General features: G+C 41.0%; 1 protein-coding gene across 1 annotated transcript; it reads right to left on the bottom strand.

Annotated features, from left to right (window-relative positions):
• Positions 1–16,249: 16,249 nt before the first annotated feature.
• Positions 16,250–59,180, bottom strand: NKTR (natural killer cell triggering receptor; the record flags this gene model as incomplete). Its single annotated transcript, XM_081996626.1, has 16 exons — positions 58,991–59,180; positions 50,757–50,831; positions 43,443–43,550; positions 42,399–42,443; positions 40,547–40,634; positions 31,445–31,474; positions 30,484–30,629; positions 28,455–28,671; positions 27,690–27,845; positions 26,405–26,492; positions 23,329–23,474; positions 19,393–22,332; positions 19,062–19,157; positions 18,667–18,726; positions 17,977–18,075; positions 16,250–16,328 (listed from the first exon to the last, which is right to left on the bottom strand). Exons 1-16 carry the CDS (start codon positions 59,046–59,048, stop codon positions 16,250–16,252), a joined length of 4,431 nt encoding a protein of 1,476 aa, XP_081852752.1. The 5' UTR covers positions 59,049–59,180.
• Positions 59,181–66,083: the final 6,903 nt, after the last annotated feature.

Genomic DNA, 66,083 nt, shown 5'->3' with positions numbered 1-66,083 from the left:
TAAACGCGACGGCGTGTGCCAAGTTCATCCATCCACTGCTGCAAATCACAGCCTGGGCTGACCCGGCATCTCGCTGCCCGCCCCACCACCTCCCAAAGCTGCAAAATACACCTTATCCCAAGTCAGGCGGTATTCCCCTTTTGAGGGATCACAACTCCACCGGGAATAGCTTTTTCTCTTTGGTTGGCGGAGGCAGGGAGGGGAATCCACATTGAAGGTAAGACCCTGACCCATCAGAAAGTCCAGGGCAGCTCCTGAATTTCTATTTTCTGTATTTTTCGTGCACCTAGCAATTTGCCTACCCACAGGTATCTGCTGGATCCAGCAGCAGCAGCCAGATTTTAATTCTTGGAGGAGCTCGTATTGGATTCCAGGTCCCGTTTTCTAACAATTTGGTAATAATCATGTTTAATTTTATACGTGGTAATGCCAGTATTAGGAAGTTTACTTACAACCCTTGAATTATAGCACAGTGACGAGAAGATCCAAGTACTAAAGAAAAATTGTTTGGAGGAGGAAGGTAAAGACCCCCCCGCCACGCACTTCCAGATTCCCTGCAAATTATTTAGCTTATTTTACCCCTAGAAAAGAAATCGTAGGATCGTAGATTTATGTGGAAGGGATCTCCAGAGCTCACATGGTTCAACCTCTTGCTCAAAGCAGGAGGTTTCTCATCTTTTTGTTTCCTTGCTGCTCTCTCAGCGCTCAGTCCAAGGATGTGGACCACAGAGGAGCCTTAAGCCACTTCTTTAACAGCCCAAACATCTGCCCCACTGCTGAACATCAAAAAGTACTTATTGGGTACCAAAACCCAGAGTGAGGTGAGGCTGTGATGTGTCTCTTCACGCTGCTTGGCTCGACACGGCGTTAGCGTCTTTGCATCCCTTGCGCCGTGTCCATGTTGATAGACGTTGACTCATTAGCAGTGGGACTCGTTAGAATTGGTGCTGCAAAAACACAGCAGCACCAACTGCGGTGTGCCTCGGGGTATTTTTTTCCAGCTGGGTCACCTAAATGTGTTCTAAGGAGGATAGCGTGGTTGTGGTGGGTTGACCCTGGCTGGATGCCGGGTGCCCCCCAAAGCCGCTCTGTCCCTCCCCTCCTCAGCCGGGCAGGGGAGGGAAAATACAACGAAAGGCTGGTGGGTCGAGACGAGGGCAGGGAGAGATCAGTCACCGGCTGCCGTCACGGGCAACACTGACGCGTCTTGGGGAAATCAGCCTAAATTATTGCCACCCAAAATCAGAGCAGGATAATGAGAAATAAAACCAAAGCTTAAACCCCTTCCCCCCACCCCTCCCTTCTGCCCACGCTCAGCTTCACCCCCGATTTCTCTCCCTCCTCCCCCCGAGCGGCGCAGGGGGACGGGGAATGGGGGTTGTGGTCAGTTCATCACACCTGGTCTCTGCCGCTCCTTGTTGCTCGGGGGGAGGCTCCTCACCCTCTGCCCTGCTCCAGCCTGGGGGCCCTCCCACGGGAGACTGTCCTCCATGGACTTCTCCATCATGAGTCCTTCCCATGGGCTGCAGTTCTTCACAAGCTGCTCCAGCCTGGGTCCCCCATGGGTGCCGTCCTTCAGGAACAGGCTGCTCCAGCCTGGGCCCCCCCACGGGTGCCGTCCTTCAGGAACAGGCTGCTCCAGCCCGGGTCCCCCCACGGGTGCCGTCCTTCAGGAACAGGCTGCTCCAGCCTGGCCCCCGCGGGGTCCCAGGTCCTGCCAGCAAACCTGCTCCAGCCGGGGCTCCTCTCTCTCCCCACGGGGCCACAGGCCCTGCCAGGAGCCGGCCCCAGCGCGGGCTGCCCACGGGGTCACGGCCTCCTTCGGGCATCCCCCTGCCCCGGCGTGGGGCCCTCCCCGGCGCGGGTGCAGATCTGCTCCCCCGTGGAGCTCCATGGCCGCCGGGGCACAGCCGGCCTCCCCGGGGGCTTCCCCGGGGGCTGCTGGGGACCCTCTGCTCCGGCGCCTGGAGCCCTCCTGCCCCTCCTGCTCTGGGCCGGGGGCTGCGGGGCTGTGTCACACCTTCTCACTTCTCCCTCCGGGTGCAAATGCTGTGCACCGTTTGTTTTCCCCTCCTTCACTCCATCCCCCTGAGGCGCTGCCACCATCGCCGATGGGCTCGGCCTTGGCCAGCGGCGGGTCCGTCTCGGAGCCGCTGACACTGGCGCTGTCGGACATGGGGGAAGCTTCTGGCAGCTGCTCACAGAAGCCGCCCCTGCAGCCCCCCGGTGCCAAACCCTTGCCGGGCAAACCCAGTACGGTGGATCAGTTGACATTGCCCTGCTTTTTGAGTGCATCCTTCTTGTCCCTCGGATGAGTTACAGCAGAGGAACAGAGCATTGGCAGGTCTTCATTTTGGGGGAAAAGGGCTCATTTCGAGTGTTTCTTAACCGCAGGTTTTAAGATCGAGGCCTCTGCACTGGATGCATCGGGCATGCCAAGCCAAGCAACCCAAGCCAAGTTGTCCTCGCCGCCGTTGCATTGGAGAAACAATCTCTGTTAACAACTTGACTTGGCAGTTTCAACATTTTAGGGAAAGAAATATTTTTATTCTCCCACCAGGCCTTTCTCCAGACATTATTGGCTACTGCTTTGCTACATGAACAATTTAACTCCTGTTATGTTCAGGGTACTGGGCAAAAGTAAACTCAGTAAAATGTAACCTTTTTCATGAAAAACCATGTGGATCCTATGTTCTAGGTGGGAAAACAACAGGATTTTATAAGTTATTCTTTATTAAGAGCTTTTGAGAAGACCATTAAAGAAACTAAGTTGCCACTGGAGGAAAGTTTCTTTTCTTGCTTGAAAGGTAGTTAGAAGACAAGAAGCAAAAGGCAAGGCTTTGATGGTCACTTTTTAGGACGGAAAAGAGTCCATGGCATCGTCCACCAGAGATCAAGCCCGGGGTTTTTCAACATCCTCATCAGCAATCTGGAGGAGTAAGAGCAGACCCACATCTCCACGTTTGCAGGTGAGCTCTTCCAAGGTTATCTAGTGCCACACCAATGGCAAGCAACTCCAGAAGGCTCTCAAAAAAGAAAAAGCAGAGAAGAAAGGTTCAAATAAGCTTTGCTGTAGGCATACATAAAGTCTGGAGGAAAAAGGTCCAAATTATGCTTGTGTGATACTGAGGTTGGAACCAGCAGCTAGAGCCAAGGTCTTGGATTGCCACCAGCAGCTCTCTGAAATCACTGGCTCAACGTGCGGCTAGGGTCTGTTCAAGGTGGCAGCCAAAAAAAGCCAAGAAATTGTTATTTCTCTGCCTTCCCTGAGCACGTCCAACACTCAGGGCATCCCTTTGCTGCTGCAGAAAACGCTGATGCATCCGCATTTCGACTACGGTTTGTAGTCCTGATCTCCAAGATGAGCACGATGGTGTTGGAGAAGCAGAAAGAACAACTAAAATGACTGCTGGGATGGGGTAGCTGCTTTACAAGGTGAGATGACAAGCTCAGGACCCTTCAACCTGGAGAAAGGAAGGCTGTTGGGAGCTTACAAGTAAGGTGCAGCAAATCCAAACCATTACTCAAAAGCAGTAGATCAGTTTAAAACACAGAATAAAGTCCTCCTTCGGTCAGCAGGTTGCCACAAGAGCCAAATACATTAATAGAGTCAAAGAAGGGTTGAAGAAAGTCATGGGCAATAGGTCTGCCAACAGATACTAGAGCAAATGGGCAGGCTGGTACCCACCAACACCCATGATGGGATGATTGCTGATGCTGGGAGAGCACAGGGGAAGGAAATTAAGATATTCTGCCTTGCATGTTCTCCTGAAATAGTACCTCCTGTCGCTGCTGGAAAAGACTATTAGGCTAGATAAACTTTCAGGAAAATGGGGCAGTTTACTGGACAAGATTCTCCCAAATCCAGCGAGATCTGCTTAGATTACTACTTACCACCTCTAGAATTCATCAAGAACAAGCAGTAAGCTTCAGTCCTTATCCAATCCATAGCTAAAATGTACATTAAGTGGTTCCTGCATTGCATTGTGCAAACTTAAAGACCAAAATTTGCGCGACAGATCAGAAATGTTTCGGTGTCACCTACAAGTCACGTTCACAGTGTAGCGATGGGTTTGCTTGTTGACGAGCCAGGTGTGAAAGCTGCATGGGTCTTCCCAGCACGGGGCTTGCAGTTCAAAGGCATCTTTATACATCAAAGGAAAATGCAGTAAGAAACAGCATTTCATTAGTCAGGAAGTTAAAAATTGATATCTTGATTAAAATAATTATCAAGAATTACAGGAAATACCTGGAGATGTATTTATATTCAAGACAGTCTCCGGGGAATAGGAGAAATTTGCCCCAAATAGGAGTTTCTGTTCAAGAGTGGGATGCAGCACGTCAAAATGAACTCCCACCTCTCAGACCCACCACGTTGGTCCTGCCTGATGGCTTCAGTCCTCATTTCCGAAACCTCAGTGGGAAACGGGGGAGTCAAGACCAAATAGGTGCTACATACTGTTTCTTCTACATCAGTCTCCAAGTACAGTCTAACTTTTACCTATTTTCTTATAACAAACCTGATTCTTACTTTTTTCCTTAGATAATCTTGGGTCAGTTGTAATTTTTAAGACTGGTACTTGGTGGAGTTGCAAAGCAGATACGTATGAACTGCACTAATTTCAAAGCACCTTCACTTGCCTCTGGCTTTTAGGTACCTGGAATGCACAGCAACCCTTCGATACAGGTCCATCACACAACACATCGTGATATGTGATGGTTATCGTGATAACCCATCACGAGACAGGTAGGAATTGGTAAGACAAGAAACCATCTTATTCAGTAAATACTCATATACAGAAAAAATAGTGGGTTTTCTCCTCTGCCTAAGCCACGGAAAACAATCCCCCAAACAAAAAAATTTCCAGGGTGGAGATCGCGTAGAAATAACCTCATTTATATTAGTGCTAAAGAAAAATATGAAATGCTAATGTCTGTGCTGGTATCCTCGGTTCAAGGAGGATGCAGAAAGATATTCAGCAGAGAATGTCAGAGGAGTGAAGTGGAGGCCTGGAAAAGATGTCTTAGAGTGAAAAGCTCAGCGAGCGTGCACCGTCACTCAGCTTGTCAAAGAGAACGTTACGGGGGGATTAGAAATACGGTCTCCGAGGACGACTACGGAAAACGAGCAACGGGCACCTTCAGCCAAGATTCTGTAAGACCCAACATCCCGAAGCTCAAGTCAGACAAGCTGAAGCTCGAATTAAATTAAGACACCAGCCTCTGCTCACATCCCCGCGTCCCCAGCATGGCTGCGCTGGCGTGGCTGGAAGAGGAAAGATGGCAAGGACAGATGACACGAAGCTGCAGGAAAGCAGTGCTAGAGGAGGGAACATTGCTTGGAGAAGTTATTTATGATCCGCCGGGAAACTGAAGAGATACACAGCCTGGGAGTCCCTGGGGATCTGTCCCAGGCCTGGTACTGCTCAAAATATTTTTTTAATAATTACTTGCATGAATAGAAAACTTGCTTCTTACAGCTGCAAATGATACCAAGCCGGGAGGGACTTCAAGTACTTTGGAGGATGGGCTGAAACTTCAAAACAATCTTGACACATTAGAGAAATAGCCTGGGAAAAACAAAATAGGCTGCAATTTAGTAGAAACAAAGGGAAAACTTGCTGCTTGTGTAAGAATCGTTGAGCTGCAGAGCACAGCACGGGCGGGGAGCGGGTGAGCCGGGATGCGGCAGCGCAAACCGCGGGCGGGGACGTGCAAGGTTGCCTGCGGGACACGTGGAGCGACGCCTTAGATCCACGGGGCAGCGTGAAGCCTCGGCTGGGGCATGTCCGCTCGGGTGTGGTGATTTGGGGAAGGTTATGGACCGGTGGCAGAGTCCAGGAGATGGTCAGACCTAAGAAGTTACCAAAAAAAAAAAAAAAAAGAAAAAAAAGAAAAAAAACCCAACCAAAACCAAAACCCCACAAAACCACCCCAAAGAAACCTAAAGAACTTGGAGCTATTTAGTCCAGAGTAGACTGGATTTGGGCAAGAGCTAGGAAAACCCTTTTATGAATATTTAAGGTGGACTTTTTCCTTCCACATAAATGCTGAAGTGGAAGGAAAAAGGTCATTCTCCTCCTCTTTAGCTGCGGGAAGTAGCGACGGGCTTAAGTGGCAGCAAAGGAGCCTTAGTTTAGCCATCAGAAACGCGCTGGGTTTGCCTGGCAAGGGTTTGGCACCGGGGGGCTGCAGGGGCGGCTTCTGTGAGCAGCTGCCAGAAGCTTCCCCCATGTCCGACAGCGCCAGTGCCAGCGGCTCCGAGACGGACCCGCCGCTGGCCAAGGCCGAGCCCATCGGCGACGGTGGCAGCGCCTCAGGGGAATGGAGTGAAGGGGGGGGAAAAAAACCCAAAACCAGCAATTGTAGCTGGAAAGAGGAGTGAGAAAGTGTGAGAGGAGCAGCCCTGCAGCCCCCGGCCCAGAGCAGGAGGGGCAGGAGGGCTCCAGGCGCCGGAGCAGAGGGTCCCCGGCAGCCCCCGGGGAAGCCCCCGGGGAGGCCGGCTGTGCCCCTGCGGCCATGGAGCTCCACGGGGGAGCAGATCTGCACCCGCACCCGGGGAGGGCCCCACGCCGGGGCAGGGGGATGCCCGAAGGAGGCCGTGACCCCGTGGGCAGCCCGCGCTGGGGCCGGCTCCTGGCAGGGCCTGTGGCCCCGTGGGGAGAGAGAGGAGCCCCGGCTGGAGCAGGTTTGCTGGCAGGACCTGGGACCCCGCGGGGGCCAGGCTGGAGCAGCCTGTTCCTGAAGGACGGCACCCATGGGGGGCCCAGGCTGGAGCAGCCTGTTCCTGAAGGACGGCACCCGTGGGGGGCCCAGGCTGGAGCAGGGCAGAGGGTGAGGAGCCTCCCCCTGAGGAGGAAGGAGCGGCAGAGACCAGGTGTGATGAACTGACCACAACCCCCATTCCCCGTCCCCCTGCGCCGCTCGGGGGGAGGAGGGAGAGAAATCGGGGGTGAAGCTGAGCGTGGGCAGAAGGGAGGGGTGGGGGGAAGGGGTTTAAGCTTTGGTTTTATTTCTCATTATCCTGCTCTGATTTTGGGTGGCAATAATTTAGGCTGATTTCCTCAAGTCACGTCAGTGTTGCCCGTGATGGCAGCCGGTGACTGATCTCTCCCTGCCCTCGTCTCGACCCACCAGCCTTTCTTTGTATTTTCCCTCCCCTGCCCGGCTGAGGAGGGGAGGGACAGAGCGGCTTTGGGGGGCACCCGGCATCCAGCCAGGCTCAACCCACCACAAGAAAAAATTTTGTTTTTGTTGTCATGTGGATAGTTCAGGCAACTTTGCTTTTGGCATTTCAGCTGTCGAATCTCAGCGCTGGCAATATTTTACAGATAGGTTGGGTAAGAACTGCCACGATTTATACAGATAGAGTTGATTCTCCCCCTGGAAAGGAGCAAACAGTGATGAAAAGGTCCCTTTTTGCTCTGTTCTCTGACAGAAATGTTTTTTGAAAGGGGTTAGTTCAAAGCTATTGATAGAAATGAAAGACGATTGTGGAATCTGTGCGGTTTCCTGCAGGACGTCTATAGCAAAATCCATCACTAAAGCTGGATTTCACCATCGGTATGGATTTTTTTGCAAGAAAGAACTGTTTCAATAAAAATTTCATTTTTTGGCTTTGTTTCCCCCTTCGTTTAAACGGAGAAAGAAAAAAGGTGTCTATTACACTGTGCATTGCTACACTCAGGAGATCTTAAATCACACCAGGTAGCAAAGGCACAACCAGGCAGCCTGTGTTTTACATGTTATTAGCTCATATTCCCAGATTCGCTACTGTTGACTAAATTACCCTTAGACAGCTCTCATTTCTCTAATAACCAATCCTGCCGCGCTCAGTAGGGAATCACATCTTTGCAGCAGAATTGTAAGCCCTTGAGAGTGCAGAATTGCCCCAGATGACAAAAGAAGGCTTTGGTGGTAAGGAGACACCAACGTCCATCTCAAAGTCTATAGGTAACACTCTACTCTCCAGACCATCTTTCCACAGATGAGAACATAAAGTACGTGATACTCTCCCTCCCCCTTGTTTTTATTGACTTCTTAAAATCATAGAGTAGTTTGGGTTGGAGGAGACCTCCAAAGGCCACCTCGTCCAACCCCCTGCAGTGAGCAGGGACATCTTCAACTAGAGCAAGCTGCTCAGAGCCCCGTCCAGCCTTACCTGGGGTGTTCCCAGGGATGGGGCGTTGAACAACTCTCTGGGCAACCTGAGACAGGGTTTCACCACCCTCACTGTGAAACATTTCTTCCTTATATCTAGTCTAAATCTATGGTCTTTTAGTTTAAAACCATTACCCCTTGTCTTATGGGAACAGGCCCTGCTAAAAAGTCTCTCCCCACCTTTCTTATCAGCCCCTCTCAGCCCTGGCAGCTGCAGGAAGGTCTCCCCGGAGCGTTCTCTGCTCCAGGCTGAGCCCCCCCAGCTCTCCCAGCCTGTCCTCCCAGCAGAGCTGTTCCAGCCCTCGGAGCGTTGCTGGGGCCTCCTCTGGTCCCGCTCCAGCAGGTCCGTGTCTCTCCTGTGCCGAGGGCTCCAGAGCTGGACGCAGCCCTGCAGGGGGGTCTCCCCAGAGCGGGGCAGAGGGGCAGAACCCCCTCCCTCACGCTGCTGGCCGGGTGGCTTCTGGGCTGTGAGCGCACATTGCCGGCTCCTGTCCAGCTTTTCATCCACTAGTGCTCCCAAGTCCTTCTGGGCAGGGCTGCTCTCCATTCTTTTATCCCCCAGCCTGTGCTGCTGCTGGGGGTTGCCCCAACCCATGTGCAGGACCCTGCACTTGGCCTTGTTGAACCTCATGGGGTTCACATGGGCCCATTCCTCGAGCTTGTCCAGGTCCCTCTGGATGCCATCCCATCCCTCAGTTGTGTCAACCGCACCACTCAGCTTGGTGTCATCTGGAAACTTGCTGACGGTGCCCTCGATCCCACTGTCTAGGTCATCGATGAAGATTTTAATATTAAAGAGTACTAGTCCCAGTATGGACCCGTGAGGGACACTGCTTGTCACCGATCTCCATCTGGACATTGAGCCATTGACCATGTCATGGTTTAACCCCAGCCGGCAACCAAACCCCGCGCAGCCGCTCGCTCACTCCCCCACGGTGGGACGGGGGAGAGAATCGGAAGGGTAAAAGTGAGAAAACTCGTGGGTTAACATAAAGATGGTTTAACAGGGAAAGCAAAAGCCGCACACACAAGCAAAGCAAAACAAGGAATCCATTCCCCACTCCCCATGGGCAGGCAGGGGTTCAGCCATCTCCAGGAGAGCAGGGCTCCGTCACACGTAACGGTGACTTGGGAAGACAAACGCCATAATTCCGACCGTTCTCCCCTTCCTTCTTCTTCCCCCAGCCTTATATGCTGAGCATGACGTCATATGGTATGTAATATCTCTTTGGTCAGCCTGGGTCAGCGGTCCCGGCTGTGCCCCCTCCCAGCTCCCCGTGCCCCCCAGCCTCCTCGCTGGCAGGCCGGCATGAGAAGCTCCTTGACTGCTTAGCAGCGACTGAAAACATCAGCACATTACCAACATTGTTTTCAGTTGAAATCCAAAACACAGCCTCATACCAGCTCCTGTAAAGAAAATTGACTCTGTGCCAGCTGAAACCAGGACAGACCACTACCCTCTGGATGTGACCGTCCAACCAGTACCTCATCCACCAAACAGTCCACCCAGTGAACAACTGTTTGTCACAAGGAAGAGATTTAATCTTTGAAGGAGGGAGATGTAAGGTCCAAGGTCAAGAGAATGAGCTGAAGGTTGTTGCTTTACAGCCAGAGCTGCAGGTCCTAGCAAGGTCAGTGGAATGTATCTAGCATGTTCCCCAAAATTATGTCTAAGCTGCTGCTCTTATCTTTGTGCCAGTGATTACGGGTGACATTAGCAGCCAACGTGGAGGACTCCTGGGCAGCACCGGGCATGGGACACAATAAGGACTGATTGGTCTCTACAGGGAAGGCATTGAAAAAGAAGTGAAATGAAGTGACCAGGGGACCATTGCTTGCTCTTTCTCTCAAAACGAGAGCTAAGGACACTTGATGAAATTATCAAACTGCACATTACAGTAGAGGAAAAAAAATGAGTTCCCCACCCCTAGTGTTATTTCTTTAAAAAGGTGGAAGCCATCATGCTGCAGACCTCAGAAGCATAAAGGGATTAAAAAAAACCCCAAACCCAAACTGCTTTATACAGCCATTATTAACCAGAGTGGTTCACACGCAGCCGTTGCAAAAACCTGCTAAGTTTACAAAGAAAGGATCATATATTTGTCCTCTTGCTTTTTCTTTTCTTTGTGCACCTGCAACTTGGTTCTAACCACTGCTACGCTACTTTTATTCCAGGACCTCACTCCTTTTATACTAGGAAAGCTTTGCCACTGGCTCTGCCAGAGCCTGAGCAGTACCCGAAATAATCGTTCTCCATATTTGCGGCTGCCCCTCAGCTTGGGCGTGTTTTCTGATAGCAAGGCATGGCAGGCAAACTGCCTCCATCTGAAACGGGTGGCATTTGGTTTGGCCACGTCGAGGGGACATTGAGGGTGGGGGTTTGCCAGGGAAGCGCTTGCCTCCTTTCCCTTGAAGTTCTGCGACAGTGAGTATAAACGTACAAAACGGACGTAGCTACACTGATTTTAAAAAAGAAAAATCTTTCTTTGTGCCAAATACCTAGCCCTCTCAATAGAGTGGGTTTGCTTTTTCATTTTTCCTGAAACACGCTTCTTCAAGCAGCACTTGAAGAGCCAAAAGCCTCTGTTGAAGGATTCATCTCACCTGTACGTTCCCGAAAGAGTCGGGTGTTTCTCCTGGAAGCGTAGCAATCAGCCCCTTACCCTCTCCCGTTCCCGAGGACCTTCCCAATCCTCCTCATGCTTTTCACGGCTCATTTTCCAAAACGCATCAGGGAGAAGTTATGCAGACGCTGCCCGAGTGGTGGGACGGGCGGCTAAGGCGCTAGGGGAGGGGGAGAACTCTCCTTGTCCTCTCTCACAGGGTGCACGATGAGCTGGAAGAAAGCCCAGGAGGAAAGGCAGCCCCCTCCTGCCCGAATTAAGGAATTAATGAAGGAATCTTGCAGCCTAAGGCCAGGACCAGGACTTACCGCCAGGGTAGGAGCTACAAGTGGTCACAAGCTGCGCTGAGCTCAGCACTCTCCACGCTCGACCATCCTTTGGCAAGGACGCTGGTGTTCTCGGGCTGCCCCGCGCTCTTTCAAGGGCTGATACACATCACAGCAGAAATACCAAATACCAAATTAATGTTCACCCCCTCTTTGTGCATCCACTGTGACACTGAAATATTGCCTTCATTTAACAAAACCACCAAAGCCAAAGCTGCCACGGACTGAATTCACACAGGCAGTCCTACCTACTTCAGAGGCATTACATGGACATTATTAAACTCAAGACTGGGTCCCTTTAAATTAAAGGTACAAATTTTGAAACAAGTAAAAAACTGTTCAAATAGTTGTGACTTACCATAGTTAAGCAGCTAAAGCATTTTAAAACCACGGGGAAAATCATTAGTTTCACAACCATATTAAAGAAAAAAATATCTAGATTTATATGGATGTTAAGTAGGGGTGGAGTATGCAAAGCTTTATCTTCTCATGATTTAAATCCCAGGAAGCGTTCGGTTTGGAAATTACACCAGATGGATTCCAGAGTGCAGCTGAAGGTCATGGAAATACCGTGTTCTGCTCCAAACTGCACGCACGATCATCGCGAACCACACAAAGCCATCAACAGAAATTTAATCCACTGTCAGACATTTGGTGATCTTCTGAAAGAGCACTTTCAATGCTTCTTACCCTCGAGTGCAAGGGCACACACAGCCCTTGTTTAAAAGCGATATAGCAGGAACGCAACCTCTGCAGGTAGGAAAAGCGCATTTATACCGTCGCTTTGTAAATCCGTCCTTTTAAAGAATGAGATGTTTGATAGTCAGATGGTTCGTTTACTATTTTCTTAGTCTAGACTAAAGTCACTCACCTGCAACTGGAGACAGAACGCTTGCTCTCAGAGCTCCATCACAAGTCTTCTGTGCGCTGCGTGGATAATCTATTGCCAAAACAACCAAAGACATACAGACTCCTTCAGAACTCCCCCCCCTTTTTTATTGTTTTCCTTTGATGAAACCACTTATACTTGAGCAATAACTTCACCACATTGCAGGATTTGAGGCTTTTTTTAATAGAAAAATGCCACTAACGAGCAATGCGTAGCTGGGTGGCAGCCACTCTATTTTTAACACTGCATGCTCCGGCGCAGCGCCTGCCTCCAGCCTCCTCCCTGCCCTCCCGCTTGCCGCCGCAGCCGGCTCAAGGTGACGGCTTCACCTCTACCGCGGCACCTGAGCGCAGCCCCGCGACCCTCTCGTTCAACTTGCACGCAGAACACAGCTTTTTAAGGACAAAAATCAACATTAGGCATTTAAAAGAAAGGTTGCCGATCACCTCTCTTTAACAAGGAAGAGACTTCTGCGCTGCAGGCTGGCTAGCATCGCTTCCACTGGTCGTTCAGTCTGCCTGCTTTGATGTAGCCATTCACCCTTGTCCCTACCTTAAATCACCATTTTTTTCACAGAATCATTAACGTTGGAAAAGGCCTTTAAGATCATTAAGTCCAACCATCAACCCAACACCACCATGCCCACTAAACCCACTATCCTGAAGTGCTACGTCTATATGTTTTTTGAACACCTCCAGTGATGGCAACTCCACCACCTCCCTGGGCAGCCTGTTCCAATGCCTGACCACTCTCTCAGTGAAGAAATTTTTCCCCATATCCAGTCTAAACCTGACCTGGCGCAACTTGAGGCCATTTCCTCTCATCCTATCGCTGGTTACTTGGGAGAGGAGACCAACACCTTCGTCGCCACAACCCTCTTTCAGGTAGTTGTAGAGAGCGATGAGGGCTCCCCTCAGCCTCCTCTTCTCCAGACTGAACACCCCCAGTTCCCTCAGCCGCTCCTCATCAGACTTGTGCTCCAGACCCCTCACCAGCTTCGTTGCCCTTCTCTGGACACGCTCCAGCACCTCAACGTCCTTCTTGGCGTGAAGGGCCCAAAACCGAACACAGGATTCGGTGTTTTACACCGTTCATCGCTATAGCTCACAGCACCTGCAGCTCCTACTTCTCCTGCCTAGGATTTCTTGTCCCTCCTCCTCACAGGCCATGCTCCCAAGTTCGGGAAATGCCAGGTTAACCAGATCATGCTAAATACCAAATCAAACAACATGTCAACACTTCCACTTGTCCTTTTTATTTAGGCCAAGGCAATTAGCCTTTCCATTAGCACAAAGCTGGTATTTTCCAATGAAATCCAATTTTTTTTTCTTTCTGGGACAGAAGGTCTAAAAGACTAACGGATTAATATGCCGAGCCTTTACATCTGCTGACTTGGACTAATACCACATTTCCAATATACTACAGAAACCATGTGGGAACATGTATTTGGGAAAGAATATTTAGCAAAGTAGTTAAACTCTGCCCATTTAGAGATTTCTGTGTGGATGTTAAGTGCATCTTTTCACAAAGAGTAGGAACCTTTTATGCATCTTGAGGAAATGGCAAGACCTCAAATCACTTGGAAATTTCAAAATATTTGTTCCTCCGACAACTGTTATGTAAACCCAGCAAGGAGAATGATTCCCCAGCAAGACTCTATGTAGGAAAAGGAAAGAAAGAAAGAAGTTTTATGTAGTCTTGCAAGGACAAAAGCGGATACAGAAACTGAAGTATATTTTTAATTTTCCTGCCCGTTTCCCTCAAGCAGCTACAGCTTTTCCCAGATGTAGAGAAGACAGCATTTGCAGATATGTACAAAAGTTTATTTTACAAACAGCAACTACTTCTGAATAACAAAATTGCAAAAACATAGACCAGTATTAGAAAACCAGCTCAGGGGAACATTTTCTATCTGAAGCACAATTTAACAGACTTCACTAAGTAAAAATATTTCCCACCTTCCCTCACACCCCTCCCCAACCATCTACCAGATGGAACTTCTTTATAAAGCTTGAATTCAAGATATGAAATACACATTAGTGACACTGCAGTAATTTTGGGCAGGTACAATTAGCTGATTGACAGTATTTCTATTATCTTTTCCTGGCCTTAAAAAGAAAAAGTCAACTCAGATCTGAACTATGACAAAGTCTGATTCTGGAGCAATGTCTTCCCTAGTAAGTACTGAATGGCCATGTTTATATTTGTATATTTTGTTACTCCACTAGTTCTGTTTTCTCAGAAAGGAAAAAACACAAGTTACATTTGTAGTTAAAACTATGAAACTGCAACAAACATTATCTTGAGTTAGCAATGAAATATTTGCTCAGGACTCTGACATGGCTGCTGCTGTTAGAAACGGGTCTGTAGATGTGTACTGACTTGAGTAGTAAGTGTACTTAATGTTAAAAAGCATAAGCAGCTTACGAAATATTGATTCTAAAGGACTGCATGCACACACTTTCTCAATGAACTACCAGAGCAGGAAGGGTGTAAGTGCAGAATTTTGGGGTTCTTCTAGAAAGTGAAAAACCTGCATGACAAATTCGGTTTTACGAACCTGCGTACAAATGTCTTATTCAGCTGTTCACGGACAGAAATGAAGGGCATCATTACAGTCCTCAAACTTCACTTTGAACTTCCTTTTCATGTTTCAGAAGTGTACAAAAAGCTAATTTTTGATAGCTTAATTCAATCAAAGAGACAGTAAGAATTGACGTCTAAGCAAGAAATTACCACTTTTAATTTTCAAAGCTGTTGGGTCCTGATGAGATTAAACAAAAAAAAAAATCACTTTCAATATTTGAAAACATTTGAGAAAATGAAAGCATCTCAAGATATTACAGAAAGTCAGTAATGAAAACTATTATAATACAACAGTATTCATTAGCTCTAATAAAGCTAAGTTAGTCTGTTTTTTCACTACAGACCCCACTTTTCAGGTTACATTATTCCACTAAAAAATGTTTCTTAGTACACAACTTTCTAAACACTGAAAAATTTTACAAATTATTTTAAACCAGCTTAATCAGAATATTGCAAAAATTACACAATGCTCTTCAGCTTTATCTTGGTTTTTTTTGCAAACCATTTACCTGTAACATGGAAACTTTTTTGGTATTAAACTTTCAAAGTGAAGTATTGTCCATGCTTTTTATCAGGCATACCAGTATATTTGTAGTCATATCACTTCAACAATATATAGTTCAATATCTGCAATATCAGTATCAGATATTTTCTATGGTGAATGGGATACATCTATAGACATTTTATAAAGGAACCATTATGGTTTGTTTTCTCAAAAAATCATCATCACATAAGCTTTTTTAAAAAGTGTTTTGAACAAACTCATGATATACTCAACAGTTTACAACATTCAACTTCAAAATGTGTTGGAGTATGCCAAGAACTGTAATATGAATTGAAATGAAATTCAAAAAGTGTTTAGAAACACTTTTTTTAGACTCTTAAGAACATTGCTGTTTATCACAAAATTCACTTTTGAACATAAAAGTTTAGACAAGTTGGATATTAAGATCAAAACTCAGTCACCACACTTTTGCTCGCTGCTTGCCAGTTTGACAACTCTCATCGAGTACAATCTCGCCCTTTTCAGCAGACTTCTGAAATACCACAGTACAGGAAGGGTTAAGACAGAGTGGCAGTCTTTGTTTTCATCACCTCTCTGTTGTAAATATACTGTATATAATGCAACAATCAACAAACCAGACAGCATGGAGCCCATCCTCCAGCATTAAAAAAAAAGCATTTTAATAAACTAGAAATGGCAGCCTTTGTAAGAAGTTTTCTTCACAGTTTTATAGTTGCTAGCATATATTTAATAGTAACAGGCAGAAAGCCCTAACGTGTTTATAAACATACTTGAAGACAGTACTGATTGCTGCACCCAGAAAAGTGGTGGCAGAAAATTCACTGAAGTATCATTCATGGCTTGGAAAATCCAATTCAAGGAAACAAAACTGTGTGGGTTTTTTTTAACCCACCCTCTATTTCGTAGAAGTAGCATTTGACATTAAAAACAACAACCAACAAAGCCACAAATCAGTTGAGTTGAGCTCAGTACTTCTCTCTGTAAGTATACAGTCACTGAAGCAAGTTCACTGTTAAACGGTAAAGTTTCAGCTAATTCAATAAACACCCTTCAACTTCACTTGTGACACTGTCAAAACAGGTTTTTAACATAACACTGAAAAAAATTAAATACAGTTTCCATTGTCAAAGAAACGTTTTCAGCTGTATCTGCTGCTTTCACTGGGACTTCGGTTGTTAGAGTAACTGCGATCACTTTCACTGTCAGAGCCATAAGATCTACAAAGAAAAAGATTAAAATGCCTCAAAATTGTATTTTGAGCTTCAAATTCAAAATTGCATCGTGTAAAAAAATTGTCAAGACAGACAAGCATGAGACAAGAAGAAAACATACAGAAAGTCTTTTACAGGATCATATTTGATATAACCAAAGTATTCTTTAAGGGACACTCAAAACTAAAATGATCACTAACTACACATGAGAAAACCCCTGTGTAACTCAAATCAAACTGTGTTTCTAACTACAAAATTTCTTGCTTTCTCTGATACGGCTAAGAAATCCTCCAAAATAACTGTTTTTGTAAATGCTAATACCTCACTGAGAAGTATATTCTAGCCAGTATAATTTTATATAAATATATTACAAAATATATATACAATATTATAAATGTATTGCAAGCATTTCTCAGCTAAGATAATTTCACAAATGCTTGCTTTATATATCGCAGTTTTTCATTTGAAGAAGGGTCTTAAGAATTAGGCCCCATGACAACAGGAGTGGAAGCAGAGTGGAAGTTGTAGATTAAGATGTTTTGGCTTATCCAGAAGAATTTTAAGCTCAGCACCTGGCCAAACATCAAGATAGAGTCCAGATGGTTTCAGACAAGCCACAGGACATACTCAAATTCCACAGAATGAACTTTCGTTAGAGATTTCCTAGCCTCGTGCCTGCAAGGAAAGCTTTCTAAATGAAAGATGAGCATATCCTAATCCAACATTGTTTCTCTGAGGCTTCCCAACATCCTAAAACAGTGATTTTGTAAGTCTATTTGCATACTCTTCATTAATCTCATTAATTTCCCCTCAAACACAAGATGAAAGTTGTCTCACTGTCAGAACTAGACGAGGAAATGGGTGAGAGCAAAGTCCATTAACAGTTGGTACAAAGTTGTCAAGAAATGAGTATGAGGACACCAGAGGGTGAAAATTTACAGCAGTCAGAGATCTGACTAATACGGGACATATTAAAGGGTACAAATGAAATCACAGATATTCACTACATATATCCTGTTTCACTTCTGATCTTTGTGTAATGTGCTCACTTACACCTACAGAATTCCCCTGGACTCCACAGAATAAATTTAATCTTAAATTCAATCAGAAGCACACTGGATTTGCAGGTAAAATGTTCTTTCAAAATATGTTCTAGAAAGTTAAAAATTAATTCTGGATAGCACTGCAATTTTTAATTTCCATTCAATTTTTTTTTTTTTTAAATCCACTCTTGCAGTCCAACCAAAAAGAATTTACTATTCAGTGTAATTCTTTGCATACCAGGTAGCTTTTAATGCATAAAAGGGCACTTGATTTAAATCTTGAGAGCTGGTTCATTGTTGTTTTTAAGAAGCATTTACAATTTTTAAAAAACCTGAACGTGCTTATTTTCAATGCATACATACAATGAACTGAAGGCTTCTCAATTCCTTCTTATCCTAGTTTCTCAAATTTAGTACGTCAGAAATATCCGATTTCCTCTCGCACACGCTTGCTCTAATTTTATTTGGTTTTAATTATTACTTTTGGTAATAATGTGGGTTTTTTATGCTTGGGTGAAAAAAACATTAGCCTTCATGAACACCAGCATGCATCAGTTAAGCAAATTCTGTTGCATAATTACAGTGTTGAAGTCATGCTAGCAAAAACATACCTGGATCGCCTATCATAACTTCTAGATCTTCGATAGCTGTCACTCCTTTTGCTTCTACTTCGACTTCTGCTATAGTAACTATCATACGTATATGACCTACTTTAAAGAGAAAAGAAAGTAATTATAAAATTTACAACTTCTTGTCTAAAATGGTATTTATTTTAAGTGTATGCTTTAAAGACATTTATATACACAGATGCGTGGCTATATAGAAATCACTTTTGAAGGATGTAGCAAGCAACAATTCTATATTTTATGGAAGTTTAAACACAAGAACAAGTATCTTCAAAGCAACAGTAAAAATCTCAAATTTATTAATCTAGAAAAGACTTACTAAGCAGTTAAGTTTTGTGTTTTCTCTACAAAGTGTAGATGCAGTAAAATTCTTGTTTGCTAATACTTGTTCTCAGAAGTAACAAAGGGATTCCATTTCTAACTCAATTTTATTTTAACAACAAAGAAAAAACGTATTCACTATTACTTATCACATATCATCACCTAGAACTGTAATGCCAGGATAATTTGCTTATTTTCAGCTTTTAAAAGTGTCTTATATTGATTTTGCTTTGATCCAATTTGCTATCATGATATTATGTTTTACGTACCACAGATGAAGGGGTATTCTTATACTAAGACATTTTTATAATAAGTACATTTATTGCAGAGTTTGTATAAAACTATAATCCATACCTGGATCGACTGTGATGACCATAAGAACTACTGCTGGATCTGCTTCTACTATAGGTTCGACTGACAAAACAAAAAAAACCACAGAGACATTTTCAGTTAATTGGAAACAAGTGCTGCAGAGAGCAAGGAGAGAGAGGGAACGCAAGGAAAGGAACATGTTTTGCTCAGAATTCCTCATCCATACTACAAAACATCAAACAAAACTGTTTTTCAGTAACAGGAAATTTTGAAATCTGAGTATTCTAACTTGCACGTTTCAAGTAGATACTTCAGCCTGCAGTAGGCATAGCTAAGCACGTTGCCAACTCGCGCAGAGACTGAAGCACCAGACTGCTGTGCCTAATTTACTGGGTTTGTAATACACCCCAACACTATCTCCAGTTAGAGAAACGTACCTACGACTCTTGTAACTGTGGTAAGAACTACTTCGACTTCTTGACCGATCTCTACTATACCATCCTCTGCTTCGGCTTCTTGTATAGCTTCTTGACCTACAATCAACGAACAACTTTGAAAAGCACAAAATAGAATACGACTGAAGAGAAGAGCAGCAGAAAACAGGAAGCAAAGGCATTATCTTTTAAGCTAAACGTTTATTACATACTTGCTAAATGATACAGTGCTGTTAAAAAGAAAAACCTGAGTTGTAAAAGAAAACCATGCCTTAGAATTATCAGAATTCTCAAGTTACCACGGTAGGCTGTGGGAATAGCACAAACGCCTTACCTATATGAATATGTAGAACTTCGGGATCGACTTCTTGAGTGACTGTAAGATAGGGACCTTGTTCTGTGCCTGGATTTAGATTCAGATTTACTTCGTGACCTAGTGAGACTCCTGGATGGGCTATTGTCATCTCTACTTGGAGATTCTTCCTCACTGGAACTTTCTTGGTTCCTTGGCCTTTGATTTAGCCGTGCTGTTTTTCTAACTTCATCAAACAGAGATCCAGGCCTTACTTTATTTTTAGCTTTTATTTCAATTCTTAAACCTGCTGGTTTAGGCTCTGCTGCTGAAGCTACATTCTTAACTTCTGTGGCAGTACTAGTCGTTGCTGGTTGTAAATTACCCACACCTTGCAAAGGCTTCCATTTATTATCTATCATATTGCTTTGTGTATTTTCAGTAATTTCACTTTTTAAACTACAGTCTTTAGCACCAGACAGAGGGACAGAGTTATTTTCTTGCCTTCCTGTTTCTTTTTCTTCTTTAATATTAATAAAGTCTATAACATTGTTTCCTAGTTTGACAGCATCTTGTTCAGGGGTCTCCACCTGTAAATCTTTGTTTATGCTAGCACTTAAAGCCTGAGGTTTAGCAGTAAGAATGACAGGAGACAAAACGTCCACATCAACCTTCCCTGGTGAGTTACGATCTGGAGTACAAATCTCCATGTTGTCATCTGTCTGAATAACATCTTCCAGTCCATTCTGGTTACTTTCTTCAGCTTGCTTAATCTCATCCTTGCAAGCGGTCACATTTATTCCTGAGTTTAAAATACTGGTTGAAGCGTTTGTTTCAACGCTATCTTTATTAAGGTCACCGTGACCTGGTGAGGCATCACATGTAGTGTTTTTACCTAAAAGGTTGTCATCTGCACAAGACTTTTCACCATTTCCCGTTTTATCTTCAACTATTTCATCCTTTTCATAAACTTTTTTTTTATCCTTTACATTCCTGGTAAGCTGCTTTTCTTTTTTATCGTCCTTGGTAATTGGCTTTTCATTTATCTCATCATCATCTTCTTCACCAAACTCCAGGGGTGGCTGCCAATGAAACATTTCTTTTCTTTTCTGAACTTTGTGTTTCTTCTCCTTTTTCCCTTTTTTTTCTTTTGCTTTTTTGGAATGCGATTTTTTAAGAGTTTTTTTCAATCCATGTTTGTGTTTCTTTGACTTTCCTCTAGTGTTTGTTGAGCTAGAACATGAACTCTCAGATTCAGAAGATGACAAATGTTTGCTTGTCTTCCACGTACAGTCAGAATCCAGAAAGCCTTCTGAAGAATTTGATTGTTTTTTTATCCTTTTGGTAACACTAAGCTCTGTATCAGATCCTGATGTGGCCTCTCCTTCTTCTTTACTAGAGGAGAGTCTGGAATCACCCCTACTACGCCTTGCCTCTCCTCTTTCGGAATTTGATTCAGAGTCCCATTTACTACCTGAATAGGATTTTCGTTTAGTTTTTGCACCACCTCTAGGTTGCTCAGAAGATTTCTCCTTAGCTGCTTTCTTTTTAGCATGATCAGAATCCCGCTCACACTTGAATTTCTCCTCCCCTCTCTCAGAACTTAAGCTATTTTTATCCTGTTTCTGAGTACCTCCTTCTAATTGAAAATGGCCTTCTTTTTCTTGGACTACTTTCGTTTTGGCGGAACGCTCACTGTCAGTAGAGAAGTCTGAAGACGATAAGCTGTCACTCTCTTTCAATCCTTGAGAAGACTCGTCGTAGTCTTTTGTACACTTATAAGGGAGAGTACTTTCAGAGCTCGTTTCTTGCCTCAGTTTAAGAGACCGAGCTTTTTGATCACTTGATGTCGATTTTCTTTTGTTTCTGTGTCTATCATCGTCACTAAGGGAATAGTAAGATGTTGATTCACTATAACCTGACCTGTCACTGCGGTATTTACTCAGTGACAGTGATCTGCCAGAAGAACGAGACTTTGTCCTAGAGCTAGATGGACTTCTAGATCTTGTATAAGATCTTGAGTATGACCTACTTCGAGAGGACCTGCTTCTTGATCTTTGCCAACTATCTGAGCTTCTATCACTACGATATTTGGAATAACCGCTTCGATCACTATCTGAACTCCTTTGTTGCTTACGGTATGAGGAAGAAGTGTTAGCCTCCTTGATAACTACTAAATTGTAATTAGTTTGTGTGGGTATTAAATGGGTTGTTTTAGCTTTCATTTCCTGAATTCGCTCATAAGATGGTTTCCATGGTTTCTGCCCAGGTTTCCACCTTGAAGGTGGTGGACTATCACTTAAGGGTATAACAGGGAGGTTTTCTGGGACAACTGGTGGTACGACAACTTTATCACTTGGGAGTATAACTGCTCTGACAGGCTCAGCAGTCTTGTTCAACTTGTTTTCATTTAATCGTGTTGAAATATTTCGTGGAGAATTGGAAACTATCTTTTGATGCCTAGAGTTAGAACTTGACCTTGACCTACTTTGAGAACGTGATGATTTAGAGGCCGATCTTGATCTAGAACTTCTTCGGGAATAAGATCTTGATTTAGACCTAGATCTGGACCTAGATCTGTAGTACGATCGAGACCCTCTGCTTGATAAAGTTGATGAGCTCTGGTCGTCTTTATCAGATTTAGACCAGTCTCTTCTGGATGAATGTCTAGAAGACAATGAAGAGGAACGAGATTTCCTCTCACGATCACAAGATGATTTCGTCCTCCTAAGGAAGGAATGAGAGGATTCTACATCTGATGAGGCTGATGTTTTCTTTTTTTTCGTTTGCTTGTGCTTCTTGAAATGCTTCTGTTTTTTAGATTTCTTTTTATGTTTTACCTTCTTTTTCTCTTTTCTGTGCTTTTTGTGATGGCTGGAGTATCTCACAGTACTTCGATCAGAATAACCGTTACGTGACCAAGATCTTGATCTCCGGGATGCACTTCTTTCATCCCATCTGCTTGTACATGGATCACTCAACCTTAAGAACAAACAAATAAGCCCCACACTAAGTGGAAATTCTTTAAAAACATCAGATGAACCAAGTATTTTCCCCATCTCCAATGCAATTAAGTTAAAAAAAAAATTAACACACACACCCCCCCCTCCTTTACTACCAGACAATTGTTTTGACGGAGCTCGTTATACTCATTTTTAAGATGGAATTACACCACTATCAAGAGAACTACTTCTCTGTAAGAAATGAATCAGCCAACATCAGTAAATTTTGCATATTGTAGAACATGTGTAAAGAGATTTAATGTTTTGACTACCCTAGTCCACATGACTTTGACCTCTACAGCTATAAGATTCTTAAACAACCTTTTAAAACATCATCTTACTTAGTATTCTTTCAGCTGGTATGCTGCAATGCAGCAATAACTGAATACACTCAGTATATAAAAAGAACTATCAGAAACATTTGCAATTACTCAATAATGATTATATATAATATTCTTCAGGTTTCGTTTTGTGGTTTAATCTATCATAACTTGATAGAAGCTCGTATTTAATACCAAGTTGTCAGAAATTTGGGAGAGCTGGCTTCCATCACAGCATTTGCAACTGCAGACAAGACATATAAGTAAAACAATATAGTATTGTTGGATTCAGTTGTCTTACTTAGTATCCAGAGAAACCACATAACCAAGTTTGAGGCTAAAGGAAACCTTTCATGACTAGCTCTATGGAAAGCAACAGGAAACTGCACAGGTCAGTGAATTACTTCTTAAATAAGTATCCAAGACGGCACCACCGGAAGCAACTCTTCTGACACTTTTGAGCATGTGTTCATCTGGATTCACACAAGCAAAGTAGAAAGGTTTTAAGAAAGTTTTCCACTTATAATTTTTGGAATTTAAATAGAATGTGTTAACCACAAAGATATTTACATTTTTTATTCATGGTACATCTACACAATCTATTAAAGCCTGTGTAAAAAAACCAAGACATTTTAAATTTGTAGTAAGGATCTTACTTATCGCCTTTACTCCACTTTTCTCCACTAGGTGGTCTATACGTTCGTAATCTCTGCATTTCCTCTTTCCAGTGAGGAGGGGTCTCACTGCTCTCATCATCATCGGATTCAGAACACGATCGCGATCGAGGTGGGGTGTGATATCGCTACAAAAACAAAGAAACACATTTTTCTTTAAAAGAGAATGGATAATATAGAAAGTATGGTGCCCCTTACACAGATTTTGCAAGCATCTTCCTAACACAAGCCAGACAACATTATCCACACGAAGTCCATGAAGAAAACACAAATTCTAGATTTCCTGCCCAAAATACCCACCTTTGGTATGCATATATCCTGCATGTGAGACTGGATTACATAGCTAACTGTGTCTTTTCATACTCAGAGATTTCACACAGCTTGAGAGAGGCCAGCAGCTAACCCATTTTTTCAAAACATAGAAGGAAGAATCAAGGAAGAGGTCATGGATTCCCTTTACGTAACACCTTTTGGAAAAACACAATTACTGCAGATAACCAACTTTTTTTTCAGGATACTAAAGCACAGATGTTTCACTTCAGTTAGCAGACACTTAACTGCTTGTATGAGTAAAGGACAAGCCCTATTCCAAAAGTTACCACTGTTCAGTTCTTCAGAAATGGGAATGGAGTTTAAGGCAACTTCCAAGCAAAAAAAACCCAAAACCAAAACAACACACACAAAAAATAAATCTTTCACAAAAGTGTAATGAAGCTTCATACTTAAAAAATTATGCTTAGGCACAGCATTTAAGTAGGCAATAGGAACTACTTGTGCAGCAGAGGAAAAACTCTAATATTGCTAACTCATTATTTTCCATTACCCAGTTGGATACACACTTAGGTAAATTCTGTAAGGAAATTAGATGCTCCTTGACTCAATAAAGAAAAACATCTGAATTTTACTCAATTATTTTCAGACAGTTATAAAAACACGCGATATGTGGAGAAAAAAAAAATACTGCCCCCCAGAATAAAACCAGAAAGATTCTTGTATTGGTTTATTCAGTCAATTGCTGGCAGAAGTCTTTAAGACATCCTGTTTATATAAAACAAATAAAGATAACCTGCCATGAAGATTTGGAGGTTCGCTGTTCTTTAAGCTGAAGCAATGGCTACTTAAAAAAACAGCTTTTACAGATGAATGTCATAATATGTTGCGAAGATTTCATGGGCCTCCCCAATTCTCTCAGATTATGCTCAGGAGTCTCTCAGAACCTAAGAGGACTCAAAACTATAAACAAGTATCTTGAAAAACATCAAACAAGTTCACCAAGGGTAGAAACTGCTGCTAATCAGACTATCACAGCAGAAAAATGTGTTTCTCCAACTAACTGCTAGCCCTAAATTATTCCTGCTATTACTGGTTTTCATTCTTAATTCTGCCAAGAGGATGCCAAAATTATGAAAAACAAGACAGACACCCAAATCCCTGGCAAAAGCCAATTCCACTCAGCTTTAAGCTATTTTTCCAAAATTCTTTATTTACATAAATATTTCAAAACATTCTGTTTAAAAGGCTTCCTTTAGTGGACATCACAAGTGTCAAATACAGATGAGAGCTGGCAGATGCAGCAGACAGCTATCAGATTTCACGTCAAGGCTGGCAAACAAGGGTTGGTTCTCAGGAGAGGCTCAAAAACTACAATATGTTAGTCCATGCTACAGCCATCTAAAAGGTTAACTTTGTGGCTTAAAATAATTGCATGGTAGTAATAGTTCATCAGTAGAAGAGTACGTCTCAAATCCAATGGCTATCACATAAGAAAATCAAGCTCAGAGGAGTCTCAGTTAAGACCATCCTAACAAAAAGTGTCTTCAACTACATAGATGCTGATCTCTACATACAAACTTTTTTTTTTGGAGGACTTCCACTTGCAAAAAAAATTTGGCAGGACTAAGCCTTGGTTTGGTTTATGGTTACCTAAATACTGCCTGCTAAATTGATCCAGGAAAATATTCTGAAGGGGAAGAATATGCTCAGTCATGGTACACTACAATTTGAAATACACCAGAATGAAATGCACAATTACTTTTCTTACTTTCTCCCTCTTCTACTGACTGAAAAACAACAGTGCGGCTGTGCAGTATTTTGGACCCTGTATTGTGGTTTATTACAGAGGAGACAAGAAAACGTCTGCTTGAGTACAGCGGCACTAATGCAGAAGCAAAAGTCTTCAGGATGCCGGAGATTTGAAGTAGAAATGACATCTGCATAAACAGTGGCAGTCTTCAGAGAGGAAGGTAGGAAAAAGAAAAAAAATGGACTGAGTCTGCACATCTGTAAAAATGCTTCGCTACCAGCACTGCAAAGTAGTTACTTCTTGCCCCTGCAGTGTCATCTGTGACGTCCTGGCTGAGATCAAGCCTGTGTAACAGCTGATGAAGTTTGACAAACTACACTAAGTAGCTTAAAAAAAAAAAAAAAGATTCAAAAGGTTGACTTAAAGTATCAAAAAGCACAACAAACAACGTATGTGATTCTACCAAAGTTGCCAACGAAACTGTCGTTTCTCAGCAACGTATGCGCAACCATCAGAAAATTCAAATAACAGAACTTGGGAGGACAAGCAATGTAAAGCAGAAAGGGCTATATACACTTCGGACACTGTGGAACAGCTTTGTCTACTGTTATGCGTTACAGTCCTAGGGCTTAACAGAAACAGCAAGGAAATCCAATGAACGGAGAAGAGTAATGAGAAGTGACAAAAGCTTTTACTTTAGATCTTGTGGCTCGCGTGGGACGAATCTGGCTGAGTTCATTTCAATCTTTAAAAAGAAATAATTTTATTCTTATGTTTGAAGCCTTCTCGTAGCTGAGGAGTAAAAGATTGTTTGGGAAAAACAAATGCTAAGTAAAAAAAACAGTAATAAAAAGGATGGAAAAAAGCATTATAAAATTAACTACCTGACAGCAATATTTTGACCATATAAACTAGAATCTACAACATGCCAAGAATAGTTAGTGTCACACAAAAACTACAAGGAAAGCTTAAGGTCAGAAAAGATACTCTGGGTGAAAGGAAAGAGAAAAAAAAAGTTAAAAGTTTGTCACATACTATTGTGCCTCTTCCTTTAATTTTTCGTCCAGATTTAGAGACTGATGGTTTCTGGTCAGTCAGAACTGGTGTAGCATCAAGAAGCTTCCTACATAAATGAATAAAATATGAGCTTACATGGGGAAAAAACCAAAAAACCCCAAACTAATTTTAAGTTAATCATGCAAAATATTGATCATCTTTATTTTGAGATGGCAGAACTGAGAATTCACTGAATTCTCCAAGAAATAAAGCAAGCCACACAGTTCTGGAGCGGAAGGCAAATCAACATACTTGTTTTCAACCAAGTGTGTAGCCTATCTGACCTCTTCACACGTAAATAAATACTAACAACGAACTTGGAAATACTCTGTTAAAGTGTGCTTTTCTGAAGAGGTTAACTTGTGTTTGGTGGACTAATCATGAGGACAACATGGACAGAATAGTTTCAGGATCTCAGCAGTTACACAACAACTTCTTGGTGAAGGGAATGGCAATTCATGATAGTCCAGAGGTTCTAAAGCCTTGCTTCCTTCCTAAGCAACAAGAGGTAATTCAGCATTCTTTTTTACAGTTTGTGTAATATCCTTGAAAGAAGCAGTTCCTAAGGCTTTGGAAAGATGAGTAAAGTAACATGTCAAGAAAAAGAAAAAGGCTTCCAGGAGACTATACCATTAACTGAAATGAAATAAAAAAAAAAACCCAACCCAAACTGATTTCAGAGATGTCTGGCAATATAACATACTAGGTCATCCACAGCCAAAAGCAAAAGAAATTTGACAGAAAAAGAACCTAACTGCAATTTAGTAGAGGTGCAAAACACAAATTGAAAGTACCTTGTGAACCCATGACCTCCTTTGTATCAGAAGATGACTATTTTCTCTTACTGTCAAAACCATAGACAGGTCATAAAGTTCTGGTTTTACAATTCTGAACCAAGAAAGATGAAAAATCGTCTCTCCCAATTCCAAGTTTCCCTTGCAATCAAATATTTGCTGGGGTTTACATTGCAAAGTATCTTCTGAGTTATTCACTCTTTTTTTCATCATCTGTAGTTGAATTTAAGGTGGTAACATGCATGATCCTTAAGGACCAATGAAACTAATTCATTACATTTCACTGAAAAACCCTGACACAGGTTATAAGGAATATTACAAGTAAAACTGTAAAAAAGACAAGTTACCTCATTTAGAAATTCTGACACTACAGCCATCATTTGCTATCAGGATTAGCAACAGAATAGGAATAGCAGGAAAATTTTATGCGTATTTTCCACCAAGTCAACATAGTAAGAAATGTTCCTTACGGTTCAGGTTCTACATTGACAACAGGCACATCTCTTCTTAGCAAAAACCTATTTTCAGGCACTGGGGGAATTTCTTCAGGACGTACCACAGGTTTGTCCCTCTTTGTGCTAACATCAGCTGCTTTTTCTGTTATATCACTCTTGTCAGAAAGGCTGCTACGGGGGAAAAAATAAGTCGATAAATCAAAAGTCAACTGATAAACACCACTTTTCAAAGCAAATTCCAAAACAAGCCCACATGATGCATCAAACTAAGATGGTGTAACAACTAAAATGTGTTTCATTAACAACCCAAATGTGTTTCATTAACAACCCATTTTAAGCTAAAGGAAGGATGGTACACTGTTATTGGAAAGACGGTTCAGTTCTTGCTTTACAGCAAGGAATTTTGCTTTTAATTTGCTATTTGTCATGAAATATTTTAAAAATATACTCAAATAGATCAAAGATCTATTATTTGCCTAATGTCTCACTTTAACACAGGCATACTGAGTCCCAAATACTTTAACAGACCGAGACTTACTCATTTCAAAGTCACTCCAGCTTCTATCTACACCGATCTTAAACTCTTCCATGGAAAAATCTACTCTACAAGCTCAGCTTTATGCCTTTGTGGTTGGTTGGTTTTATTTAAAAAAAAAAAAATCAAGCATCAAAATCCCAACTTAAATAAGTGTTTTCATATTCATTGCTTGAGTACTTCATGAAAACAAAGTAGAATTTCTCAGACTTCTCTGAAACTCTTAAATTTAAGAGACTAGTCACCGTCTTTGGTTTGAGGTTCGCTTGCACCTTGGATCCTCTTTCTTCCTCTCTTCCTTTCTTCGTTTTCTCGATTGTTTGGTTTTAGCTCTTCTCTTACGCTTTCTTCTTCTGCTTCTTTCATTTTCAGCTTCACTTTCAGATGAAGTTTCTGAAGAGCTTGATGCAGTGGACTCTGAAGCTTCTGAGTCAGAACATACTTTCTTCTTCTTCTCCAAAGCTTAAAACAGATATTTTAAATTTACAGTGTGGCCATGTGTGTGTAGTGTGTATATCTACAGCACAAAACATACAATTTTATATTTGTATAAATACACACACCTACTGCTTCAGAGGAGCTCTGTAAACTTTTTTCACAACGAGTTGCATTAAAATATAATAATAAACAGTCATATAATTGTGTCCAGTTGTCCTGGTTTTGGCTGGGATAGAGTTAATTTTCTTCCTAGCAGTTGGCACAGTGCTGTGTTTTGGGTTTGGGATGAAAATAATGTTGATAACATAGCCATGTTTTCAGTTGTTGCTAAGCAGTCAAGGACTGTGCAGCTTCTCATGCCGGCCTGCCAGCGAGCAGGCTGGGGGTGCTCGGGAAGTGGGGAGCGGGCACAGCCGGGACAGCTGACCCAGGCTGGCCGAAGAGATATTCCATACCATACGATGTCATGGCCAGTATATAAACTGGGGGAGTTGGCCAGGGAGGCACTGTGGCTTGGGAGCTAACTGGGCATTGGCCAGTGGTTGGTGAGCAGTCGTGCTGTGCATCACTTGTTTTGTATATTCTTTTATCATTATTATTATTATTATTATCATCTCATTATTATTTTTTTCCCTGTCCTACTGAACTGTCTTTATCTCAACCCACAAGCTCTACTTGTTTTTTTGATTCTCTTCCCCATCTCACTATGGGGGTAAGCAAACAGCTGTGTGGTTGTTTTAGCTACCTCCTGGGTTAAACCACACCGCCAGTCTAAACTCACACCAATAGTATGATACAAATATTTTCCAGCAAATATAGTTGTGAAAAAATCCCTTTATTTGCTATGAAGTAAACTGTTAGAACTTCCATGCACAACTTCCACCATATGAGAGAACATATCACTGCAAAGCCAAAACATTTTTAAAGTAATACACAGTAAATTTATAAATGAAGTTGAAAATTGACTTGTGCCAAGCTAATATAAAGAAAGGCTGAGGAATAAGTATGATCTTAAAAAGCAGGGTTCTCCTCCTTTTCTCCTTTGAAAGTGTATTTTAGGTTATAATACTCAATTCACACCTTTGGGTTAGCATAGAATACATGGATAAGCAAAGAGCATTTATAGTAAGAAAAATTAAGTTTCTTTACAAAGTAATGGACAGATTACAAAACAAAGTTTAAGGAAGAGCTAGTTGCAGCCTCAGTTGTATATTTCTTAATTCTAAGACACTGTCATTCTCTTTTTTGCATCCATCATACTTTTACATTATCTATCCTCTTAGCTTTCTCTGAAGGACATGTTAACCACGTTACCCTTAAAGTCAGAAGTGAAGTAGAAAACACAAATTTATAACACTCCACCACTTTACAGCAATTGTCCAAACACATATTCGAGATAATTTATTCCCTATGAATTCTCATAAAAAGGAAAGTTACACTGACTACATACACTGCATATATTAACATTACATGATGTTAGAATAAACCTTTGGAAACTGCACAAAATTGAACTTCAAGAAAAACATATGTTTGTGTCTCCATCCTTCAAAATCAGAAAAATAAGTTCTAATTAATTTTTTAGTATGTCACACTAATCTCAAACATTAAGGAGAATAGGAAGCAGACATGTTTTCCAAGACAGATAGGTTTAGGTCAGAAAGCCTTTTCCCTTGCTGTGCCTTCTTCACCTACGCCAAGATTTACATTTTAAAGGCTTGTAAGAATGAATTAAGATTCTGGAGATTTACCATAATGATTTTTAGATGTTGGCACAATTTTTACATTCTCTGAAAACAATGTCAACATTCAATTAACTTCAGGTATAAGTCTGCTTACCATCTTTTGCTGATTTTGTAACAAGCACCCCACAGTCAATAACTCGTACATCAGCATAGGGCCTACTTGCAGTATCAGTTTTCAGATTTTCTATTTGTTCTATTACTTCAAAACCAGAAATAACCAGTCCAAAGACAACATGTACGCTGCAGAAATAAAATATTTGGAAAGTACAGACATTTATATATTGCCATAATTATTTTCCAGTTAATTTCATATTTAAAGTCATTTTGAAATAGAAACCTTCAGCTCTTAAAAAGTGTATTAAACTGAAAAATAAGATTTATTACTTTACAACAATGCTAAGGTTTCATGCAACATGAAAGAGAGGTCCACTCCAGTTCAATCCACTCTTCTACATGGGCAGTGTAAACAGATCATCATTTCTAATCCATCCTTCTATTTTTGAAATTTCTTGCAATAGAGAGATTAAGAGTCTATATATAACGATGACAAAGTAGTGCAGTTTTCCCCAGAGAAGCAGCATTTATAGGTCTATACAAACTCAGCATACAAATTCCCACTGGCATTGCAGGGCCAGTTATAATTAAGGAATCCCCAGTTTTGTTATACCACATTTCTCTGTCCTTCCATTTACCCATAACTTACATTTCCAGGGACTAATATATTTTGGGGATAAAAACATGCCACAAAAAAAAAAGTACTATCCAAATATATTAAACTTGACATGTCAACTCATTGATTTATGGACTGAGGGCAGCAATAAGTTAAAGAAATTACTGTTAGGATTTAAGAACTTCCAAATTTTTTACCAGCTTTAGGAAATAAGTTGCAACTTGAAATCTTTATAGAACTGAAACTTTTGTTTTCCATCTTGTTCTACTGTATAATCTTTTACAGAATTAAGAATTTGTTTCCCCATTGTTGTCTACTTTCAATATAACATGAGAAGACTCACAACCTTTGAAATTTTAGCCATAATTGGATAAAGAATTCTTACCCATCGAGATGAGGAGCAGGTTTTGTTGTTCTGTTTGACAAACAGCAAGATGGTAAGATGGTAAAAAAAATAATCAGGGATTCAGATGAAGTAAAAGAGGAGAATGGCACAGAGAAAAAAAAAAAAGATGAAGGTAAGACAAAAAAATAGTGAAAAAATCCAGTTAAATACATGAAATTAAAAAACTTTAAAAAAGCCTGTGTGTATGATCTGTAAAGTTTTACATGAAATTTGTTTGAAATTTAGCTAACTGCGCATACTTGAAAGTTGTACCAAGTATAATTTTATGCATGCAATAAACAATCTTCAAATAAGCGTCTTTTAATACACATTCAATTATAACTCACTAACATTTTTAATCACAAAGAAGATACAATTTGGCAATAAATATTGGGTAACTAATGGAATTTACATGTTTCTGAAATTGTTAGGTTCTTACATTACAAGGTCACTTTAAAGTCAGTTTATTAAAAAAAAAAAAGAGTTATCATAAATGATAGATTCTTTGCTCCCCGCCCCAGCCCTGCTACTTTCTTACTCTCCATTTACTGGATTGGTTTCATGACTCAGAATACGAAGCAACACATCTACCTTTAACCATCAAGACTATGGCACTTCAGCTCATGAGCTCACAGGCTTCCCAAAAGCAACAGCAGCACGATGCAAGCAGACATTATATGCTACCCTACGGTTTACTTCGTGATCAACGCAGACTTCCTCCCTATTTTTCAGCTTCCCACGTTTAGCTGTTTCTAGCCTGAAGGGGAAATGCAACTGCATTATATTTAGTACGCTATCCTAAAAGGTATCTGGAGTTATGCCAAATTTCCAAATTGACTTCAAATAGGAATATTCAAGGCTATGCATATATAATTATATGTTAAGATTCACCTTTTTGATGATAATGCTATAACCTGGTATCTCTCTTTCCTTTTCCAAAAAAAGAAAGGAAATGACTTCTACAAGTAAGCCTGCATAATGTTGCACAAGGAGCCTTAAGTTCAGTAAGGAATGTCAGAACTTGCATTAATCTTATATATTGGGGAAGGAAAAAATTAGAAGTCAAGATAATTTGCATTTGAGGTTATTTTAATATTTGAAAACGTTCTTCCTCTCTCCTCCCCAGGCACTATTTTGCCTTCCCAGCCTTCTTCCAAGGAACTCCCCTCGCTCTAAATAATTAATCATAGATGCTTTTTCTAGATTTACAATAACACAGATGTGGTACAATGAAGTCAGTTTTTCACTGCTATAATAAAATACTACTTTAAGCACATACCTTCACTCTCGTTTTGAACTATTAGGTCACAAAACACTACAGTGCTGGAACACGTGCCAAGAGATGGGACTGTGATTCAGGAGTGTTTACACTCTGATTTTTTTTAAGCTCCAAATGCCAAAACAGACCTTCCACTTCTTGTGATACTAAATAATATGGAAAATTTCTTTGATTTAACAAAGGGAAAGTAATGCTATCAAGAAGATAGGTAATTTCTCAATACTGGAGGGTGTTCTTTGTTTTTCCTTTGCTAATACAGCATATTGCTACAAACAGAAAAAGTCTTACAGCTTTTGAAGTTCTTTAAGCAAAAGTTAACTGCATTTACAACCTGCTGGTCAGTAAACGTTTTAAGCGGGCTTAATTATAAAGCTGATTTAAAGTAGAGAAAAAATAGAAGTGGGTTACTTCAATGAAACCAGTAATAACCAAGACTTGGTGCTTAGAATTAGCTAGAAACAGCAATAGGTTCAAACACGCTCGATTAGGAATGCTGTAGTAATGTGCTCCTGCCATGCAGCAGCAGCGCTTGAAGACCAATTGCGCAAATTACCTAAGCATGTACTTCCCTTAGACTAGTCCTCACTAAGCAAGGAAAGGGATAGCTGGTACATTAAAACCCATGTAGAGGTTTTGTCCATTACCCTGACAATTTGATAGATAAAATGCAAAGCGTTTTTCTCTTTTACTTGTTCATGAAGTGAAAACCCAAGGAAAAGCATTAGCCAAAAATAAAAATTTTCAGATGCAGGACAAGGAGTTAGGCGACTTAAATTTCATATAGGAAACAGAAATCCAACTCCTCATTGTGCTTTTGAAAAGTTTTCTCATCTCAGTGTTTGGGCTGTAACATGGCATTTATTCTGTAGACATGTACTTTAAAAGACCACTTCAAAGTTTACTGCGTATGTTCTGCCTTTCAATCCTTGAACATTTGCTTTGGCTTCAAAACTTAATCAGAAGAAAACCTACTTACTGCCTTTGCACTATAGAAACCTAGAATCATCATGACTTTCTCCCCCAAAATAACATTTTATTAAAACATTTCTATGCAGAACTTTTATGATTTAAAACATTCAAAATCTGCCTCGGATTATTATCTATGCAATAATAGATTATCCAAGTTATTTACATAAGGACAAATACCTTTCTTCACTCAAGTTTCAAGTAAATTGGTTTAAGATACTGCTGAAGAGAAAAGCATCTTTTTGATAAAAAGCGTGTTATCACCCACCCCCCCAAGAACCTCAGTCCTAACAAAGGATTCAATGCACATAACAATATGATCAGAAAAACAAGATAGATAAAAACAGAAAGAAGAAAAGGAAAGGACACAGCCTTAGAGGAATGAGACATTACCTTTGGAGCGCACGATGTAACACTGTTTCTGTAAATTTTACACAAAAATGGCAGAAATAAATTGTAATACATTTTCAGACAAAACTGAGTCTATGTTTTATTAAATACAAGTTTTAAATTAATATTAATCAAGTTGTATGCAGAACAAGGATGCCTAAAAGAGGGCTCTAAATTTTCTTTAGAATACAAGGTACTTTGAAAACTACAGTAAGTCCTCTGTAAAAACAAAAAGAAACCTATAAACATAACCTGCTTGCATACACTATTAAAAAGATAAACGGTTAGAAAAGAGAATCCTCCCGCTCCCCTCTCCATCTCAATCCAGCAAAAGTGTTAGAACACATGCACAACTTTAAGCAGATGAATAACTGATTTCAATGGGTTTATTCACATGCTTGCAGTCACATAGGTGTTCAAATGCTCTACTGAATCCAGTCCTAAGTATGTATTTCATAGGATGGCACACCATAGCTTAAATGTTTTCATTTACAAGTGTTAAGGCAGTAAGTCTACAACTGCATACATTTCATAATTCACTGACATCTCCCTTGTATTATGAAGCTCTTCTAAAGCTAAGAAAAATAGGTGTTTTCTCTAAAATATATGCATTGCTATTAGACTGCTTGTGTTCAGAATTATAGGAAAAGCAAACACATCGCAGATGCAAAAAAGACAAAACATGTCCACCAACTCCTAACATACTTGTCTCTGGTATAATTCTGAGCAGCAGCAATGTTTTAAAACTGCATTATCACTTGAGTTTCTTTTTTTCTCCCAAATAAGCTATTAGTTTGAAATTATATCTCCTTATCTGAGCAGTGATATGATCTGTTTGTTCCTTATTACGCACAGAAGCATGCTGTGAATGCTTTCACACGGCTCTGCTTTCACAGAAACTTTTAATTATGCCAACAGAACCTGCTTGTGTGATAAGTGCACATATACCACTTTTGCTCAGAGATAATGCAACATCAGCCCCTTTCATTTGAAATTTTTATGTTTTTATATTACTGTCAACTGTTTAAAAATTAGCTCAAAGGTATTTTATTCACAGTAAAAAAAAACCTGATTAGAAAAATACCTGTTTTGAAACACCAAGAAGACTTAGAGATGAATCACTTAATAGGCTGGTAACATTCAGAAACCATTTGTAAAATGAAACCAAAAAAAGTCCTCACAATTTATTTTATCTTTCGTTTAGCAGATGAAAGTGGTTAGTTTTAATTTAGTAACTAGGCATGGCACCACACATTAAACATATCTTTAAAACAAAAAAGCTATTTAGTTTTGAGCAAGAAAGCAGAGCTTGAGACACACATTAAACCAACAATACCCTAAAAAAAATATCTAGCAGTAATAAAACAGCCTCAAGTTTTAAATAGCTTTTGAACACAGAGGCAAGAACTCCAAGCGTTTGAACTGATAAGGAACACAACTGAGGACTCCTCCAAGTTGTAATAAGGACATATTCCTCAATAAATTACATGGCTAAATAACAAGGCAATAAAATAATTATTATACAAAATTTTCCAATGACAGCAAATAGGTCAGTTACTTTTTTTGCTTCTTATGGTTTTCTTTATGCTTCATCTGCACAGCAACTTCTATTTTCTAGTCAGCATAGCTTGTCAGATTTTGTATGACAATGGAAACAAAGTTAAGCTCATGCAAGCATTTGCAGGATCAGGAGTGTCATTAATTTTATAGTACTTTATTCATTTTCACAAGAGTTGCACTTATTTTGTATTGCAACTTTCCTTACTAGCAGGTTGGGTATGGCCACAGGCAACAGAGTTGCTCTAAAGAGACAAATACCACTACCAGATCAGCTTGACTGAGAAGCAGAACACATTGCTCAAGAAGAACGTCACCCCACAAGTAATACAGGCACTAAGCTTGAACATCCAAGAACAGGCCAACTATCTCCTCCCCGACTCTAAATCTGGGACCTAAAGACATTGCTATATTTGTGCAATGCTCTAGATGCACTCCTCCAATAACTAATAAGAAGCTTTTTGGCAGCAGTTCAAAACAGATACTGGAGTACACAGAAAAAGGAAGATGATTCTAGAGTGGTTCCTGTCAACCTCTACCCCATCCCAGGTATTCCATATCTGAGTATCATCACGGAAACATGACAATTAAAAGAAGATTAACACACTCAGGTGGTGTTTGGAACCTTGCTTGCTAAATAACTGATTGTTCTAAAAGCAGTTATTCACAGAAAGGAAGTAAATTAATAGCAGTACTATCTGAAAATACTAGTAACTAATTTATAAACTGGTACCTTACAACTGTCTTCAACACAAGTCTGCAATAAAATGCTACAACAAATCCCCTTGAAAAGAAAATTGAAATTCCAATATTTCACAAATCCAAACATTGCAAAGGGATAGTCTCTGTATCCTTTCTGCTGGATTTCAACAAGATGCATTTCTTCAGACTAGAAAATGTTTCTTAGACCCATGTGTGAATAGACTAGGAGTATTTGAAGCACGCATGCATGGAAAGCAATACTGCCTTAGCTAAACATCCTCCTTTCAACCCAACTCTTACTCCTAATCAAGTAAGAAAAAAGATAACAAGCGGGGAAAATTAGTCAACTATCATTAAAGATAGCACTTCTGACACCATCTGTAGATACACACTTTATTCTACTTTTCCATCTTGCCAGTTTCTACCAATGCTTTCAGTTACATTCATTCTTTTTACACTGGCCTCAACGAAGCTCCCTAAGAATACTTACACTCTTTTCCATGCCCTGTTCTCTACTGTTGCTTATAAATGCTTCGAACTCAGTCATGCCAGAGCAAGTCCTGATGAATCAAAGCAAGCTGATGATAGTTCAGGGTTGGTCTGATGCTTGTTTACATTAAGATTAGTCTAGAGCTTCTATTTAATGTAAAACTGACCACCGTTGCTCAACTCTGACAATTTTTAGGTGTCGCATAGAGTCTTGCTGTGACCAGTTTGTTAGTGCAGTCTGTCAAAGAGCTATTTGCTGCCTAATTACTTTCTGTAAAGATCAGTTATTCCAAATGACACTTTTCTGTGGTAAGCAGGGAAAGCACTTCTGATGAGCAAGCGAAACTGTTACAGTCGGGATTCTTGCTATTATTTTAGCCCTACTTGGAGAAATGCTTATATAAAAGAAAAAAAAAAAAAACTTATTTGTACTCCTTATCTGCTACATGTACACATGTAAGAGAAATATAGAGTTCTCATCCCTGAGTTAATCTATGAAAAAAATGCAAACATCTAAAGAAGTTCAGGTGGAGATAAACTGTATTCCTTTCTATAAGTCTGATCAATAAAATTAAACATGTTCAAACCATTAAAAAAAAGAATCCGAAGATTGGCACTGAAGTCTGCCTTTCACACAATTTTCAGGTTACACATTTGAAGAACATTTTTCTTAATGATAAACTACTGAATAACCGAGCATTCTTTTGAGTATAAGAAACACATTTTAATTTCACCTTAAAGTATGTCACTAAAGGAAACAAACATTAAAAGACAAGCTGTATAGATGCATACTACATTCCCTAAAGTAATCAGACAAATGTCACCAAGCAAGACTAGCTGCTTTAATATATTGCAATTTAAAGTTAAGTCAGAAACCGCCTAGATGAAGTCTTTAGCAGTTGTTTCCTACTTTCCTACTTCAAGCTCTCCATGTTATGAAGCAGAAACTAAGTTCCACCATTAAAAAAACTATACAAAAAGACAGATTGCTGCAGTATGTGTTTCATCATCCATCCTTGCCTATTCGTAAATCAAGTTATCCAACATGAACCTGAATTTGCAGCTGACTGTATGCACACACACCTGCCTTTACGAGCAGCCTCAGCGGCTTCTGTTTGGATTCTGTAATGGCACATATTCACTCCCAGGATCAGCTGCAGTACTGGAGGCCACAGGTGGGACTCAGCTTAAAAGCATAAACTTGACTATAATAAAGGCATCCGCAAGTGAGCTAGGCATCCCAGCTGCTGGGCAGATCCAGGGAGAACGCTTGGCTGCCAACACACAGGCACCTTGAGCTGCCCCACTGTATCCTGCCTGGCTTCCAGCTGCTACTCCAGGAGCGCAGGGTGTCTTGCAGGTGCTACATCAGATTTGCACGCCCTGCCTTGGCGTTCCCAGGGGGGTGTCAAACGGCATTGAAATCACATAGATCTCAAACTGCATGCCCCATGACAAAAAGAGCCCTGGTCAAGAGGGTCACTGAAGCCTAAAGCAACAGAGAATGCTTTAAAGACTCAGCAGCCCACCTAAACCTCATCAGTTATACTGGGAGTTTACTCCTGGGCTCGATTCACTTGCCTGTTTTTAGGGCAAGCTGGTGCCATTTAAGACCCTACAGGATAGCCACGAAATCTGCACATGGCAGGCAGGTAGGACAAGATGTTCAGAACATCCACACCCTTCTCTCCCAGCAGCTGAAGCCTGGGGGGACACCCCAGGACCCTAACAAATGGCATTAGATTCCTCCAGGCAGCTGAGGTGAATCTAGTTTACATGGAGATGCTTATGTTTGGGCATCTTGCTCTACCCGAATTCCCAAACTAACACTTCTTCTTTACAGGGATTTTATGGGGAAAAAAAAAAACCCACATCACCACAGAATTTTTTTAATAAATCTGCATCTTTCAAAATACTTCTATATTTGATGGAAGTGCTCTTAAATACTGTTCATTTTATTGTCCCATGTAAATTATAATTTAGCATGTAACACAACCTTAGGTGGTTTGGTGTGTGGGGAGGGACAAAGTGTTTCTGTGTTAAATCCAACTGAACAAGTAAACTGAGTCTACTATACATAAGGGAAAGATGACTTCTGAATCAAATGCAGGAGAAAAAAGAAACTTTAGAGCCCTCAAATGATAGCTTCTTGACTGATGTGACATCATTAAGTTTTCATGTATATTGTTCAGATAAGCTTAAAAATGGAAAATTACGACAAGAGAACCAAAAGATGTCAAAGCAATAAATAGCAAACCAATGTCTTGCTAAGAGCTTATTAAACCACAAGGGGTTTTTGTAATATATAGATTGTGTATATATATCTCCGGTCAGATTTACTGTAAGGAAGCACAACATCTAAAATTTGCTTTGAAGGTAACAGAAAACAAGTGCTGAGGTTTTTTTTTGTTTGTTTTTAAAACTCATGATTTTATCTCTACAGAAAGTCAGGACAGTGGTAACTGTGAAAGATTTCCTCTTAGGTTCCTATTAATTTTCCATTTTTAGGGCATTCTTTAGGAAGAGACCTAAAAATGTCTCTTATCTGAACTTTATCATGTCATACTGAAGATCTTTTTCAGGCAAAGAAAATAAAAGATTCTTGAGGACAATTTACTTCTTTACTGAAGACAGTGAAGCGCCATTCATTATCCCCCAAGAAAGATGGAAAAGAAAAAACAGTTTTTCTAGTTAAGTAGCTACACTAAAATTTACTTTTGAAAACACCAGTGTTATTTCACAAAGTTCTTCTCAGCACAAGCCCGAGGTTATAACCCAGATCCTTCCAAATACAAACTGTTAAACATTAACAGAAGGACATTTTTAAAAGGGAGTTAACAGGAAGAATAATCACATAAAAATTAGGAAGTTTAAAAATGCCAATACTGAACCTAAGAAACAACTACTTTAACCAGAAGACCCTGACATATCAGACCTGAGTACTTAATAATTGTAGAGTCATGCATTTTCTACAGTTTAACAGAATATGGCTACAAACTAGGATAAAGCTTGGGGTTTTTTTTAATGTAATGAAGAAAAAAATCTGATTATCAGCATGTAATTTTAGATAGTGTTGATACCAAAGTAGTTGGTATATGCACAAGTAAACAGAATTATGCAGCGATACAGAAGAAAAGCATGTCAGAAACAAACACTCAAAAAAACCCCACCCAGACAAAAAACAACTCCCTCCCCCCCCAAAACACACAAACCCCCCCGCTCATCCTCCCCCTGAAAAAAAAAAAAAAAACAAACAGCAACAAAAAAGCCAAAAGACCTCCCAAAACAAAATAGTAACTTGTGTTTTAAAGAGCACATGCAAAACCATACAAACCACCTCTAGATCTCTCTCACTTTTGCATACAGTGCTCAACACTGCCATTTGCAGATATCAACCTGTTAAGACCTGGCTGGTGCACACACAAAGCCAAAGAATCTATTTTCTGGACACTCTAACTTATTGCATAAGCTGTGTTTTTGGGATAAAAAGCAATGAACAAGGAACATCCATATAGTACCAGCTTCTAATCCAAATGAATGTCAGAAGCAAATTGTGGTAACTAATGGCTCCTATTATAGCTTAGACTGCAGGTACCCACTCAACCCTATTTAAAGTAAGGCGGATAACATTGTTATAGATAATTTAGCAATACCATCTTTCTCATGAACAGCGCTTCTCTGTTTAAGAAAAGCTCAACTGTCGTGTTACATCTACTCACATGAAAAATTGGGAACCATTGGTATGTTTCCCTCGGTTTGCCATTGACAAAAGGAACGCTCTGTCATGTTTGAGAATAAAGTTTTCATCTGTTTGAAGAAAAAATATGTTTGTCAGATTTTCCCTGACAAGGAATGCAAGTCTAATTTTCTTAGAAACTTATGGATGCTATAAGGAGAAATTCTGCTGCTGCTGAAGAAACATGAACAGGTTGGAAGAAACAAAAATCAAGTTTAAACAAGCCTCAAAGGTTATAGTAGAAGCAGTTATGAGACAGAAAGCATTCTTTCTTAAAGAAAAAGTTTCAGATACAGTGCAAACTTTTCTAATGTAAAAAAAAAATTAAAGTCATTACTAGTATCTTCAATAAACATTAGATTCTCATAGACTTGGATATAAATCCAGCATTTTCTGAATAAGAACAAGGTTGGCAGACTTACTGACATCCTAAAACAAGATCTCACATACTGATACTGTTATTTACACAGCATGCACCTCAGGTAGAAAGAGCTAGAGAAAAAAGCCATTTCCCTGGTATGGCATGTTAAAAGTTAGCCACTTATCAATTAAAACTATAAGTCTCAAAATGTACAAGGGAAAAAAACCACACCTAGATACCTGAATGAGAAACTAAAGAACATATTCTTCCTGCAACCTAAAGTATAAAAATCAATTAAAACTAAACTAAACATGCATTTTTCTATTCCAGTGAATTAAAGAGGACTGCTGGTTGTACAGCGCAATACAAAACCAGATCTTCTGAAGTTCATTTTCAAAGCTAAAATAATAATTTGAGTGTACAAAGCCGTTATTTTAAAGATTACATATCAGAACACAATGCTGCATGTTTAGCACTCACCGCCTTTAGAAACAAACCCTAGTAACTTCTTAGCAAAGGGATCTATTCAAGACTTTCTTTTGACTAAAGGCTGTGATACTCCAACACCAAAATATGTCTCTGTTTAAGACAAACTTAATGGCATGCACTTAACCAGGCAGAGCTACTTGCAAAACATACAAACCAGAGGCTGTTACATAAATACAGACAGTGCCTTTATTAACACTTGAATACCACAGTAACTACCTGTTTCTTGCAAGAAAGAATTGTATGTCTTTAAAGGAATGCTTTATAAACTCACCATTTTCCTTCCAACAACAGATTTTAAAGAGGTAAATGTACATTTATTTACAAATGCTTTGCAAGTAAGATAACTTGTGGAGCATATGAACAAAAACACTTTTAGAAACGAACACTAAGCATACAAACCTTGACTAGGGAAGGGGAGGAAAGGGACATTAACAAAAGAAATAACTGTTTAGAGCTGGAAATTATGCCAGTATTCTTTGTCAGAGTAAGTCATTAACCCTCAGAAAGGTTAGACACAGAACTCTTCATTTCTCCAAGCAACACAGATACCCATCTACAAACGGACGTATCAGTTGTCTATATATTTACTAGGGAGGGTACAAGGGAACAGAGTTTGAATTTGTGTTACTGAGCTTTCGTCTCTTACCTTTTCATTTTGCAAAAGACCACATTCTCTATAAACAAAAGAATATGTTGACAGTTTTAGGCAGGAAGATAGGAGTTTATTCATGAATAAAGTTGCCTAACCTCCATGCTGAAAGTCATGTTTAACCAATAATGTTAGCCTTAATTAATTGTCAGTTAAAGTTAAATATTACCAAAAAATTATCTGAAAGTCATGCATATAAAAATAATTCTCATGCAACATTAGTTTCATGCAAAAGGTGATCTATAAGTAGACCTGTTTTCATTAAGTAGCTTGGGAATCAAGACTTGTTTATCTCAGAACTGAATAAAGAATCTGAAAAGACACATTTCCTCTTACCTTTAAAATAGCCACCATAAATAGATTCACCTCCTTTTCCATTACCTACACATTAAAAAGCATGAATTAAGCCTTTTGTTTCATTTATGAAAAAAAGCTGTATGTAACATTCTACCAGTTTATAACAAGCCAGGAGGATACTCTGGCCAGTTACTAGTATTTGAGCATAAGCTCCTTAATTAAAAGTCACAGTCGTGCATTACCCTGATGACACTCAAAATATTGAGAATGAAGATTGCCTTAGTGCCTCTGAACACTGGAAAGTCTGAAGCAGGGCTCCAAAGGCTAATCCTCACCGGTATTTGCTAAAGCACCAGATGACAGCAAAACAACAGCAGCAAACAACAGTAGGTAGGACCAACAATCTTGCCAGGCTCAAAGCCACTGAATCCACTAGAATAGATGACAGAAGAAAGTAGCTAGCAGTTTTAAAGACATCCTTACTTGATTTTCAAAACAAGATCATCTTCCCCTTTTTTATCAGGTACAAGATTTCAGGACACAGTGAAGAAGATACACATTTTGGTAAGGACAGCTGTTTCAGGGAAGGACAACAGGCTAAAACATTATGTTGTACTCATACTGCAGGCAAGGAAACAAAGAAACTCCTGGGAAAAATCTCCTTTTGGAGACTTACCTGTTAAACACTTCTAGCTCATTTACTAAAAAATAATTTTAAAAAGTAAACTTATTCAAATAGTTAGGTCCCTGTATCAATAAGTGTTGCCTCTACTGCTGACACAAAAGTGAAAAGCAGTAAGACAAATCCAAAAGGATCTGAATTCTGTTTTAATAAGATAGGAGTTAACTACAGCAAGGGGTTTTTCTTCTTTAAACTTAACACATTTTCTAAATAAATATTACTTCTGTTGAAACACTTTGGAATTTCAAAGATTAACAAAGAAATGGATGATCTATGCTATAGTTCACAGCACATGAAATATTTTTATGGCATTATAACGTTTCCATGGGATTTTCTAAAGTTACATTATAACTGTATTTCTGTTCCACTTAAAACATTTCAGTTTTAAAGGCATACATTACCTTCGCTGAAGTCCCCCCCCTGAATCATGAAGTTTTTAACCACACGATGGAACGTAGTGCCTTTGTAACACAGCTTCTTTCCAGTTGTTTTGCCGATTCCTTTTTCACCTGCAAGAAGGTGAAACAGAAAGAATCTACAGGTTGTCACTGAACAAATTCCCTCCCAGTGCTAACAGATATGACAACCATCAGAATAGCACAATATAAAAGGTCACACGGTCCTACCTGTTGCCTTTTCACTGTCCATTAATAGCAGAAGGGACACATTTACAAGGGGACTCTCAAGTAAAAATTAAGTTTCTTCTTAAAAAAAAATTTCCTCCCCTCCCAAGAAGGGGTACTTATTGACAATCCATTTAGAACAATTGATAAGAAAACAAGAGTTTGTGATAATGATGGGTTAACTATTTTCTGTGGTTAAAGCTACACTGCTATATTAGCTGAAGCGTACACCAGCGTCCTCTTCAAACCACTTACACATCTGGGTGTGCCAGCTGAATCCCAGGACAGAAATCTGAGTTCAGAACAGGCTTCAATTCAGTTTCAATGCAATCCACGCTTGGAAAAATGGGATTGAGCTACTCCAAGCGTGTGCCACATCTTCACCAATCTATGCACAATGTCAGGTCACCCCTTAATCTGCCCAGGACTGACCCTCACCATCTCAGCATGAAACTTCCACAAAACAGACGCCCATTTCTGAAAAAACTGACAGAACTGTGTATACAAGACCCATTCCAGGACAATGAGAATCTTAATGGGGGAGTGTGTCTGTGGAAACACTCCAAACACTGAGCCTGGGCCACTCTTACCCAGCAGCAGAAGCCAACCCAGGCCATGGTACTTGTTAATCCTTTCTGAGTCTGAGATTTCCACTCAGTGGACTCCTGGTGCAGCTGCAGTTCAAGCCTATTGGTGATTTTTGAGAAAGACATCCCAGAACCTCAGGTTTCATTAACATTTCTTCCAAAATTCAAAAGAAAAACTGCATTGAGCATGTGGATGAGGGTACTAGGACCTCTGCCCTGCCAGTCATATGTAGCAGGTTCATGAGGGATTTATGCTGGTCCAGTCAGGGTACATACAAAAGACACTGACTTTGGCTTCCAAGAAGAGAGGAGCCAGCAGAACACGGCAATTAAGAGTAACAGGTATATTAAACCCTGTGCAACAGCTAAAATCCCAAGTAAAGCACATGTACAGGAGATATTCTGTGACGAGATGGACAAATAACTCAACATTCAGTTTCATCCCACCACTGCTTATGGAACAGGCATTTGACACTGGTCAGAACATACTAGTTAAATGTCCTCTGTACCGTGTAGTGCCCTCAGATGTGTACATGTATTGTTACCCAAAGCCAACACTCCCTTTTGCGATCTATTGTTCCTCCACCCAAAAATAACTGATGACCATATCACCCCAAATTTGCCATTCCAAACAGCCCATCGCTGCCAGGTTGAGGACAAAGAGCAGTCTGTGGCACAAAAACCACTCCTGGCATTGCTGTTTATTGCACAATACAACTTATTTTCTGCCACCCTGACCCTGCATACCCATAACCCATGCCTCCTCCTACCCCATTTTTATTTTCCACCAATGTTATCCAAGCAAAGCTATATTACAGGGATGGACACACTCCATTCCCTGCAAACATGCCTCTCTGCTACAGCACTGGAAACCCCACATCAATCAAAGAGTATCAGCCTACATTTTTGGTCATGTTTCAGCAAATCCCTCAGGCTATGGATAATCCCCTGACAGAATGGGATCCTGCATTGCACTTGACCACATAATTGAGCTGGTACATTAAGGCGAGAGGTGAGCTTCGGACCATGGTGTTGTGTGAAGTTGTGTTGAAGGTATGCAAGGAATCAGGCTGGGGGTACTGTTTAGTCTTGGTGAGCAGTTAACACGGTGCAACCTTGACGGAAGGAACAAGATAATCTCAAAAAACACAGCTACTGAACCTTGAGTGAACTAGCCTAATTATCATGTAAGTAACATATAATTGGCATAATAGAAACTTGCCCCTGGGCAAGGAAAGCCCCTTCCTCACTGAGCATGCCTAGGAAAAAAGAAGGATGCTGTGGCTAAGTGGAGATGAGGTTTATGAGAACCAGCGGGAACAAGGGTGACAGAGCCAACTTTTAAAAAATATTGATAACTGTTGGTCAAAGTGTATAAAGATTCTCCGTGTGCTAACTGAGGTGTACTAGCTTTGTGGGCCTACCACCTAGCACCCAACGCTGCGCAGATTTGCAATAAAAGCAGGTATCTCAACTCTGTGTTTTTCATCTCTCTGCACACCAGGTGGAAAAATCCATATTTAGGACAACAGTTGTAGTCCCCCTTTTTTTTTACTCCTTTACAGTATCGCCAAGACAGCACAGTCCCTATCATAATAAATGGCAATACCTGTGATGCTCCTTTCCTTTCATGCACGATACAACTGTGGGCAGAGTCATAAAACTCAGCTACTTCCCCATAAGCCACAGACACTTTAGACAATACACTTAAGCTGCTCACCCGATGGTGGAGAGCTAAGTTCCTGCAAGAGCTGTACTATTTCAATCTGATTTTCAAAACCAATCCTTAGACTCCCAGTGAGGCAAAAGACAGACCAGTTGTTCCACTGGTTAGAGCTGCAGCACCTCCTTAAGCCCAGACACTTTTCTGCAACAGCCATGGGCTGGGCTTCTTTTTTGTTTATGGTCAAATACTAGCCTTATTCTTTTTGCTCTAAACATACCGGAATTTTGTCTGAAGAAAAAAAAATTTGGTCTGAGCCCCACCTACTTGCACCCTTCCTGCCTAAGCAGTTCTTTCTATGTGCTGCAAATCACTTGGAAATGGGATGGTGGAGGAGAACTTACACTGTGATTGCAAGAGAGAACCCATCAGCTGGGGAGGGCACAACACAAGAGCCTTTATCAAAGTGCCCTTCTCCCTTCGGCAGGCAAACTTTGCTCTCATGCCCTATTAACACCCTGCACTGCCAACCCAATCCGAGACATTTTTAATTAGGTGCCTAATAGTAGTCTCCATTTGAGAGTATGAGAAGGGAAGCTCCTGACAAAGCAAAGAGCAGATGGGCTGGTGCTCATTCAATAGGTAGACTGACTGAAGGACCTGCAAATGCCAATTTGCAAGTCCAGATGTTTTAATTTAAATGCAAGGAGCCTCTTGCTGTCAAGGCAGACGACGTTGTTTCACAGTAGCCAGGTCTATTTCTGACAACAGTGTCAGGCTGCAGGAAGGCAGCCAGAATCACCCTGTCATTCTCCATCTGTTCCTTACAAAAACATCCTGGCTTGCCTCACAGAGATTATGGATGGAGTAGCAGGCATAGAATCATTAAGGTTGGCAAAGACCTTTAAGATAATCAGGTCCAACCATCAACCCAACACCACCATGCCCACTAAACCAGGTCCTGAAGTGCCACGTCCACATGTTTTTTGAACACCTCCAGTGGTGGTGACTCCACCACCTCCCTGGGCAGCCTGTGCCAATGCCTGACCACCCTCTCTGTAAAGAAATTTTTCCTAATATCCAGTCTAAACCTGCCCTGGCACAACTTGAGGCCATTTACTCTTGTTCTGTTGCTGGTTACTTGGGAGAAGAGACCAACACCCACGTCACCACAACCCCCTTTCAGGTAGTTGTAGAGAGCGATGAGGGCTCCCCTCTCCCTCCTCTTCTCCAGACTGAACACCCTCAGTTTCCTCAGCCGCTCCTCATCAGACTTGTGCTCCAGACCCCTCACCAGCTTCGTTGCCCTTCTCTGGACACGCTCCAGCACCTCAGCATCCTTCTTGTAGTTAGGGGCCCAAAACTGAACACAGGATTCGAGGTGCGGCCTCACCAGTGCCGAGTCCAGGGTCACAATCACTTCCCTACTCCTGCTGGCCACACTATTGCTGATACAGGCCAGGACGCTGTTGTCCTTCTTGGCCACCTGGGCACACTGCTGGCTCGTGTTCTGAGCATGATGATAGGCATACCATTTCAAACACTGGTCTCCAGTGTTTCTCTCAGGGTGTACCACCTTGCCTTGAGACAAGTGAAACCACTCTTCAGAATGACACAATGGAAGTGCACAGCCCAAATCAAGTTGCTATGAGGTCCGTAACAGTGTGAGGACACATGGTCCCCTGCAGCCGTGATGCCTTCATCAGCTACAATTCAGGTGAAAACCCACACAGCTCTAACGATAAAGAACATGCAGAATCCTGAATTTATGTAGTACAGAAGTGTACAATGCTCACAGTCTGCTGCTAATATATTCCATTATGTATACTATATGGTCCAGAATGGGGTATCATCCCCTCTCTATTATACAGCCATATGCCTCCTTAGACGAGCACAGACCTTGCATATGGCTACAAGATGTCAGCACCAGAAAGTGATGCTGTATCGAGTAAACCTCCAGTGACTCAAAGATTTCTTGCAAAGACCAAAAGATAAGGACAAAAGATATACCTGATAGGAACTCACACTTCTCTGACAACTGAAGTTCTACCAATGGATCTTGCTGTGAGAAGTGGCAGGAGCCAGGGGAGCCTGACTTCTGGAAGCAAATGACTTATTTGGTCTCCGAAGATGGTATAGCAGCTCAATTCTAACAATTTAGAGCAAGGCTTCACACCTCAGTTCTGGTTGCCAGATGTCAATGCAGTCTTACCAGTACACCTTCATCTCCCATCACAGAACCGCTGCTCTTGTGAAGACAGGCTTTGTAGGTCCCCTAACATAATCTAGGCAAACACAGAAGTAGTAGCCCAACTGGAATGCTACAGCAGTCCATGGGGACAGGGAGAAAGTATGTACCAGAGACCTGCTGGATCCTACTGTGAAGAGTGTAGATGACCCTACGCCAGGCCTGCCGCTCCTGGCCACAGTTCTCATCCATGGTACCATGCAGCAGTTGGCAGCCTTGTGCACAGAGCTCAGTTTCGGTTCTGAGGCAATTGAGGTACTGGAAGTACACGGCAGAAGCGCAGGGAAAGTGGCATGCACGAGGCAGATACACTAGCAGTAGCAATTGCACGGGAAGAACTTGTCAAGGAGAAGCAGAAAGTCAGACAGAACAGTTGATAGGAGAAGAACCTCAGGCAAACCTGGCAGCAACACAGATATAATTGGTGCAAACAAGAAAAGAATTAATGTTAGCCATGCAACTCTAGCCTCCAAGCTCAGCCATCCCGAGTTCAAGTTTGAGAATTATCATGGCAGAAAAGAGATGGCTTCTACCAGCAAAAGAAATAAATACAATTTAATTCTCTTAAACCTTACGCAAAAAGAAATTAAATTTCTTCAGGTACTTCTACATGCCTTTTTCTCTCCTGCAGAATTTAATTACCATGTGTTTAGTAAATTTTTAAAGATGTCTGTCAAATCATCATTCTATCCTATGAGTACACAGTAGCAAACATAATTTGCAAGAATGAAACAAACGTTTCAAGGTAGCTTTTAAGTCTAGGAGTCTGATCTCAAGAGTAAGCCTCCCAACTTTGGAAGAACATTTGAAATTAAGCACAGCTAAAGACAGGTTCCAGCTGAAGACATCAACAAAACCTGTACAGCCAGCTGTAGAACAGAATTCAAACAGGGATGCAACACAAAGAAGTAAGACTTTTTTTAAAAAAGTTGTTCTTTCCTCTGCTTGTTTGTATTGTTCCTCATCATCTCCAACACCTTTTCCTTCCTTTATCTCCACCTAACATTTTTCAGGCAAACCTGCTGTAAGGATTTACACAGTCCTTCAGAGCTGCAGAGCGTGAGGCTCAGGCATGACACTATTCAGTCTGCTACTCCATTTTATTTCTCACCTTCTGTAATCTATTCCGATTAAGATAAGCTTCAAACATGTTTCCATTTTTCTGTGATAGCTGTACCATTCTTTCCCATTCTCAGCCTCTCCCTAGGTATCCTTTAATAAGCAGTGATAACACAAATCAGAAAGTGGAATAAAAAGAGGGGACACCACACAGACCTCAAAAAAAAAAAAGATATGTACTGTACCCTCTACAAGTTCATAGTATTATAAAGCTCTGATAAATCTTCACTGAGATAATGTAGAAAACATCACATTCTGGGATTTTAGCGCCAACAGGATGAACTTTAGGAAGTTAACGCATAAGGATATAAAACAAATTTGTTGATGAACAGCTAAAAGCAGTTCACTAAAGCCAGATGTTGAAGTGCTGCCTGGCAAGACTTGCTGGACTGTTTTAATGATTTTGAAAAGAGTTATTTCACATACAAGGTAGAGGCTTCACTGGTGCAGTTAATTCAAGGTATATTGCAAGTCACTGAGCATTCAGGTATACAAGACAAAGAGATCACCAAGAGACACAGAATGCATTCTTCGCCTAAATAACACGGACCAATTCCTGTAATAACCTAATGAAGAATAATCTTCAGCTTACAGATGAAAAATCCCTGATGAACAGCACAGACCAAAAAAAAAAAGCAGCCACCAAACCCTTACTACCCTTACTCTTCCAATCATTAGACCAAGTCCTGCTTAAAAAACAATGGGTTGGAGGGTGCTACATTGTACCCAGACTTCTTTTTGTCAATGCTGTCTCTTTGATTTCACAGATCTCTCCTCTCACCCACCAAACAATCCCAAGATTTCTAAAGGACCATCATATTTACTTTTAGACCTTCATTTAGCTAAAAATGAAAAAGTTTTCTCAGATTTAATAGATGGTCTTGGCTTCTGATCCCTGTGGAACACTGCTATGAACCTGAAACACACTCAAAATGTTGTTATATATAGAAATCAACATTTTATGCAAGGAGACATTTACGTATATATTTAAAGTTTTATGTAGCATCTCAAGTGTCACCATTATACTGTGCAGTGACATTAATACTTCATGTCTCCCTTGATAAATCCTAAAACCCTGATAAATCCTAAATAATTGCTTACCTTTATCACATTTGTGTAACTTGAGTGATCAATAATTCCACTACAGTCTTAGCCGTGTGAATCACTTCTACCTACAGAAGCCCCACATTAGCGACAAAAAAAACCAAACCAAAACACCAAAACAAACAGGTTTTGTTCCATAAATTCAGAGTTTTGCATTCTGTCTTCCATGTATTATCTCCACCACAGTTATAGAATACCACACTATTTCCTGCTATGCATTATTCAATTCCTCCTCAGCACTAACAAGTCCCAGCCTTGTTTTTACCAGAAAAAAAATCAGCACTATTATTATGCTGTGGTTTATACTTGCATAACAAATAATAATTGTATGAAACTTTGTAAAAAGTCCTAAATATAAATATGCTACTTACCCGAGCACAAGCAAAGGAAGTTTTTGCAAGTCTTCGGACATATGTCTGAGAAAAGCTGAAACATAATTCGACCAACTAGAAGATTAAAAAAAAAAAATTAAGAGTTTTATACCTCTCTATAACAACATAAGAAAATACGCATATAAATAAATGATCATGTTTTGCAAACATAATTTCATAAGAAAACGTTATTTTCATCAAGCAGAACAAGAAAACACCTCAAATATGCCTACGTTAAAACAAGCTGCAGGAGAGAACAATACCATAATTTCAAAAAAGAAAGATTAAGTAATATCATGACATCTAACTTATTAAAAGTCCTAATGATTCCATTTTGATTCGAACCTGGAAAGCCAAACTGATTTACTAAAATATTTTAGCCTGTCAATTCATTGCTCTTTTGAAAAAGATTTTTTGCCACAAATGCAGGTCCTCAGACAGCTGAGTTCATTTTTTGTCCCCCAAGTACTATGTTTACACAAACACATTAATAGTTACACTTCCACAATCTTCCCTGTGATCACTACCTAAAGAATCCAACTGACTTAGTCCCATAGTGTACTAAGGATTATAGAAGCATTGGCACTCTTGGCCTAAAAACCCTTTACTTAAAAATAAATAAGATAAAATAGATAAATCTAATAGGAAAGACAAAAGGTGGGCAGAAAAATACCAGCAGTTTCAGGATTAACCTTCCACTTGCCCAATACTATGAGCCAAGTACTACTTTCTCTATGTAAAGTGAACGGAGTAATTCTCACTCTCAGTACAGCTACCCCCATGCTACTGGTAGTAGTTGTGCCATGTACCTTGGAAAACTATTCAAATACTGCTGAAGAGTGGTTTAGTATAAAGAAAAACTATTTTAGAACCGATTCACATTTTCTATCTCAATTTTCAATATACTGGGACACATAATACTAAAGACAAGAAACCTTCAAAATATATGATATCTTTAAAAAGAAGACATAATTAGCAAGGAAAAAGTTGTTGTCTCCATAGGTTATGAAATAAGCCATAAAACCCACACTGCTGACTAGCATTACAAGGAGACCAGTAATAACCTGTCAATGAGCACTACCCTCTAGTGGTGTATACTGGTAAGACTTCAAAGAGAATTTTAAAGTAACTACTCCAGGAATTACTTCTCTTTTCCTTCCCTTAGAAGAAAAAAAAAAATTCAAGTTCAAATGTATTTTATTCATCACCAAGAAAAATTCTGAGAGGCTCCTAAGAAACTGTGTTCCATTTGAGGGCTTTGTTCAAATGTATACAATTGCCAAAGTGAATTGTTTGTTCAAAAAAGGGGAGAAATAAAAAAAATCCAAAGCCAATCCGAGACCACCTGTATATTGTACTCTTAGATAAAAATCCAAGATGCCTTTGGCTGTTAAGTGTCTGCATGTCATCGACTGCAGTCAGAATGTTCTCTGAACATTCTCATTACAGCAGGAAAATCTAAAGAAGAAGAGTAGGGACAGTCTCCAAAGAATGAAGAAATAGCAAATATTCAAAGACCCCACATTAAACAGTGGTAGCAGTAACTACCACTATGAAGTGACAACTATTTGGAAGTGAGGAAGCCATTATAAGCTATGCAGATTGAAGATTCATACAGAGAACACAACAGAGAAGACAGTTTCATAAAACAGTTCTCAATTTTCATAAGCACAGCAATTCAGGAGAGCAGAAGTCCCATTCCCCTGATTGAACTGAGCGGTGACCGAGTGCTTTAGAAAGCCACGTACAGACTTCCTCTCACATTCGCTGTGAAACAACGCACAATGCCTTTCAGGGAAAAAGTTGTCATTATCTCCGTTCTACTAGGAGTAGAGAAATACAGACCAGCTCCTGATTTACCAAGGTGACAGCTGCCAAATAACTAATAGGTGTTACTGCCTATGGGCTCCAGAAGGGACTTTTGCCCTCAAGCATCAATTGCAGAAGCCTTCTGCTTGCAAGTCCCTGTCCTACATACAAACCCCACTGTATTTAGCACCTTAAGCAGCGGACACCGCCGCTTCTGTTTTCTGCTGGAAGAACATCATCTCAAGTTCTTGAAGGTGTCAAGGCAGAACATGGAGAAAAGACATTTATAATTAAGGCATCATGATTTCAACAGTATCTTTTACTAGTGCTTTGGCAATAATGTCTGCTAGCTTCCCATGCCTTTCAGCTCCTACAAACTGTAATGCACATATCCAACATCAAAAGACTACAGACCCAGTTTAAAAGATAAAGACATCTATCTTCCATTTAACCTAAAGTACTGTTTAGCCTGTTCTATCCAGCTATATAAAATATTGCTGTGTGCTTTTAAGACACAAACCACATACTAGGTATCCATCTGGTGGGTTACAAGCTGTATTTTACCTAAACTGCATGAATACCATGACCAAATGGTTCTATTTTCCACTGACAGTCAACTAAATGTGCCTGAGATGGATCAAACACATTTTCATATCTTCATCACACAAATATGTATGAAATAACAGCTGTTTATAAAAAAATAAAAATCTGTATAAAAAGTATGCTTAGAACCTATGCATCTTTCTCTTACCTCTTGCCTCAGGGAAATTAAAAAAAAAAAAAAGAGGGAAACATCTCATTTTAATCTTGGAGCTGAGGTATATGCTGATATAACAGATAAAAAAAGCATTTGAGATGCTACTAATTTCAGGTTGGGACACCTCTTCTCTGAAGCAATCCACCTTTACTGTAATAGAGAAAGTTTCCAACACTTTCTTCGGCTTCATTTCCCTGATACAAAGGTTAAGTTTTCCAATTAGGGAACAAACTGACTGTGACCAACCTTAAGACCTGAACAGTAAATTAAAACAAACCAACAAAAATTGCTAAGAAGACTTTTTCAAGTAGGTGAAGTCTGCTCACAACCCACCCAGACTCCTCAGTCAGCTTTAGCCAAGAAATGAGCCTGCAGAGATACTCCACTTCGAGACTAAAGCGAAAAACACTGGGATTATCTTTCTAACAATGAAACTCTCACCCAAGCTGAGGTGCAACTCTTCCACTACCACAAGGAAGTTATACAAACTATTAAAATCTTTACTTTAATGCATCAGCAGGCAGGACATTCCTATAATTGTAATTTAGCATTGTTCTCAATAGAAGACCAATTCTCACCAGCTCATGGTTAATGAAGAGATGCTTGTCCGTACCACAGTGTAGATTTTACAGTACATTACTGTACTTTTTGTGCTAGCCAACACCATAGAAATTCATCCAACCATAACTTAACATTTGCCTATTATTTGTAAAACCATACTTATTTGTTAGCAGGCTTTTAATTTCTTTCTTAAAGATATTTTTTGGTAGAAATTAGAGTAAGTGATGAAAGAAGTATTTACATTACTGGTAATTATACATAGTAAGTGATGCATATATAAAGTCTAAGATGTTTTGAAGTTTGATTTCATAAAGTGCTATCTGTAGCTAATGAGCTATACCAATTATAGAAACCAGAGGGCATAATGACCAGAAACAATCCAATTTCAGAACTCTATCTTCAAATTCAAATATGAAAACTTTTTTTTGCTTGCTTTTGAACCCATGATCAATTTTTCAGCTGAGGAAGAACTAGTACTTGATTCAACTTCGGTGGTAAAAACTCAGGGTAGGAATATTCACGCTACATAGTAATAAGGGCTCCTGCTAGCGAAGTTTATCAAAAGAATCATTGATTTCAAATGTTTATCCATGGATTTACATCAATTTAGCTCTTAACTTTTTAGCAACAAGCATGGGAGCCAAACACATATTGCTTGAATGTATTTTCCATGTAATGCAAACTGTTTTGGTAGATTACCTTATGTTTAGACCATAAAGGTATCAATTTCAGATAGACACTCCCAAAATAAACTTAGTTACTCAAAATTAAATTTAAATATATTGGGTTTGTCTTTGCCCAATTTCTTAAAGCAAACCAAACAAGCAGCAACTGCAGCACTTTTCCCAGTGTATCAACAGAATATCCTGCTGAAGCAGGGATTACAACCATTAAGACAGTGATGCACATCCCTTACAGACAGAGGCCAGGAAGTCTGCCAGAGGCCAACCTTTAAAATTAAATTTTATTAATTTATTTTTCCTTAAATTTGGGAACAGTAAGTCATATAAATTTAAAAGACTGCTTTAAAGTAGAAATGTGGCTACAGTTTTCAGCAAAACACAAACTTACTGTGGGAAAAAAACCCCAGATTTTATTTAAAACATCAGTTAGAACAGTATGTCCCAGTTCCCCTGAGCAGGGATCTATAGTCTTGACACATTAACACCTTTTTCATGCTTCCTTACCCCACCTTACACACTTTGCAAGGAACACCTCTGTAAACTTCCTTCCCCAGCTCTCTACGGAGCCCAGTCTTCCACAACCACTACCTGAAGCTCCCTCCATTCCAGCCTTCTGTGGTCTCCACAAAAGCAAACATATTTCAGTACTGCACACAACAGAAGTTTACTGAGGTATGCAAGTGAGAGACTAAACTTTGTCTTCTCCTAGCAGAAGAGGCTGATCCGTCGGGTCTTCCATTTATTAGTCCAATTTGTTCTAGACCTCAAGGTAACTCTTCGGGGTATTTCACTCTGCACGGACAACAATAACTATATGATGACCGAATTACGATTTTTACTAGACCACTTCCCCCCAAATCTATATCTTATCTCCCTTACATGCTCTCTGATCGGGGTCCCCCATATAGCACATCCCCTTGGCTCCTGCTGTACTGCACCCAACTGGACTGCCAATCAGTTCATGGATAAAGTTAATGTCCTGATCTATTTTCTGCCAACCTACAACTTTTTGCCTTCCAAGGGCTAAAAGTTATCGGGAAGCCAGTTGAGAACAGTTTCTGTCTTCAGGAAGGGTAACAAAAACCCCATAAGGCCCCCCCTGGTTCTACTCCCTACTAAGGCAGGCACAGTACTACAATGACTTTTGCAGTGGAGCTTATTTCACAAAAATTTATAGCAGCTGAAATCCCAAAATACAATAAACTTGAGGGGAAAAATGACTAGAAGGAGAGAAGTAACGAAAGAACAGAATGACTGATAAAGGAAGGGACATAGAAGACATGACGAAAAAAAAAAGTTAAAAAAAAAGTTGAGAAGAAAGAAAATTCTGCTGTGAATAAGAATGAAACAAAGCAAAAATGAATAAATATGACATCCTTTACGATGGATAAAGCCAGTCGGGGGGGCAGGGAGGGGAAGTGTGTGGGGGAAAAAAAAAGCCAAGCAACCCTGGATGGCCATACCAACTACTGCAGCAGCAGACTATGAACATGACATCCTAGTCGGACATCTGTTCTAATTATCATGGTACCTGGAAGACTGAAGCTCCACATAGATTCTTCATCACAGAGTAAAGACAGAATTATTTAAATAGGCATCTGCCATCCCAATGTTCTTGGCATGCTGTAAGTAGTTTACTCCCATGTGCATGCAGTAGGCATCCAAATCCATTAGTAGGGGGGACCCAAAAGAATGGAGAGGTGCTGTCTGTGCTAGTAACAAAATAAATGCTTATTCCCTATTTATCCTCCATTTGCTCTTTAAAAATTATGAACGACAGTGTGCATTCATAAAAAAATGCTTAACAGGCAACTTATTAAAAGCTGCCTAAATTTAGACTTTAAAAAAACTGACACAAAGCCTACAAAGTTTGCCCCACTGCAAAAGGCACGTACAAGCAGGCATCAAGTTTTATTCCAAGATTCTGTAGTGAAAATTAAAATATGGACACAAAAGGTGTAATAAAGCTCTTTGAAAGCACAACCAAAGCTACAGTATCCACTCCTGTATTTCCTAAGAGATCTAGTTAGAAGAGTAAAACCAATTCAAAATCTGCAGTCCCTTCCCCTTTCGCATTTGCACACCACTCCCCCCCACACACTTTTTGCCACTCCTCATCTAGTCTGTGCACCGCTCTCTTATTTTTAATTGCTACAGGTATCTTGACAAAGATTGGGTAAGCAAAGTCTAAGATAAACGCTAAGAGTTGGCAGCTGCGTGGGGGAACATTTTTGGACTCTGAGCAACCTGCACTGTTAAAAACAACACAGTTTTGTATTTTGCAGGCGGAGTACTGCAAGAGGCATGGTCTCTTATTGACTGCATTTCATGGAGAGATGTTAGCTCAGCTTTTCAGTGGGGGAAATGTCTTATTTCTCAGCTAGCAACAAAATGCAGCATTGTTCTTTTCCCCAGTTCTTTCTCCCTACATCTAAGAATAATAAATTAACAAGCAGATTGGCTTATTGTAAGTCAAATAAGCAAAGTGTTAATTTGGACATCTGCTGGCAGTTTAAAAGTTAAAATTAATACCTCACTAGTATCAGCAGGAGAGTACATCTCTCAGTGCTTCATGTCATCTGGAAGCACTGCTTTATCAGTCATACTTGATTCAGCTTTTGAAGGTCACCTTACAGCTAAAAGGGCAATGTTTAAGCTTTTAAAATATAGCCTTAAATCCCAAGACACAGTTGCATAGTGAATTAATAAACAGACACTAGAATAAAGCAGTATAACCAAACCACGCACAAGTCCCCATACCAACGTTTTACAAATTGGCCCGTTTTCCTGCAAAAAGTACAAGTCATTAGTCAGGTGGAATAAAACCAGCAGGGCTCTGAATTTGATATACAGCAGTGAGATTCCTGTTACTTTAAAGAGAAAATAAATACAGACAGCAATGAAAGAGCCAAAGCCCCTGCATCTACTCCAGGTAAGGAAAGCTCTGCACCACCAAGAACAGGAACGCTGCGATTCCTCTCTGACAATGCTATCAGTCATCAAACCCAAGTAGATGTGAGGCAAAACAAGGTAATCCACCTTCACCGGTGATGCACAGCACAAGGCTGAGGAGGGGACAAGGCAGGCAACAAGAGGCATTATGAAATTGGAGCAGGAGCATGCGCCTGAAGAAAGAGCAGAAGAAAAGAGCGCAGGGAGAGATTCTTCAGATGAAGAGTCAAAACAAAAAACCTAACCAAGATTAAAAGCAAGTGAGATGAGGAGTAAACTGTCTTCGCTATAAATCAATCTCGACAAACTATCACCCCTAAACTGGAAACCTAACAACCTAAAACATTTTTAGTAGTCTCATCTCATCGTAAATCTGAATTTAAAGCAACAGAAAATGTTAAAGCTCCATTTACATTAACATTTTTCTCGTCAAAATAGTATTCAGACAAGTCACTGTTAATAACTCAAAGAGGAGTTATAACAGCAACAGATTTATAAATATGCCCTATCAGGTTACTGAAGTTAGAATTTAATTTTTCTTTTCACATTTTGGTGAAAATAAAGAGCAAGCCAAATGGGTTACAGTTACATTAGAATGCAACTGAAATTTGAAAATGCAGAGATGTAAACTCTTATTTCAAAGGCTTTCAGAGAAACATTGAAGCAGAAAATGAAAGTGAAAGCATAATAAAGCCACCACATTTATTCATTTTTCTGAGAGACAAATAGTAGCAATATAAAGCAGTACATGCAAGACAACTAATATGCATCAATTAATTCATGTGCAAAAAGATGGGTAAGTAAATTTGTACAATTATTTTTCCAGCATAGGGCAAACAGAAGAGGGAATCGAGTAAGTATTCCAGGATTAAAACTCACAGTCCACCACTTAGGGGCGATTACACTTCCCATAGGCAAAAACCCGAGTTAAGACACGATTTTAATTTTATTTTTTTAAACAGGGCACCTGGTGAGATGTTCTCACCATCATTCTATGGTCAATTCTTCATTTACATTCAGAAGACTCAATCTGAGCAGGAGGAGGAATGGTTTAGATCAGAGGATCTCCTCCTTTTCTAATTCCAATTGCCGTATGATTAAAAAATACTTTTAGGAGTACCCCTCCAGTTTCCTCACAACCTGCCCCAATTTCCCATAGTTTACAGAACAGTAAATGCATCACACATAACCAAAGAGAATGCTTTTTATCTTCAGAATGGTGTTAGTTTGCCTTACCGAACCACTCTCCACGTATGCAAATAAAAATCGATCGCAAGAGAGAACAGAGCATCCAGCACCCCAGTAAATAGCAAAAGTCACTAAAAACTAATTCAGAAATAACACATCAGTGGCCAAACTCAGGGCTAACGTCTTCAGTCAATTATTAAAGCAAAAATGTGGTTAGAAAAAGAAAAAAAAAAAGAAAACACGACGCTTGGGACGAGTGCTTGTGCCAGAGACGCGAGCCTCACCTGGCTCCCGGTTGATTTCTATCTCGAAGAAGCACTGGGGCCGGTCCTGCACCCCCATGGCGGCGGGCAGCCCCGCCGCCCCTCGCCCTCGCCACCTGGACACAAAGAAGAGGCGTCCTGGGGAGCTGCCGGGCCCCGCCCGGCCCCGGGTGAGCCCACACCGCTGCCCGCCCGCCCTCTCCGCCCGGGGGGGAACCGACACCGCCGTCCGTCCGTCCGCTCTCCCTCCCTCCCCCACCCGGGGGTACTGACACCGCCGCGGCGCTGCCAGAAACTCAAGGCGACACGTTCCCGCCCTCCCCACCCCGGCGGCGGGGAGAATTCACCCCGAAGAGAATTTCTCCCTCTCACAAACAGCCGAGGGGGGGGAGGAGGGAAAGCCCCGTCCCCGCTGCCCTGCCCATCCCCTCCCCCGGGCAGGGGGCGACCGCGGCCTTACCTGGCAGCTCCGGCGCTTTGTTCTCCCGCCGCGCCGCGCCCCCCTCAGCCCCCCGCCCACCCCCGCTCCCACACCCCTGCCAGGAGGCGCCGCCGGAGCCGCCGGACCCGGACGCCATTAACCGACGGACTCAGTGGCCCGTCCGCCCGCCCCACCCCGCCCCGGCGCGGCCCCGCCTCCCCCGGCGCGCCCCGCCCCTCCGCCGCCACGCTTTCCCGCCGCCCTCGCGGCGCTGTGAGGCGGCGAGGCGGCAGGTGGGGCCTGCCCGGTCCCTTTGCCGTGGCGGCGGGACGGGCGCGGGGAGGAGGAAGGTGTTTTATAGAATAAATAACATGGGCGGCCCCGGTAGCGGGGCATCCCCCCTTGCCGTCATGTCCGTGCTGGGCCGTGGAGCCGAGCGACCCCGCGGCGCTTCACCCCCTTTAATTTGAGAAGCCTTGCAGCGATGTCTCCCTCTGAAGGGAAAATATTTTTGCGAGCACGAAGAATCCTCAGAAGATTTTGTACAGGAAAACGTTGGCCGCAGCGCGTTGGTCAGGGCCGTGGCGGGGACCGCGCTGCTTCGCCTGCGGCGTGAAAGCAGGGCGGCTCCAGGGGCCAGCCTGAGGCGATCTGGCCCCTGCCTGGCATAAACCCGTCCAGCCGTGCCTTAGAGCCCAAGAAAATTTAAACCAAAGAAAACGTAATTATTGCAGCAGGCCGCAGGCTATTTTTTTTCTGAGTTTGGGACGTTGGACCATCCCGGAGTGTAGAAATGGTAACTTTAGCAATCACTTCAGTGTCAAACTGTTCAGGAAGGAACATTAAATCTCTAAATCCTCTGCTCAGTTTGAGCCTACTACATTCTTCAGGCCGAGTCGCTTCACACCGAGGATGTCCAGCAGCTTAAACCAGCTTTTTGTGTAGCCCCTCATACTCAATTTATGTAATTACTCCTGTAACAGTAACTTTGTTCTCATCCTTACAGAAATGGGTTTTCTGGGAAGGCAGAGGAAGGCAGCACCTCCAGCACGGTGTACACCCTGCAGACACTGTGCCATCCCTACAGCCATAGTCTCCAGCTAAACCACGGTCTCATCACTTGGTGCAAAAAATAGCCTTTTATTACTTCCAGAAAGAAGTTTTGTCTCTTTCTAAGCAGCGAGGACACTCTTCTTCAATCCTCATTGCCCGAGAAGCAAACTGTTTCTGAACGCTTTTCAGAAGTTGTGCAAACCAGAATTTGTCGCAGTAATTTTACGTGGCAGCACTGTCTGCGGTTACGCCCTTGTCTAAGGAGAAATTCAGAGGTCTTAGATTAAAAAAAATGTGCTGAGAATAAAGAGTAACGATACTGAAATCAAAGGATATTTTAGAAGTTAGGAATGCAGCAAAGTGGGATTGTTCTAGATGTAGTTTATCCATAGCTTCAACTGTTGCTGTCACTATAGAATTTGAGCATCTCATGAAGTTTTAACCGCCAGATTCTGTCATTCTTTACTATGTCTAATAACACATGATTGTGCAAGCGGTCCCTAAGGAAGCCCATCTTTGGAGTTGTCACAGAGTTTTGCTGGTCCTTTGGGATACCTGCATGGTAAGCTATCACACAACGTGACAAAAATGTAGCACAGCCTGGCCCTGAATTATTTAGCTGTGAAATGCTCTTATAAAGTAAAAGGTTATTATTTGCCTCACTTTAAAAGGGTAAACCGAGAAACAAAGCTGCTGAGACATTGACTGAATGTAGGTCCCCAGGAATTCCTTGCAAAAATTAAAATTTGAAAACACATCTCCTTGATTTCCTTAATCTTCTCAAACATTCCCTTCCCAAAATATATATTTGGATTTTTTATGGTTATGCATTTTTTCCTCCCGAGCTGAAATAAACTATTAATTCCCTTTTACCTGCAGTCTCTTGCTTTTCTGTTTTCAGAACACGAACTTGCTGAAGGGAGATGAGCAAAGAAATAAGCAAAAGTCTCAAAAAAGACAGGGAAATGTGCTACTTGCTTTTCATGCAAGTAGCAAAGATTGTGAGCAATAATAAAAAAGTTAATTGCAAGCCCTGATTATTTTAATAAAGAAGAAAATTAGAAAGAAGTTCTGATCCCCTGGGAGATAAGCTCATCTCTAGGACCAGAGCTGATAAATATGCAGCCTGATAGAAGAAAGACATACCCAAAAAAGCATGTTTCCAAAGCACATCTGAGGCCAGTCTTTTGAAACATGAAACATTTAGTTACAAATGAAGATTTTTTTTTTTTTGCCTAGTGTTCCTATCTGGGAACTGCTGCAGATGCTTTTCTGGTAACATCCTGTGCCCACTGAAAGCAGTGACAAAGTCCCCATTGATCCCAGTGACTATGGATGTAGGCTGTTTGAGGGGGATTAAGGTCTGCCTGGCAAAGCAGTATAGGTATGAATAATTGCTTCAGTGTAATGCTAGTTTTTTATAAACCATAAATTTGTGAAATGCCCCCTAAATTTTAGCCCCTAGGCTAAAATTTTCCCGGCTATGTTCCAATCCTATAGACAACTTTGGCATGCGCCAAGATCAGCAGACACAACTTTATTCTACCTAACAACAACTTCAGAGATTTCTCAGTGGTACGTTTTATGCCTAGGAATTCACGTTGACAAATCTTGGCTGAAAGTTGCATTCTTCTCTGAGATAGAGCGCGCTTGCCTCCAGGAGTCTGAAAAGTAGGAGGGTGCAAAAGTCACTGCTCAGCAGTTACGCAACCTAAGTGCACATCAGGGTAAAACTGCCAAAATTAGGACACAGTCTTTATTTTCCAAAGTGTCTTTGATTGCCTTAATAATTATTAGTCTACGTCTGGCTGTGAAAGCTCGAACTAACCAGCTTTTGTTTAGGTATTTATGGAGGCTTTTCCTCATTTTTTTGTAAATTCCATACATAGCACCGGAGTCTGAAATTGGAAACAAGCTGTTTTTTATGAGCAGCAGGTTGTTGGTCGGTTCTTTCTCATGCTATTTCAGGTATTGCCATTGCAGTTACATTTTGTTTGTCAGCTGTAATACAGAGGGCCTAGCATCTGAAAAAACTCTGGTCTGCTCCTTGGGTGCTGACTATTTTCTTACCTAATTTGTGGTCTGCACGCACTTTAGCTAGAAAAGGAGGAGAAGGAATTTTCAACATAGTTTTTCATTATCTGGGGCATTTCGGTTCAGGAGGGTGGTGCTCAAAATACTTCTGTGAGAGGAATTCATGGCTGCTTATTCAAGATCTCGCTCTGTAGCCGCTCTGCGCAGATTCTTATCTGGTGCGAACGGATGCAAAGTGTTGACACCAGGAGAAGAAGTGACTCAGAGCTGTTCACGAGGGTCACTGAAGTTTTGAACATTAAGAAGCGGTGGATAAAAGAGCCAGAAAATTCTACAGTTAAATTTAAAAACTTGTGTTACTGAAGAACAGACAAGCACCTGAAGTGTTTCCTTCAGTCGTTCAGTCATGCAAAACCATTTCTTCAATATTTTTTCTGAAGAACAAATATTGCAGACCAGAACAATGGAAAAAGGGGCTTTAATTATGAAAAGCCTCAGTACTGAGCAAACAAGAACTTAAAAATAAAAAGCTGGCAGGCAGCCACCTGTTAAGCAAACTTAAACAGTGAAAAGGTGCTTCATTAAAAAATACCCGTGTCACCATTTGAGCACAGAGTTTAGAGCGTCAAAGGGAAATAAAAGGGGTAAGTAATAAAACTTGGGGATAAGTAATAAGAGAGTAAAATCTGTCAGCCCTACGCTGCTGATCAAAATCCACACCATGGCAGTAACACCTGACATTATTCCATACGTTGAATGCCAAGTTGTTGAAGATCAGTGCACGGCTAGCAAGAAGTTCCTGTCCACATTACCAAAAACCATTAAAACTCTGGGCTTTTATACAGCCTTGGAAGCATTTAGTGATTTAATTCAGCATTTAATTCTGACAGAACTGAGTAAACTGGGAACTAAAGGACGCAGAGAGAATGTTCCAAGTGCAGCAGGAGATTTGGGGGCTTAGGCAGGTAGACTATCACTAGTGCCTTCCTTCAGCAGTAGCTTTCCCATTTGGCACCGTGCATTGCCAGCTACTCAAAGAGCCTGCGAAGGCTGCTCGAGAAACAGTCTGTTACCCTTTGGCTGCCCCGGAGTCCAGCGCGTGAGCAGTCCAGCAAGCCTGCCCACAGAAGTGGAAAGCCGGATCTTTTGAAATCACTCTTTCATGGAACATGAGCATTAGGTAAAAGTAGAGAAAGATTATATTTGCTGTTATTAACATACTACCAATGTCATTAGTAACTTCACAGAGGCAGGGGCACAGAAGTAAAATAAAAGCAGATTATAGTCACCCATATGCTGAGCCAGCTGCAATGAATTTCCCTCTCTTTTGCTCCCTGACAAACTCTTAGGACACTTACACAGCTGTCCTACCGCTGAAATTCATGTCTCAAGCAAAACCTTTGTCCTAGGACTCGCTTTTGCTGAAACAGAGCATTGATGAGGGGACATACGTATCCTCGGACAGGTTATAGGGATATTTGTAACCTCACACATCCAAACGCTGCGGTTCTCTTCATTCATGCTTCCCTTTCCCCACGGATTTCCTGTGAACCATAACCCAAATAATACCTGAACTGTTAACACACTTCCTAAAGGATTACTGAGCCTTACCCTGTTCTGCCCTAAAGCTTCAGGAGTGTTTCCATTCCTGGCGTGAGTCAGTGGAGCCGTCTGCATCCAGGCAGTACACAGAATTGCTTAATGACTGTCCCAGCGTGACAGAAATATAAGAAACTGTCAGTCCATTATGTGGCAAATTGCTTAATGGGCAGGGTATATTCCTTTATGTATAGCTTCTTTAGGCCCTGACACCTGTATTTCATGTGAAATAGTATATGGGACTTTAAATGGACACGATGCATATGGATTATTAGCAGCAGCTTGCTGAGGCTCGAAATCCAGCCAGCCAGCTGCTGGGAGGCAGGTCAGGTTTGGGAGGCTTGAGATCTCCTCCTCTAGCTGCCTCCCCGGGTAAACAAACAGCTTCAGTCTCCCTGGCTGATGCGGCATAAACCTCAATGGTGCCAAGATCTCATCCAGAAAACATTCAAAAGCAAGTGCTGTCAAGAAACCTGAATATGAGTGAGTTCAGAAGCTGGAACATCATTTAATGTAGTTTTCTGTATAATTCTTCTAGATGCTGGAGACTGATTTCTACCTCAACAATCTTCCCATCTACCCAGCTTCTTATTTGCTCCCCTTCATTAGTATCTGAGTGCTGCCCAAATAAATTTACAATCTCCATTTTGCTTTTCCTTCACTGCTTGTAGAGTTTGATGATTTTTTATTTCCTTAACCAATAAATGCGAGATGTCTGACATGTGGGTTGGTGCATTGTGTAGGTCTCAACATGGTATTTGGCCCAATCCAAACCCCAATGCAATTAATTTGTCTTCCATTTGCTTCAGGGGGTTATAACACAGGACTACTGAAAGAAAATTAAGCTTTGGTAGTAATCAAAACTATTCTTTATCCAAGGAATGAAGCCTACTTCATATCAGACTTGATTTACCCCTTCAACACTACTTACAATATGTCAAAAAAAAGAGATCCTTTTATACAGCCTATAATTAACCAGTGAAACGTGGTGCCACAGGGAAGTGCAGAGGTTAATAAGACGATGTCTGTATTTGCATGTGGAGTCTTGCGTGGAAAACAGTGAGTGGGCCACGTGACATAACAGCAACACAAGTGAGTTTTTGCCCTGACAATAAAATTAGACAGTTTGTGTTACCGTGTTCCTGAAATCTCCCATCTGTTTCCTGTGCCTGTTGTCTTGTATTAAATTATGAGCTCTTGGAATGGATGACAACAAAGGTCTTTTGGTATGTACTTTGACAACCTATATGGGTCTTATGTCAGTAAAAGAAAAAGGGCAATTTTGCCTAAAAGCCTACCCTTATTCAGAAGTGACACTGAGGTAGGGAGTAGAAATAAAAAACAGTGCTGAGCAAGTAGAAAAGAAAAGGAAAAGTCATATATATTGCTGAAGGCAGCAAACCAGCCCTGTAAGAAGCTTGTTAAGAAATGTAATTTCCCCAGAACCACTCCAATTCAAAGAAATATTTAATTAATAGCTATTTGAGGGGGAAATGACATGATGATTCCTTTCCCCTATTTTTTTCTTCCTTTTTTTTCTTCTAAAGTTTAGTTTACCTTTTTACCTTTGCATTAAACATGTACAAACCACAGTTCAACATTCGCCTTAAGCACCACTTGTGAATACTCTGTTATGCAGCACAATATGCTTGAAATGCTTGAAACTGAGTCAGCTCAGGTACTTCAGAGCTTGTTAGTTTTAGCTCAGACAGTTTGGACATTTCTGCACCATGGTTGCCAGCACTGTGGATTGCAGGAGGGTTTGTTAATTCAGCTGCAATGCAAATCATAGAATAGTTTAGGGATGTAAGGGACGTTTAAAGGCCATCTAGTCCTACCCCCCTGCAGTGAGCAGGGACATCTTCAACTTGAGCAGGTTGCTCAGAGCCCCGTCCAACCTGACCTGGGATGTTTCCAGGGATGGGGCATCTGCCACCTCTCTGGGCAGCCTGGGCCAGGGTTTCACCACCCTCAGCGTGAAACATTTCTTCCTTATGTCTAGTCTGA

This window comes from Phaethon aethereus (assembly GCF_964289735.1).
Source record: "Phaethon aethereus genome assembly, chromosome: 2".
In the NCBI taxonomy this organism is placed as follows: Eukaryota; Metazoa; Chordata; class Aves; order Phaethontiformes; family Phaethontidae; genus Phaethon; species Phaethon aethereus.
The sequence above is the reverse complement of the archived record's forward strand: the minus strand, read 5'-3'. Positions and strand labels throughout refer to the sequence as shown.